The sequence below is a fragment of the Heteronotia binoei genome, chromosome 8, assembly GCF_032191835.1.
Source record: "Heteronotia binoei isolate CCM8104 ecotype False Entrance Well chromosome 8, APGP_CSIRO_Hbin_v1, whole genome shotgun sequence".
Taxonomy (NCBI): Eukaryota; Metazoa; Chordata; class Lepidosauria; order Squamata; family Gekkonidae; genus Heteronotia; species Heteronotia binoei.
In genome coordinates this window covers 86053105-86121497 of record NC_083230.1, presented here as the reverse complement: position 1 = coordinate 86121497, position 68393 = coordinate 86053105, and the positions used below count along the sequence as shown (strand labels likewise).

General features: G+C 44.3%; 1 protein-coding gene across 3 annotated transcripts; it reads right to left on the bottom strand.

Moving 5' to 3' along the window:
• Positions 1-30011: 30011 nt before the first annotated feature.
• Positions 30012-51156, bottom strand: IFT27 (intraflagellar transport 27). 3 transcript variants are annotated; one of them, XR_009555752.1, is made up of 10 exons: positions 50739-51109; positions 46804-46883; positions 44306-44365; positions 43108-43167; positions 41180-41297; positions 40791-40900; positions 40532-40626; positions 33505-33534; positions 31424-31486; positions 30371-30565 (listed from the first exon to the last, which is right to left on the bottom strand). XR_009555752.1 is itself a non-coding variant. In XM_060245517.1 (9 exons), exons 1-8 carry the CDS (start codon positions 50770-50772, stop codon positions 33516-33518), a joined length of 576 nt encoding a protein of 191 aa, XP_060101500.1. In that variant the 5' UTR covers positions 50773-51109; the 3' UTR covers positions 30012-30029; positions 33505-33515. The 3 variants fall into 3 exon arrangements, 2 of the variants coding, with proteins under 2 accessions (XP_060101500.1, XP_060101499.1); XM_060245517.1 differs by lacking the exons at positions 30371-30565; positions 31424-31486 and adding an exon at positions 30012-30029; XM_060245516.1 differs by lacking the exon at positions 31424-31486 and having other exon boundaries at positions 50739-51156.
• Between the last annotated feature and the right edge of the window lie 17237 nt (positions 51157-68393).

Sequence of the window (68393 nt, the reverse complement as noted above, 5' to 3'; positions counted from 1 at the left end):
GAACAAAATGTATCTATAGGCCGCCGGTTTTATTCTATCTTGTTTTTTTACTAATTTATGGTTTAATTGTATTTTAAATGTTTTAAACTGAAGTTGTTTTAATTATTATGTTGTAAGCCGCCCTGAGACACTTAGGTGAGAAGGGCGGGGTATAAATCTTAATATAAATAAAAATAAATAAATAAATACTGCGGCAAATACTGCTCAGTGTTCTTGGTCTTTCTGTTCTGGAATAGGGCCTGGGAGACCCTGGTTCAGTTCCTCCCTCTGCCATGTTAGCTTGCTGGATGACCTTGGTCCAGTCACTCTCAGCTTAATCTAACTCACAGGGCTGGTGTTGTGAGGATAAAATGTAAGCTGATGCAAGTCACTGGTTTGAAAAGTGGGACACAAAGATCTAAAGGAAATAGTAAATGTAATATAGTGTGAGGCAACTGTAAATTGGTAATTAACCTAAAAAAACTTTCCCTGGAACTCTATGTTTTTGCTCACTTATTTCTGTCTCTTTTTTACCAATACTTGAAGCACTGTAACATCAATACAAATTAGTAGCATGCCTGTGCAAGAAAGATTTGAGGCAAGCGCTGAAAGCACTTCAAGGTTAGCAGCTTCCTTCTCAGCCCTCGTGGGTTCAAACAACTGAACTGACATTCAGTTGCAACAAGAATCGTTAACAAGGTAAGTAAATATGAAAGCTTCACCTAAAAGGAATAACTGAGTTCCAAGGGTGAGTCTAACTAAGCTTTATGGTGCCTGCCAGAAAAGTAATGAGCTCACTGGTTCCAGGCCCTTCTTCTCAGGGTTCTCCTGAGATAATCAATATTAAACACAGTCTCTACATTCAGCTTAAATCTTACAGCACAACTCCAAAACGTTTTCTACTCCAGCTTTTGCAATCCTCACAAGTATCTTTTTGACTCTCACATGCCTTTTTCTGGCAGTAGTTTTGTCTCAGACCTTTTAGTTTGTCTCAGACCATAGGGAACACTTTCCCTATGAAGAAAGGTTAAAATGCTTGGGGCTCTTTAGCTTGGAGAAATGTTGACTGCGGGGTGACATGATAGAGGTTTACAAGATTATGCATGGGATGGAGAAAGTAGAGAAAGAAGTACTTTTCTCCATTTCTCATAATACAAGAACTCATGGGCATTCGATGAAATTGCTGAGCAGTCAGGTTAAAATGGATAAAAGGAAGTACTTCTTCACCCAAAGGGTGATTAACATGTGGAATTCACTGCCACAGGAGGCGGTGGTGGCTAGAAGCATAGCCAGTTTTAAGAGGGGATTGGATAAATATATGGAGCAGAGGTCCATCAGTGGCTATTAGAATATAATAATAATAATAATAATAATAATAATAATAATAATAATAATAATAATAAAATTTTATTTATATCCTGCCCTCCCCGCCGAAGCGGGCTCAGGGCAGCTAACAACATTTTCATATAGTTATACAAAGTTTAAAATCACATTAGCTTTAAAACATTCCAATTACAGAAACAATACAATACAGATTTCCAGGTGCTAATTCCATTTATAAAATAATAGTAGCAAAAGTCGCCCAACAACAATCTCTCAGCCAGCAAAGGCCATCCTGAAAAGGGTGGTCTTGCAGGCCCTGCGGAACTGGTCAAGGCACCGCAGGGCTTGTATATATATTGGCCACTGTGTGACACAGTGTTGGACTGGATGGGCCATTGGCCTGATGCAACATGGCTTCTCTTATGTTCTTACCCTCCCCATCACTCTGCTCCTCAGGAAAAAGGTAAGTGTATCTTAGGTGAGAGTCGGTGGCTGTTGGGAGATGTAGTTCCTCAGAAATTCCATTACAATATATGACAGGACCTACATAGGCATGAATAGAAGAGCTAGACTTTAACCACATAAGGAGAGGGCTAGAGGCTGCAAGGAGTGAGGAGAAATGATCAAGCAGCTGTTAAGCTTTATTTGAACATGTCTCAGGCAGTGGTGGACTGGGTCTAAAAATATTGGTTGCCAGGAGACAAAGGGGGCCCACCCACAACTATAAGGCTATCATTTAATTTTTATAATAAATATATAAATACAATTTTCAAAAAATACATAAGTGGAAAAAAGGTACAATTAAAACTTTTACCAAAAAAATGTGTGTGTGTGTGTGTGTATGCAGTAGATATTAAATATAAATACAAATTGCATTTTCTCCAGGGGAGATGATCTCTGCCAGCTGGAGGTCAGCTGCAAAAGCGGAAGATCCCCAGGTTCCACCTGGAGCCTGGCAACCCTAAATACAATGTAAATTTTAGTTGCATTACAGTAATAATATTGGAACTTCAAATAATTTTTCAAGCTACTAAAAGGACATTGACATTTTTAACATATTGTCTAATGTTTAAGAGAGCCCATTTTATCAGGGGCCCACTTGCCATTGGGCAAGCTGACACCCTGGCCAGTCCACTACTGGTCTCAGGTGTAGGGTTGCCAGGTTCTGCCTGGCAACTGGTGAGGGGATTTATCCAGGAGGGGGGAAGGCCCATGCCAGCGATGCAGCAACATTGCTGGCAACACAGTAGCAACACTTCTGGTGTGCGTTGGAAGTGATGTCAGCACATCACCAGCAACATCACCACATAGCTTTGGTCAAATACCAGAGCATCCCCAGTCATGCTGACATCACTTTCAGAAGCACAGAAGTGATGTCAGCACATCAGGACATTTTTCCTGCCATTCCCCACCCCTGACCATCTAATTTATGGCAGGGGGAGGTGCATAGGGGCTTTGGTGAGGAACTGGCAGTCCTATCCAGATGACCTTCATCATTGTTCTCTGATTTTTGCTCCCTTGTCTTTACACACATTGAAGCTATTTCTTCTGACTCAGTTCATTCCAGCAGCACTCCAAATCTATTATACAGATCCCTTTTTCAGTAGCCCTCACATTACTATAACTTTTCATGTATAGATCCCAGTAGGCAGCCGTGTTGGTGCACTTGTCTACTGCTTTGTTCTCATGAATAAGGTTGCTAACTCTTGCTTGAGAAATCTGAGGAGAATTAGGGAGGACAGAGTTTGGAGAAGAGGAGTTCAGTAGGGTTGCCCACCCTTCAGCAAGAGGATGAGGGTGGATGGAACATGAAGAACAGTGTCACATGATGCTGTAACATCGCTCCTGGCTGAAAAACCAAAGTGATGTGTAACATGGGGTACTCTAGGATCTCCCTGAAACACTATGGGAGGGGTCTCTGACTTTAGTAGACACCATTAGTGATGGGTATGAACTGAACTATGAAGCTTGTTTGTAGTTCATGAAGTCAAGTTCATGGCAGGGTGTTGGGCATGAACTTTCCATGAACTTTGTTGTTGTTCATGTAGGTTTGTGCCAATTTGTAAGCAGATACATTCCCAGACAGTCTCCGCTCAATCAATTTTTTTTTACAAAACTTCAAAGGAACAACTTGGAGGACATTTTTACAAGTACAGGTGCAGGAATATACAGAACAGATCCTGTGCAAGCTAGAGACACCAAACTTCGAAGTCAGGTAGAGGAGAATCAGATGGAGATCCCTGTGAGTTTGGTCTCCCTAGTTTGCACAGGATGCATTCTAGTCATTCCTGAATCCCCTGCACCTGCACCTGTCAAAATGACTGCCTGCCAGGTTCAGGGAAGTATAGAACAGATATGTGCAAGTTAGACACCAAACTTGCTGGGAATCTCCAAGTGACTCTCCTCTACCTGTTATCCAAGTTTGGTGAGGATTGGATTAGCAGGGTCCAAATTATGCCACCCCCCCAAGAAGATGCCTCCAGGAAAGTCTTTCTGGGGAACTGACAGTCATTTTCTCAGAAAGCACTTTACTAGGGGCATTTTATTTGGGGGGGGGGGGTTAAGTTTGGCCCTGTAAACGCAATCCTCACCTAACTTGGAGGGCAGGTAGAGGAGAGCCAGACAAAGATCCCCTGTAAATTTGGTGTCTCTATCATGCCAGGGGGCCATTCTACCAGGCCACTGGTTCATAAGGCAGCTAAAAAAATTGTGATGGTCCATGGTTCATGAACAGGACATGTCATGAACCATGAACTGAACTCATCTTCCTGGTTTGTGCCCATCCCTAGATATCATGGGAATTCTCACACAGACTGGTGGACACAACCACAAAAATGGCTGCCACAGAAGGCAGCACCAGCCACAAAGTGTCAGGGAGTGATGTGTTAACTCTTACAGGAAGACTTCAACATTTCAGGCAGAAGCTCTGTTTAACAGAATGCCTTTCAAAAGAAATATGTTGTCTTAAAATATTTTCTTGCATAGCCACAGCTTATCATCAGTCATGCTTGTGGTGTGGTGGCAGCTGCTGTAAAAGCAATGCTTTAAAAAAAAACTACACAGCCAAGCCAATCACCCAATGGCCAATCAGAAACCCTACTGGGCAAAGGCCCCACGGGGCCCCATCAGCCTTCTAAATATACTTTCTAAACACACACATGATTTTGATATATTCTGTGAAACATATACATTGAAAGTAATTTCATAGTGAATGTACTGAGATCATAATTGGAAGTATTTTCACAGTAAATGGACTGAGATTATAAACTATAACAGTTTTTGTAACTTTTAATATTATTGTATTTGTTATCTGGGGTTATGATACTGTCAGTATAGTTCCAGTGTAAGACTTGGTAAAAGACAGCATCTTGTGGTCATAGGTGAAGAACAAACATGTTAATTTTGTTGTCTGCACTTGTTTGATATGCCAAAAAAGTCTGCTGTCTGTACCTGTGTTTCCTTATATGGATGCAATATCTCTAGAGAAGAAAAAAAACTGATTGACTAGTTTTCTGGAACTTCTAATGAAGCAAGAGAGCTCAAGCCACAAGTAAATTTTGTTAGTCATCAGACTACTCTAAGGCTCTTGCCATTTCTGCTACAACAGGCCATTTTTCTAGACTTCATGGGTGAAATGGCCCATAGCACTCACCAACAGTACCAATTGCACTTCTACGAGGGCTACAAGAGTTCTTGTGAAAAGCAATGGCTATGAAACAGGATGTTTAAAAGTAGTGTTTAGGAGAAACATGCTTCCAGATGGCTGGCTCCCTCCAATAGCTATCCCACAAGTTTCTACCAGCTCTGGACTAGGGCTGGCCATCTGTGGCACTCAAACAAGAACGCTTGCTTTGTTGACAATGACAATCTTGTTGTACAGAAGCAGCCACCTAAAGGCATTTTCTGCTATTGTGTGCTGAAAGTGAAAGGACAGGGAGAGAATTTTAACATGCTAAAGTTTGAAAATGGCTCGGGCACATTCAATTGGGTTCCTGTGCAGCCACTTCCCCCACACCATAGGATATGCATCAGCTGAGCTGATGAGTCAGGAACTGTTATTTATTTGTAACCTTGACTAGAGGGATGAAGCCTAGTAAAGAGCAATCCCCCCCCCCCACACACACACACATACAATGGGGTGCTGGCTGGTGCAAAGTTCATTCAGCTGTGGGATATTTTTTAGATGATGATGATGATGATATTGGATTTATATCCCGCCCTCCACTCTGAATCTCAGAGTGGCTCACAATCTCCTTTATCTCCCCCCCACACACAAAGGACACCATGTGAGGTGGGGGGGGGGGGGCTGAGAGGATTTTCACAGCAGCTGGCCTTTCAAGGACAACTCCTATGAAAGCTATGGCTGACCCAAGGCCATTCCAGCAGGAGCAAGTGGAGGAGTGGGGAATCAAACCCAATTCTTCCAGATAAGAGTCAGCACACTTAACTACACCAAACTGGGTGGGTGGAAAGGTCCTTAAACAACTGGGAAATGGGAACCATTCAATGGATTATGGAGTGCTACATTAATATAATATTCTGTGCTGTTTAATACCTTCTGAAGCATTTGGAACTGGCTAATGCCACTCACAGCTAGTACACAGGGCCATCGACCTCTCTACTTCACATCCATCTAGGATGAATTCTTGATTCTGAAACCCTAAAATTTATCTGGAAATATACCTACACCCTGATGGAGATCACTGTCCAATGCAGCAGAGGTTATCCCCTTTAAAAGTCACAGATTGATTTTAACTGCTGTCTGGTAAACTTTGAGTACTGATTTGTCCCATGAGGGAAGTGCTGTTGGTCTTTCGGGAGATACAGACCGTGCAGTTTGGCCAGACTTCCCCAGGCACAGCCTTTCCACATTGCAGTGTTTCTGAGATTTGAACTGATTCACCTCACTTCTCTTTGCATGTTGTGGTGGAGTTTGTATGTTCAGCAGCTGCCTAATCAATAGGAATGGCAAAGAAATCAATGCATGTAAGCCATTAGCTCCAAACAGAGGGCAAGCTGTTAACAAGGTATGCCAGCTAGAATCATATTTTGGGTAAAAGTCTGGGGAGTTGAGCAGACTTTGTAGGCAGAGTCTCGATTAGAGGGTGAGAACTATCTATGAGCCATATTTGTGTGTTTGTGTGTGTGGGTGCTAAGCAGTTATACAAGGCCATGTGTTTTCTCCCAAAACCCATGTACACTCCAAAGTAAGAAACAAAGAGTAATAGTGGATATTCACTCATTCACTAATGCTTATGTTACAGTGAGTGAGCGTACAAGCTGCCTGTTTGGCCATATACCTGTTTGTAAGAAACAACCAGTATGTGTTTACTTTACAAATGAAATCAGGGACTGGTACCTGGTTAAATGTGTGGTCTCAGTCACATGCTGAACTGCACATTAATTGAACATAACACCGGGATTACTCAATACATATATAAACTAAAATCAAGCATAGATTGTACACAGATTGTTCAGTGGGGCAAAGTCATCCAAGCTGGTTACATTACACCTCCTCTCACTCCAATCAGGCCTATGTAAATTTTTGCAACTCTACTGGATCAGAACACGGCTGGCCCTCCAATCATAATACAGCCCAACTCTACACCACTGCTTTGCCCATACAGTTTGTCTGTATTTTCCCTTTTTTTGAGGTGGGAAGTGGATCACCCCAATGAAGAGAAGAAATTCAGGTGGGTTCCAATGTTTTGTTCTCCTTCAGTGGGGGAAGTCTCTGTACCCAAGTTGACTTCATGGGTGGGACGACTTCTAAAAAACCCCAAACACCTGTTACAGCAACTTTCAACCAAAGGCTTCCTCAGCAGAATCCAGCTGAGCTATCCTATAGTCTTACAATCACTTTGGGGGCAGGCAGCAATTTTTCTCCAGACCGGTTTTGCCAGGGATCCTGGGGAAGTTTTTTTTTTTTTTTGGCCATCTTCTAGGCTTGGAGCAAGTGGCATTGATGTGTGTGTGGGGAGGTATTTCCGAGTTTCCTGCATTGTGCAGAGGGTTGGATTAGATTACCCTAGAGGTCCCTTACAACTCTATGATTCTATGAAGGTGGAGAAAGAGGACCAGGTGGCTGTTCTGCAAATTTCTTGAACCAGTGCCCTGGTAGAGAAGGCTGCCAATGCTACTGCTGCTGTAGTTGAATGTACTGTGATATCTTTAGGAGGCTTTAAACTTTGTACTTCATATGTTTTATGAATATACAGCTTAATCTAATGTGTGATGGTTGCTTTCAAGACCTTCCTACCTAGAGTAGAAGAGTTGTGAGACACAAATAAAGAATTTGTGAGACACAAAGTCTAAGCTGTTCTGTTCTATCCAGATAGGGATGCAAGGCCCTGTGAACATCTAACTTGTGCCAGGTCTTCTTTCTAGGATGAGATGGATTATGGCAGAAGGATGACAGGATCAATTATCGATTAATGTGATAAGAGGAATATACTTTTGGCACAAAGGAAAGCCCCATCTTCTGGCTGAGGTGATTGCCACTAAAAATACTACCTTCCAAGACAGGAACTTTAGTTCTGTAGATTTTAGTGGGTCCAAATGGAGCTTTTGTCAAGGCCTGTAACACTTTGGAGCAGGGGTGTCAAATTTTATTGGTAACATATGGTAACAAAATTATTTCTTAAATCTTAATAACTTCTTTTATCTACCCCATATATTACTTTTTACCCACCCCTCCCCCCATCACTTGACCTCCGCCGGTGTTATTTACTTATAATGCTAATATTTAAAGGTACCCTTAACTATTAAAACAAAAACTTATATTTTTCTTCTAAAACTTAATCATTATCAAAAATTGTCCAATGTCCTTTTACCTTCCACTCTTTTTCTACATATCTTCTAAACTTTTTCCATTCAGTCTTAAAAACTTCTAAATCATAGTCAATGTTCTTGTTAATTTGTCCATTTCACTCCATGTCATAACTTTTATAATCCAATCCCATTTCTCTGGTATTCTTTCTTGCTTCCACAACTGCGCATATAGTGTCCTAGCTGCTGAAAGCAAGTACCAAATTACAGTTCTATTTTCTTTTGGAATTTTTTCCATTTGTAATCCCAACAGAGAAATCTCTACACTTTTCTTAAATTCATATTCCAAGATCTTAGTAATTTCTTGCTGAATCATCTGCCAATACTTTTTTGCCCTTTCACAAGTCCACCACATATGGTAGAAAGAACCTTCATGTTTTTTACATTTCCAACATCTATCTGGCATCTTGTTATTCATCTTTGCCAATTTTTTAGGAGTCATGTACCATCTGTACATCATTTTAAAACAGTTCTCTTTAATACTATGACACGTCGAAAGCTTCATAGAATTTTTCCACAAGTGTTCCCAAGTTTCCATCTGTATTTCTTTATTTACATTAATTGCCCACTTAATCATTTGAGATTAACCCTTTATGGGCAGCGAGCCTATTTTGGCTCTCCCGCGGAGTCTGATGGACCCGGAACGGTTCCAAATGGCTCTGCAGGATCCCTGGCTCTCCAACGATTCCCTTGATGACCTGGTAGAGGCCTGGCATGACAGGCTATCCAGGGCCATCAACGAGATCGCTCCCCGGCGTCCTCTGCACCCCCGTAGTACACCTTGGAGCTACGGCAGCTGAAATAGGGACTCAGACGACTGGAGAGGCGGTGGTGGCATACTCGTGACGAAGCAACGAGAACATCCTACAGAACGTTTATGAAGTCTTATGAGATGGCAGTCAAGGCCGCAAAGAAGGAATACTTTGCGACCAGGATTGCGTCTGCAAATTTGCGCCCGGCACAATTATTTAAGATAATTGAGAATCTGACTGCTCTGCCTCAGGGCAGACCAAATGTAAAAGAATTGGAAATAGGCTGTGGGGCTTTTGCAAAATTTTTTGCAGACAAAATCTCGTCGCTCCGCCAAAACTTTCCCACCACGTTGGATACAGTATTGGAACCCAAGGCTCCGTGCCTGTCTTCTGATTTTAGTTTGGATCACTTCGACGCACTTAGCTTAGGGGAAGTCGACGGAATTCTCTCTACTGTGCGCCCTACAACTTGTGACCTTGACCCATGCCCCTCCTGGCTGATTAAATCTTGTCAGAGGGAGCTAAGATATCCTATACGGGATATCATAAATAGATCCCTCTTGGAAGGGCAATTTCTGTCATGGGTGCTGGGGACCCTGCAGAGGAAGTTGAGCCTGCAGAAGAAACTGTGCCCCTGCCACCTGCTCCAGTGCCCCTGTCTCCTGCTGGAGAAGATCCCAGCCCCCCTGCCTCACCCTCTCGGGTGGCGCGTGTGCGTGACCGCCTCCGTCAGGACCTCAGGGATCGGAGGAGGGCGGCACGCTCACAAGCAAGACGCTCCCTGAGCCCTGAGTTTTGAGAGGATTCTAAGAGCAAGGATGCTTGAGTTGCAACAGGATCCTGGCTGCCTCTCTGAGCCAGCAATTAGCCCAAATGGGCAACAGCCAGCAGAGGGCTATATAGCTGTAGGCTTTGGGAGGAGGCTTTGTGGAAGCAACTAGTCATCTCCCTGACGTTCTAGCATCCACTCCGGCTTGACTTTGGTTTCTGGACTCCCTGACTTTGGCTTGTGACTTCTGGACTCCCTGACCTCGGCTTCTGGACCTCGGACCTGCGATACTTGTACAGTGATTCGGATTTGGCACCTCGGACCCTCCTGCTTACTGGCTACAGACCTCGGACTGCCCCTGGACTTTGCCTGACCCGGCCCCAGCCGTGACAGATTGCTTCCACATGACAAACACCCACTCCACAGGATGGATGCTGAAGCAAGTGAAACCACAGGACTACTGGCTGCGCTCCAAGCCCAGGTACAGCAGCTAACACAGGCAATGGTGCACTTGCAGCAACAACCTGCGGCCAGTGCCCCAGCCAAGTGCCCAGTTCCCCCACCTGACAGATTTGGGGGTGCCGTGGAAGAATTTCCTGCTTTCCTAGCACAGTGTCGGCTGTACTTCGAACTGAGAGCACAGGACTTCCTCAACGACAAAATGAAGGTGTGTTTCATCATCAGTCTGTTAAAGGGGCAGGCGGCCAAGTGGGCCACACCCTTGCTGGTTGCGTCTTCTCCCCTATTGACTGATTACCAGGGGTTTGAGGCCCACCTGTCTGCTGCCTTCTCAAACCCAGTCCAAGCAGCCACAGCCAACCGGAAGATCAGGGCGCTGAAACAAGGCAACTCCTCGGTGGCTCAATATGCCACCGAATTCAAGCTCCTGGCCCAAGACTTGGCGTGGAATGAGGCTGCCCAGATGGACGAGTTTACCGAGGGGTTGGCAGAGGAAGTCCTGGATGAACTGGCCAGGGTAGAGCAACCACCCACGCTCCAACAACTTATCACCCTCTGCCTCCGCATCGATGGCTGCCTGAAAAGTTGCCGCCAAGCCAAGACCAGAGGGCGCCAGCTCTCTGCGCCGTGCCACTTGGCTCCTCGCCCATCCCCAGCTAGTACCAGCACCGAGGATGAGCCTATGCGGCTTGGAGCTGCTCGATCCCGCCTGACCCCAGAGGAAAAGACCAGATGCCGCACGCAGAATCTGTGCCTCTACTGCGGCATGGCAGGCCACTATGCCTCTGGCTGCCCCGCTAAGCATCGGATACCCAGACCTTCACTGCCACCGCCGCCAAAAGGGCAGCCCCAGGCATAAGTGGACCCCCCAGCCTGGGGCGACTAGCTGGGTCCTCCGAACAGCGGGCTGATACCCCGGGGCCGTTCCTGCTACCAGTCAAACTCCGTCTGCCAGACGAATGCTGGCTGTTCGTGTATGCCATGCTGGACTCGGGAGCAGCCCACTGTTTCATAGATGCCGCCTTCGTAAAGCAGCACCAGATCCCGGTGCAGACAAAAGAGATTCCGACGCTGGTGGAGGCTATCGACGGGCGCCTCCTCCGTTCTGGGCCCGTCACCCAGGAGACCTGTCCCATCACCTTCCACGTCCAGCAGCACCAAGAACAGCTGCAGTTTAATGTCGCCCGCATGCCTCGCTTCCCGCTGATTCTGGGCGTTTCCTGGCTGCAGCTGCACAACCCCATCGTGGACTGGGCCCAGCAGGAATTATGTTTCCGAGACCCATGTCCTCATCTGACTCCTCCCACCACTCTAGCAGCCAGCATCCCGAGTGGTGGTCCTCAGCTCCCTCAGAAGTATGCGGATTTCGCCGATGTCTTCGAAGAGACAGGAGCGGATCAGCTTCCCCCTCACCGGCCCTATGACTGTGCCATTGACTTGGTACCTGGGGCACCACTCCTGGTGGGGCGTCTGTACCCTATGTCAGAGCCTGAGTTGGCAGCTCTGCGAGACTTCCTGGACAAGAACCTGAAACGCGGATTCATCCGACCCTTGACCTCTCCCCTGTCTGCTCCAGTCCTCTTCGTGAAGAAGAAAAGTGGGGAGCTCCGGCTGTGCAATGATTACCGGGCCCTGAACAAGATCACCATCCGCGACCGGTACCCTCTACCACTGATCCCTAAACTCTTGGATCGCTTAAAGGGGGCCCAAATCTACACCAAGCTGGACCTCCGTGGAGCGTACAATTTGGTGCGCATACGGCCCGGAGACGAGTGGAAGACCGCATTTGGGACCCGATACGGGCAGTACAAGCACCTGGTGATGCCCTTCGGATTGACCAACGCCCCCGCTGTCTTCCAGAGGTTCATGAATGACATCTTCCGGGACCTGCTCGACCGCTTCGCGATCATATACCTAGATGACAACCTAATTTACTCCAGCAATCCTGCCCAGCACGCTGAGCACGTCCGCCAGGTCCTGCAGCGCCTATGAACCCATGGCCTCTACGCCAAGCTGGAGAAGTGGGACTTCGACCTGCGCTCTGTCGAGTTCCTTGTTCACATTGTGTCACCGCAGGGGATCCTCATGGACCCGAAAAAAGTGGAAGCGGTCCTGACCTGGCAGGCTCCTCAGAATCGCAAAGACCTGCAGCGATTCCTTGGTTTTGCCAACTATTATCAGCAATTCATCCCGGACTATGCATCCCTGACAACACCCCTGACTCAACTACTCCACCCCAAAGAACCCTTCCGCTGGTCCCCAGAGGCCGATAACGCCTTCTCCACCCTGAAGACCCACTTTGCTACCGGGCCACTCCTGAGATACCCTGACCCCCAGCTTCCCTTTACGGTGGAAGCTGATGCCTACAACATGGCCCTGGGAGCAGTGCTGTCCCAGCGTGAGGAGCCGTCTCAGCCACTCCAGCCCTGCGCCTGTTACTCGCGCCAGCTTACTGCTACGGAGAGGAACTATACCATCTGGGAGAGGGAGTTGCTCGTGATCAAGGCGGCTTTTGAGGTTTGGAGGCATTACCTCGAAGGGGCTCGCCACCCTGTTCAAGTGCTCACTGACCACCGGAACTTAGAGCACCTCCAGACCACCCGCCGTCTCAACCAGCGCCAGATCCGGTGGTCCCTCTTCTTCTCCCGCTTTGACTTCCGGATCTCCTACATCCCCCATACCCAGAACCGGAAAGCAGACGCGCTCTCCCGGAAACCGGAATACGCCCCTGCTTCAACTGAGACCGCGCCCGCTGCTCCCATCCTGCCGCCCTCAGTGTTTGCAGCCACCTCCACTTCACCCACACTCGTGGAGGACATTCGTGCTAGCCAGGCCAACGATCCCTGGGTCCAGCAACACCTCCAGGCACTCCAAGATGATTTGGCAGGTGAGTTCACGACTCGAGGCGGCCTCTTGCTACACCGCGAACGCCTCTATGTGCCGCCCGGGCCCTTGCGGGCAGAAGTGCTACGCCTGACCCACGACTCGTTACCCGCCGGGCACTTTGGACAGCATAAGACCACCCACTTGCTGACGCAAGAATTCTGGTGGCCACGAGTTCGCTCCGATGTTGCCCGTTATGTCAGCTCCTGTGACGTCTGCCGAAGGGCCAAAGACGTCCTGGCCAAACCCTCGGGGTTGTTACAGCCCTTGCCCACACCCTCAGGACCCTGGGATACCATCTCGATGAACTTCCACGATCCAAGGGTCAGACTTGCATCTTGGTGGTCGTTGACCTATTTACCAGATGGCCCACTTCATTCCGTGCCCGAAACTTCCCACAGCTCAGGAGACAGCCCAGCTCTACCTGCAACACATCTTTCGTCTGCACGGACTCCCAGCCCACCTGATCTCAGACTGGGGCCCCCAGTTCTCCTCTCGGTTCTGGCAAGCCCTCCATTCCAGCCTGGGGACTCGAGTGCACCTGTCCTCAGCCTACCACCCACAGACAGATGGTCAGACAGAGCGCACCAATGCCACGCTAGAGCAATATCTCCACTGTTACACCTGCTACCAGCAGGACGACTGGACCACTCTGTTGCCGCTAGCGGAACTTGCATACAACAATGCGGTCCATTCCTCCACCCAGATGACCCCGTTTGCTGCAACCTACGGGTACCACCCTCGGTTCTTCCCAGCGATCCTGCCACCCATGAATGTCCCCGCCGTCGAGGCCTACCTGCAAGAACTCCGCGCCAACCAAGACTTGCTCTGAGAGCAGCTACAGCGGGCCAAGGAAGCCTATAAACTGGCTGCGGACCGGAAGAGGCAGGAAGGCCTTCCAATCCAGTCGGGGGATCAGGTGTGGCTCTCAACTCGCTACCTGCGCCGGCCTGGTCGGTCTCACAAGCTGGATGCACGGTTCATTGGACCCTACCCCGTCATAGAACAAATAAACCCCGTCGCCTTCAGGCTCCAGTTGCCACCCCACCTCCGCATTCACCCCGTGTTCCATCGCTCCCTCCTTGTTCCAGCTGCACCCCCTGACCCAGCTCGGCCTCCTTGCCCACCGCCGCCACCACCGGTGTTTGTGGATGATGAAGAAGAATACGAGGTGCGCCAGGTCCTGGACTCCTGGTACCATCGTGGAGGCCTCCAGTACCTTGTGGACTGGGAGGGATACAGCCCAGAAGACCGGTCTTGGGAGCCCATGGACAATCTTCATGCCCTGGACTTGGTGCAACGGTTCCACAACGACCACCCCGACCTCCCAGGCCCCTTGACGGAGGGGGGCCCTGGGAGGGGGATAGTGTCATGGGTGCTGGGGACCCTGCAGAGGAAGTTGAGCCTGCAGAAGAAATTGTGCCCCTGCCACCTGCACCAGTGCCCCTGCTTCCTGCTGGAGAAGATCCCAGCCCCCCTGCCTCGCCCTCTCGGGTGGCGCGTGTGCTTGACCGCCTCCGTCAGGACCTCAGGGATCGGAGGAGGGCGGCACGCTCACAAGCAAGACGCTCCCTGAGCCCTGAGTTTTGAGAGGATTCTGGCCCTTCTAAGAGCAAGGATGCTTGAGTTGCAACAGGATCCTGGCTGCCTCTCTGAGCCAGCAATTAGCCCAAATGGGCAACAGCCAGCAGAGGGCTATATAGCTGTAGGCTTTGGGAGGAGGCTTTGTGGAAGCAACTAGTCATCTCCCTGACGTTCTAGCATCCACTCCGGCTTGACTTTGGTTTCTGGACTCCCTGACTTTGGCTTGTGACTTCTGGACTCCCTGACCTCGGCTTCTGGACCTCGGACCTGCGATACTTGTACAGTGATTCGGATTTGGCGCCTCGGACCCTCCTGCTTACTGGCTACAGACCTCGGACTGCCCCTGGACTTGGCCTGACCCGGCCCCAGCCGTGACAATTTCCAACATCTTTGAAAGAGGCCATGGTCTGCCCTCTCTTGAAAAAAAGTACAGCAGACCCGGCCGAATTGGCGAATTACCGACCGGTCTCGAATCTACCATTTTTAGGTAAAGTTATTGAGAGGGCAGTGGCGGCACAGTTACAGAGATTTCTGGATGACACTTCCGCCTTAGACTCCCACCAGTCCGGCTTCCGTCCAGGCCATGGGACGGAGACAGTGCTGGTCGCCTTGGTGGATGACCTCCAGCGGCATCTGGATCGAGGCGGCATGGCGGTGCTGATGTTGTTAGATCTGTCGGCCGCGTTCGACATGGTCGACCATCGGCTACTGGCCCGCCGGTTTGCCGACACAGGGATTAGTGGGTCAGCCTTACAGTGGCTTTCCTCCTTCCTTGATGGGCGGGGACAAAGGGTGGCAATTGGGGGAGAGCTGTCCCAGAGGCACCCACTAGTGTGTGGGGTGCCACAGGGTGCAGTTCTCTCCCCGATGTTATTTAACATCTACATGTGCCCCCTTGCCCAGATAGCCTGGAGGTTTGGGCTCAGGTGTCACAAATATGCAGACGATACCCAGCTCTATCTGCTAATGGGCGGCCGGCCTGGCTGCGTCCCGGAGAACCTGGACTTAGCATTGCAGGCCGTGGCAGGTTGGCCCAGGCTGAGTGGGTTGAAGTTGAATCCAACGAAGACTGAGGTCCTTTGCTTGGGCCGTGGTGCCCTGGGGGGGGGAATCCCCCTTCCGGCTTTTGACGGTGTACCGCTGAAAGCGGCCCATAGAGTCAGGAGCTTGGGGGTTCTTCTGGAGCCTTTATTATCAATGGAGGCACAGATAGCGGCCACTGCCAAGTCCGCGTTTTTTCATCTTCGACGGGCGAAGCAGCTGGCCCCCTTCCTTGGGCACCAGGACCTAGCAACGGTGATCCATGCCACGGTCACCTCGAGACTGGACTACTGTAACGCCCTCTACATGGGGCTGCCCCTGTGCTGAACTCGGCAGCTGCAGCTGGTGCAGAACGCAGCGGCTAGGCTGCTGTTGGGGCTCCCAAGATGGGAGCACATACAGCCGGGGCTACGTGGACTGCACTGGCTGCCGGTGGCATACCAAGTTCGTTACAAGGTGCTGGTTATTACCTTTAAAGCCCTATATGGCCGAGGACCTGTCTACTTGAGGGACCATTGTGAGGAAAAGCCCCCTACTTTTCATACATATGGACATCGTGATCACCAGTATGGCTGCCAGGGTGCCTGGAGATTTGACTCTCACACATCTGCTCTAAGAAGTGGACTTTGCTTACAGTTTCTAAGGCTTATGTGGCAGCTTTGCATTCTACATCTCTGAAGGGTGTTAGCCAGAACTACAGACATGCTCCAGCTGCTCCCTGTGTGCCCAGTCTTGGCCGCTGCAGTGGAAGAAGCCAGGCCACCATGTTTCCAGCCTGTCTCCATGAATCAAAGGCTAACACCAGAATCCATCTTGCTTTCCTGATCTAAGCATACCCTGCCAGGCTGGACTCCATTCCTTCTTAGTGGGAAAGTCACACGTACACACCCTGAGCCTGCAAGCAACCCATTTGCCCCATGAATGGATTAATAGCTCAACTGTTAGTCCTGATTGTCTGGAAATACCCTAGACAATGGATCCTGCCAGGAAGAAGATAAGGAAGAGGAAAACCATCTCCTGTCTCAACCAAGTGTTTTGTCTAACCCGGGTGATACCTAGGCCAGTATTTGATTCCCTATTGTCACCTCCCCAGATAATCCCATTTAACCTTAAGTATCCAGCCATTCCCATTTCTCACCCCAGTCTAATACCTTGGAGCCGCCCCAGGCAGCATTGCAGCTTGGAAATTTCCAGGTTCACCGGACTAAGGTGAAGTTCATTGGCTCAAACTGGCATCCAATTAGGTGTCAGCAAGGGACTCACCATTGGCTCTGCGAATGTCCAGCCCTCATGGTCACCACAGAGCCTCCCCCTGCTCCTCCCCAAGACCTCCCAGCCCCTGAGGGTCTAAGGGAGTCTATTTAACCTCTGACCCAACTCCACTCGTGTGTGCATCTAACAGTATCCCAGGTCCGCTGTCTAGATCCATCCCCAATTCTGGCCACAGTTTTGGGTCCATTTCCCCTGTCCTCTTATGTCGCCATTGGAAACCTTCCTGGAAGACTACGATGGTAATTATTGCCCTGTCTGTTTATCCATATATGTTCCCCTATCAATCTATCTGTGTTTCCTAGACCTGTGTGAATGTGTGAGTGTTTTGTATTTTTATCTTGTGTGAAAGAACTATTATTCTAAATAAATTACAATTGGTTTTTATTAAATTAGAGTCCTTTTATTGAGCATTTACTATCTGGATGGTTGAGCCTGGTATACATTTGGTAAAAAGATTCCTATTAAGCCGGGTGTCCACCTAACTAATTCCCCAACCTCGTTTTGAGGGCATTTGGCTTAACACCATCTCTCCCCGCATGAGCCCCAGAGAGCGCTGAGGTCAGCTGGAAAGAACCAGCTGAATATCCCTGGGCCAAAGGAGGCCAGATTGAAGTCCACCTGGGATCGGGCCTTCTCTGTAGCGGCCCCCCTACTGTGGAACCAACTCCCAGAGGAGGTACGGGCCCTGCGATGCTTAGATCAATTCCGCAGGGCCTGTAAGACCCACCTCTTTAAAATAGCCTTCACATAAACCGAGCCAAGAAAGCCCTGTTTATGTTCTATGTTTTATGTTTTAATCAATGGATTTTATGAAAGATCTTAATTATAGCACCATAATCTTAAGTTTAATGTAATTTTAATGATTTTAAGGATGATTTTATATTGAAATTGTATATGAATTTATAATTGATTGCACATGGTTTTATTGTATACTGTATTCACATGTTGTGAGCCGCCCTGAGCCTGCTTGTGGGGAGGGCGGGATACAAATAAAAAGTTATTATTATTATTATTTCACTACTTCATGTCTGTGGACCATTTTAACAATAATTTATATATTTTTGAAATTAATTTTTCATTATCTCCAAGCAGAACTATTTCCATTTCCATTTGTTCTTTTCTTATCCCTTCAGTTATAATATCATTATCCACCAAGCTCTTAATTTATTGCATTTGGAACCAATCATATTTATTATTCAACTCTTCAGCAGTTTTCAATTCTACTTTGCCACTTTGTATTTTTAATAATTGATTATATGACAACCACTTTTCTTCACCTATTTCAGCCGTTATTTTAATTACTTCCGCTGGCACTATCCATAACGGTTTCCTCTCATCCCCATATTTCTTGTACTTCATCCATGTATTTAACAAATTATTTCTTATATAATGGTGAGAGAAGAAACCATCCATCTTCTTTTTTCCATAATACAAATACACGTGCCAGCCAAATTTGTTTCCGTGACCTTCCAACACTAAGAGTTTTTTGTTTAACAGTGTTATCCATTCTTTTTTCCACACAAAACAAACTGCTTCTTGATATAATTTTAAATTCGGTAGTTGAAATCCACCTCTCTCTTTTGCATCTGTCAAAACTTTCATTTTAATTCTTGGTTTCTTCCCAGCCCACACAAATTCTGAAATTTTCCTTCGCCATTTATCGAATTGTTTACTTTCTTTCACAATGGGAATAGTTTGAAACAAATACATTATTCTTGGTAGAATATTCATTTTAATTGCAGCAATTCTACCCTGCAATGACAAATTAAGATTGTTCCATTTTAACATATCTTCATCTATTTTACGCCATAGCTTCTCATAATTGTTTTTAAATAAATCAATATTCTTCATTGTTATCTCCACACCCAATATTTTACTTTGGAGGTAACTTCACAACCCATTAGTCTCTGTAATTCTTGTTGCTTATTTAACTGCATATTTTTGCATAGGAATTTTGATTTTTCTTTATTAATACAAAGTCCCGCCAGCTCTCCATATTCTTGTATTTTAGCTAACAACAAAGGTGTAACTTATATGGGGTTTTCATTTATAAACATTATGTCATCTGCAAATGCTCTATATTTGTAAGTAAATCCTTTTATTTTTAATCCTTCTATATCTTTGTCTTCTTGAATCTGCATCAGTAATATTTCAAGAGTCATTATAAACAACAATGGGGAAAGCGAACAACCTTGTTTTGTGCCTTTGCTAATTATCATATCTTCTGTAAGATCTGCATTTATACATAGCCTTGAACGTTGTTCAGTATATATCGCTTTTATCATTCTAATAAAGCTTTCTCCCAATTCCATCTTCTCCATTACTGCAAACATAAAGTCCAGTTTAAATTGTCAAATGCTTTCTCTGCATCCGCAAAGAATAATGCTACTTCCTTTTCTGGATGTCTTTCGTAATATTCTACAATATTTACAACAATTCTGATATTGTCTCTTATTTGCCTTTTGGGAAGAAACCCTGCTTGATCCTCCTTTATAAAATTTATCAAATGTTGCTTAAGCCGTTCTGCCAAGATTCTTGTATATATTTTATAGTCATTATTTAATAACGAAATTGGTCTATAATTTTTAACATTCATGACATCTCTATCTTCCTTTGGTATCAATGAAATAACAGCTTCCTTTCATGTGTTTGGAATTTTCCCTTTTATTCTTACCATGTTCATCAACTTCTGCAATTTTGGTGTTAACTCATCTTTAAAAGTTTTAAAATATTTAGCTGTATATCCATCTGGCGCAGGTGCCTTTCCAATTTTCATTGCATTAATTGCAGCCTCAATTTCAATTTTTTCAATTGGATCATTCAAAACTTTTCACATATTTTCTGTTAAGGGTTCTATTTTTATCTTTTGTAAATACTCATCTATCTTTTCTTTCTTTATTTTAACACCTTTAAACAACTTGGCATAATACTTAAAAAATTCTCTTTTTATTCCCTCTTGGTTAACCAAGAGGATCAATTAGAACCAATGGAGGCCAGAATGATGAGAGGTATGAGAGAGATGATAAATGAATCTAAAAAAGAAATTATTGAAGAGATTAAAAAAGATATGGAATTTCTCAGAAAAGAAACAGAGGAAGCATCTAAGAAAGTGCAGGAGGTAAAAGGTAGAATGAAATTATATGATTCCACCTTGTTGAAAATGCAAGAAAAAGTGACAATTCATGACTGCAAATTGATGGAGACTCAGATATGTCTGAGAGGAGTACCTGAAAAGGAAGATGGTGACCTAAAAGAATATATAATAAAAATAATTGCAGAATTTTTAGAGGAAGATCCTGAAGGGACTAAAAATATGTATGACTATGTATAGAGTGAACTCACTTTATGCCAAGAAAAATAATCTACCAAGAGATGTTGCTATAAGATACATGACAAAAGAAATGGTGGGAAAGATCATGAGTAAAAACTTTGAAAAGACATTGATAGTGGGAGGTAGTAGAGTAAGAATTATGAAGGAGTTGCCAAGGCAAGTGATAAATGATAGAACATGTAAAAAACTGACAGAAAAATTACGGGACAATGAAATGGGCTGGATAATACCTGAAGGTTTGAGTTTTGAACTTCAGGGGAAAAGAATCACAATCACAAATGCACAGGAACTGCGTAGTTTTTATGAAGAACATAAAGAATTTGCAGCATGATGGATTACAAATTATTGTCTTGGAATGTAAATGGACTAAATTCACCACAAAAAAGAAGGGCAACGTTTCATTGGATTAAAAAACAATATTGTAATATAGTTTGTTTACAAGAAGTGCATATTAAACAAAAGGATTACAAATTTTTATGGAATAAACAATTGGGGTTAGAATTTTTTCATTGGCTGAACAGAAGAAAAGGGGAGTGATTTTTTATATTAAACAAGAATTGGAGCCAAAATTAGTGTTTAAAGACAAAGATGGAAGATTTGTAGCAGTAGAAATAATATTAAATGCAAAGAAAACGTTGTTATTGGGATTGTATGTGCCTAATGGTGCAAAGGATGCTTTTTAAAAAGACATTACACAACAATTTGATGAACTGACGTATGACCAAGTTTTGATAATGGGAGATTTTAATGGAACAAGTAAGAACTCCCTGGATAGATCGGGGGTGGGGTGGGGGGATAATAACAAAGAAGAAAAATTGCCAAAGTCTTTTTTTGAACTGGTTAAACAAGAAAATTTGGAGGATATATGGAGGAAATTTAACCCTGAGGTGGGGGATTATACCTTTTTCTCAGCAAGACATAAAACTTTTTCCAGAATTGACATGTTGTGGGGCACTAAAGATTTAGGTCTTATAACAAGGAAAATAGAGATTTTACCCAAAATTGGGGCTGATCATAACCCAATAATGTGGATTATAAAATTGTCCAAGAAGTTGAGAAGATGGAGATTGAATGAGGATTTACTACAGAATAAAGAAATAGTGACATTTTTAGAAAATGAAACTAAAGCTTTCTTTCAAATGAATGATAGAGGATATGGATTTTCAGATGGTCTGGGATGCCTATAAAGCAGTAATGAGAGGACTATTGATTACTTTGAATAATAAAGATAAAAGAGCAAAAGAAAAACAGTTGTTGGACATTCAGAATGAAATAAAGAAAAAAGAAGGGGAGTTGAGAAAAAGGCCAGGGGAAAAAAAATTATAAGAGAAATTACAATATTACAAACACAAATGAGACATTTGTTAAATAAAGAATTGGAATGGAATTTGAAAAGGTTACAGCAGAAATCCTTTGAGGGTGCAAACAAACCTGGAAAATATTTGGCTTGGCAATTGAAGAAGAAGAGAGAAAATAAAATTATTAATAAAATTGTGGTAGATTAAATGTTTGACCCATGGGATGGATCAGGCCCCCAGAGGGCTCCTATCAGGCCTGCAAGCAACTCACTATGTTGTCTGCTTCCTTCTCCCTCTCTTGCTTCCTTCTTGCTTTGCCAGGCTTGCTCAGTTGCACAGAACCTACAGAGCAAAGTCTCTATTTTCTCCATTGACTGAGCAGCACATGAAGCAACTTATGTAGAAAAGCTCACAAGGCACAACCATTCCATGTTTTCCTTTGGGTCTTAGGTTCAAAGCATTGACCATGAGATTTCCGTAATGGATGTCAATAAATCAAAAGTAGCTTTGAAACTTACAGATACACACCTGAACAGCATACTCAAATTTGCAACAGCACAGACATTGTCTCCAGATTTTGAAGCAATAATTCTGAGCAAGAGCTGTTAGTTATCAGAGACTGTTAAACAAACAAAATATTGCAAGAGTGCTAATTTTTAAGCATGTTTTAAGTTTTTTAAAACTTTTGAATTGTGTCTGTGTACTTTATAAAGTTTATATCTCCACTACCTGGCATTACATTTTATGACACACATGGCCTGGCCTGGCCTGACACAGTCTCATTTATATCAGATCCAGCCCTCATAACAAATTAGTTAGACGCCCCTGCTTTAGAGAGATTCCACAAAGGAAACCTGCACCTAACAGGACAAATTAATTGCATTGTTCCTTTCAGGAAATGCCTTATGTGCTTATTAGCAGATAAACTCTGTAATCTCTTTGGTCTCAAGACTGCTGTAAATGCTGCCATCTGACTTTTTAGGGGGTTCGGAAGAAAGGCACACAGCAGGCCCCTTGGGTGAAGGACATTCTCTCCTTCTGCCCTGGGAAGAAGAATATTGATAGAAACCTAGGCACTTGATTGTCAGTGGATGCCGCTAGTAGGTCCATTACTGAGGTCCTGAACCAACTCATGATTTGTTGGACGATATCATGGTTCAGACTCCATTCCCCCAGATCTAAATCCCTCCTGCTTGGTGGCTTGATGATTTGCAAAACCTTTCAAATGTTCTGTTCTCAGGTCAACTAGATGCCTTTCCATCCACCTGAATAGGAGCTTGGACTCCGTGAAGAGCAGTACTGACTTGGTGCCTCTCTGATGATTGATGTGAGTTTCAGCTGTTGAGTGCACTAACACCAACTTGCCCCTGAGGATGTCACAGAAAGCCTCAGTGCCAGGCTGACTGACTGAAATTCCAACCAGTTTATGCTGCTCAACTGTTCTGAAGGATTCCACTTGCCTGGACAACTTGTCCTAGGGAGTGTGCACCCCAGTCCCTCCTGCTGGTGTCTGGGGTCATGACCCCAGAAGCCAACTGCAGATAACTCACTCCTTTGGTCAGGTTATCTGGAGAAGTCCACCACCTCAAGGACTTCTTTAGAGAGGGAATTACCTTGATTAGTTTGTGTTTATTTTCTCCTTATATCCTTGTGATAAGGTAGGAGTGTCCATTGTAATGGTATAATGTGGAAATGGGCCCAATGGATCAGAACTATGGTCAAAACCATGAGGCCCAGGACTGCAGCGAGGAGCATTAGGTCCACAAAATGTCTTTGCTGAATTCCTTTTATGGCCTCCAATACAGTTTTCTGGGTTTCCACAGGAAGAACGATTGTGGCCAGCCTTGTTTGGATTCTGGCCCCCAAATGGTTCAGATTTCTGATAGGTGTGCTGTGACTTTTCTTCAAATTGAAGCCCTGTTTCTAAAGGAACTAGATTGTGAAGCTGGTGTCTCTGATCACTGTCTCTGTCCTCTTGGCCCTGATGAGAATGTTCTCTAAGCATGGGTAAACACAAATTCCCTGTTGTCAGACAGGCTATGAGTGCAACTAGCACTTTGGTGAACATTCTGTTGGATGATGACATGCCAAAGGGTAAAGCCTTGTATTGGAAATGCTGATTTTGAAAAGCAAACTGGACATTTTGCCTGGAAAAAGAAGACAAAGAAAAAGACAACAAAGATGAAGACGACAATGATGAAGAGGAGGAGGAAGAGGAGATTGTATTTTTAACCTGCCCTTCACTCAGAGTGGCTTACAATCTCCTTTCCCTTCCCCTTCCCCTCCCCACAACAGACACCCTGTGAGATAGGTAGGGCTGAGAGAGCTCTTTCAAGAACTGCTCTTGAGAGAACTGTTCTTCTAAGAATTATTTGTGACTGACCCAAAGTCACTCAGCAGGTGCATGTAGAGGAGTGGGGAATCAAACCCAGTTCTCCCAGATTAGAATCCTGTGCACTTATACACCAAACTGGTGAATGGGTAAGTGTAGATAAGCTTTGCAGAAGTTCAAAGATACCAGGAGGTCATCCAGTCATCCTGTTGCCATATCTGTAGAATAAAATGGAGCAACTCCATCCTGAACGTGTACAGTTTTACCAATAGGTTCAGATCTCTCAGGTTTAGAATTGTTCTCCAGTCTCGAGATCTCTTCGGAACCATGGACAAGACTGAGTACACCCCTTGGAATCACTGGTTCAAAGGGACCTGTTCTACTGCCCCAATCTGTAAGAGATGCTATATTACTTCCGACACAAGTTGACACTTTTGTTTCATCTTGGGAATCAGAGATGGGAGAAACTGATGCAGAGGAGGATAGCAGAATTCTATTTTGTAGCCATGTTTGATGATAGAGAGTATCCACTGATTAGTCATCAAGCTTTCCCAGTCATGGGCAAGTTTCTGCAGCCAACTCCCTATCAAATAATCAGGCAAATTTCTTTTTTTATCAGGGAGTTTCCTGTCCTTTCTGTTCAGAGGGAACTGTCTTTGTTGTGTCAGGGGTGGAAACCAAATATATGTAAGCTCCTGAAGACCTTTTATTCTTGACTTCATATGGGAAATCTGTTACTATGAAAGGAGTGAAGGGGTTTTCCTCTAGATTCTTTATCCTTTGAGGTTAATGTGGAGGTATGGCTTTTTTTGGTTTCTATCAGTACGTTGTCCAGAGCTCCTTCTCAAAATAAAAGTCTGCCTGAAAACTTTTCTGTTGACAATGGATCAAGTTTCCAGTGCTGTAACCATAGGTTTCTTAGATCTTCTGACCACAACATTGGTTGCTTGCGCTCTAGCACAGAACTGCATTGTGTCTTGAGATGTATCTAATGAGAACTCAGCTGCTTTCTTAATCATTGGTAAAGATTTCATAAAAGTCAACGAATCTATGTCCAAATCTTATAAAAGGTTGGCAGCCTAGACCATGATGGCCCTGGTTAAGTTGGAGAGTACTGTGGAAGCCCTTATAGTGAGAGAAGACACTTCATGAGACTTCTTAAGAGCAGCTTCATTCTTCCAGTCCACAGTGTCCTTTAATGCATTGTCTCCACCTTTGGACAAAAAGTCCCATGTGGAGTGCTACCATGGGTGCATCAACCAACGGAACCTTGAGATCTTCCATGGTGTTCTCTGGAAGGGCACAGAACTTCTTAGCTATGCCTGTGAGTTATGCACCATTTCCTGGAACCGCCCATTCGGCCCTGATGACATCACCAAAAATCTGCAAATGGACAGACTGAAGATGCCTTTTGAAGAATCTCCCATCCAAATTAGCAGAAGCCAAAGATCTGTTTTTCTGGTGTCAATTTTCTAGTCAATTTGGTAGTTTAAAGTAGAAATGACCTTATTTGCAAAAGTCTAGCTGAATTTTCCTGTAGCTGTGCCCTCTTTCCTGACCATTTCCCCTCCTCTTTGTCAGGGTTTGCTATGATAGACTCTCTAGTTGGCAATAGCTCCTCCACTTCCAATCCTGAGTCTGCAATTACTGAGCACAGAGACCTTGTTTGCAACTACTCACGTAGTTGCAAAGTACTCTACGCGCCCCATCTCTGAGGCCTTTGAAAGGTGAGCATTAATGTGCCTTGATCTCAATGTCACCTTGGGGTGCTTTTTTGTAGGTGGGGAGGAACGCTCTCCAGATGAGGAAGATCTGGGTGGTGATGGGGAAGAAGCTTGCCTCTTGCAGTTAACTCGACATTCCCAAAGATCTCAGTTCCTACTGGCTCCCTGGGTGCTCTCTGCCACTATTCCAACAGAGCCACAAAACTCTGGCATTTGAAGTCCCATGAAACTTCATGGCTGAAGTAACATTGGGTTTGGGGAGGGCCAGGCAGATCTAAGGAGCCTGCATCACCCAATCTGACGAAGAGGGGTTGTAAAACATGGAGAAATTGGTGTGGGCACTATGTTGGATCCTGCAATATTCTCAAACATCAAACAGAGAATGGCTGCTGGAGTGGGTTGGGGGGGGGGGAGGATCCACCCCACTGCCTCCTGACCTTACGCCCCATCCTTGCTTTGAACCCATAGTTTTTCTTGTTTGGAAAGGAGGGGTTTTCTCATCCACAGGTGCATGCTGCATGCTCCTTGCCAACTAGGAAGCTTGACTCTTGGCATGGAGAACAGCCCATCCAAGCCTCCGATGTGCTGATCACAGCCTGAAGTCTTTTTGAGAGGCTCAAAATGCTGGTAAAGAAAGGGCTGTTGAGAGACCTGAAGCTCTGAGTCTATCAGCCTTCACCACTGCCCTCGTTGTGCTTTCAACACTTCCCATTGGCCAGTCTCTGGTGCCCAAAACTTTGGGCAGAAGAGGCTTTTCTTTCAAAGGCTGCTTTCTCTTCTTCAATCCAGCACTGGGGATATTTTTAATTTTCTCCTCTTCCATCTTTATTAGAGATCAATATCAGCAGAGATAGGCTCAAATGACCTGCTTGAGGCTGCAGGGGTATCCAAGCTGGAGGGTCAGCCTCATTCTCATCCAGAAGAGTCATAAAAATTTGCATAGCCCTGCCTGGAGCAAGAGGACATGTGACCTAACCATCTTGGATGACTTCCCACACTGAAGGAGAAAGGCAGGGTACAAACAGTTGAGAGGGTATTTGAATTTATGGGTCTCTAGCTGACACCTTAGCTGCTATATCAATCAGGGCTTCATAATAAAGGACATCATGGTGGTTATAATGGAGACTATAAAGGCTCTGTAATGGAGACTTTTGGAAGTCACCGCCTCAAAACTGAGGACGAGAAATATACCCCCAAATACTTAAGATACATTCAGACCACTCCGAAAACTCACATTTGATACAAGGCAAACTGAATCATCTGTAAATGGGACCTTTTAAAAATTATACCTAACAACCACAGCTGCATATAGATATTATCTTCTGGCAAAGGAGAGCACAGAGCAGAGCACATCTTGCATGGGAAAGAATGTGAGGCTGATGGGCTTCCGCTGAGCTGAGGAAGGGAGGCATCTCCAATGCACCTGCGCTTGCACAATGCAAGCATGAAGGACCATCGCTCAGATGTCAAGCACATGCTTGGTATGCAGGAGAGACAGATGAATTAAAGGTTATCAGAATTGTATAGACAGAAGATTGTATCACTAGTGCTTATAAAGTGAGACATGAATACTCAACAAACACAATGCAAGGATGGATCTAAGCTGGCAGTGCTTGTGTTTCACATAAAAGCAGCAATGAGAGTTAAAAACGTTAGGTTGTTTTATTCCAAGTTCATTCATCAGGAAATGCTACACACACATACCCCTAAGGTCTACTTCAGAAGAAAGTCCCATTTTATTCAATGGGACTTATTCTCAGGAAGAATCCTTGACTGTAACCATAACTACTACTCTCCTATAGATATAGGCATGCAGCGCCTAGTGTGGCAGGCACAGGTGGCAGAAAGGTAGCCCCTTTGCAGCTTCATGCTTCTCGCTTCCATCTGTTAAACACACTTCACAGTTCACTCAGGTTGTCCATCTGGGACTCTGAAAGACTCAAGGCCACAGCCACAGCCCTTTCCAGGGACTGTCATCACTTGAATTCTGCAAGGAATAGTCATGCTTGCCTAGGGAGCCATCATGAAAATAAGAAAAGAAAAATTAAGGACTGCTATAGGGGATCAACTCATTGATCAATGGAGCTCAATATCCTAACTCAGAGCAGATGTTGAAGGTGGCACAAGCCAAACTGAGAAGTGAGCTATAGTGGATCAACTCATTGATCAATGGAGCTCAATATCCTGACTCAGACCAGATGTTGAAGGTGGCACAAGCCAAACTGAGAAGTGAGCTGTCTCTGTTCACTCCCAACTTCTGGGGTTCACAATTTTTCAGGCATGCAAAAATTAAAAGCCTGCACCTCAGTTATTTTGGCAGTCACCAGTGACTCTGTCCTCTCTAAAATTAAAAACAGGTAGAACTGGTTGACTGCTGTGTGAAAAGGGATGCTGGATTAGAATACTATACTGGTCTGATTAAGCAAAGCACTACTTTAGTGTAAAATTTTCACTAATTCTATAGGGATCTATTAACTGACTTAATGTGTGTATGATGTAGATTCAAGTAAACAGGTGTGGACTTCAGGAAGCCAGTGTGCTGCAGCAGTTAAAACGTTGGACAGATATTGGAGGGACCATTGATTTTGGATTTACGGAAGATGGGATCTCTGATTCAGATAGCCAGTTACCTGTTCGTAGAACTGAAGACCCTTTTCTGACAAATGCAAGCAAGACAGCTTGAAACAAAGCAGCAGTTCTCACAGTTAGGCCTCTCCCAGGAAAGTGCAGGCAGTTGTTAGGCAAGCTGTTCCTTGACCATTGTCAGTGTTCTGACTGGTCAAGATGTAAACCATCTGTTCATGGTCAATGGAAAAACAAGAGGCTGCATATCTCTTACTGTGTGTCAGTGCTGGAAAAAAGTGGGATGATTCTCAGCTGCTCCAAAGGTTATGAAAAGGCCTATCCCTGGAGCACTCTGTGAGCCTCTAAGGACCCTATTCCCCACCCCCAGCCTTTTAAAAAGGAGTTTGCGCCTATCTGACATGTGCCTCAAGGGGTACTGTGGATTACAGTCAATGTTTTTAGACACAGCAGTCTCTTGCAAAGACTGCAGAGCTGCTTTTAGGAGACGTAGAAACCATAACAAAGCTCTGTTAGTGCTTTAACAGTCTGTTCTGCAGTTCCCTGTACTTTTAAAGGACTGTTAACTTTGGGGTTTTTTTTCCTAAATGGGTTCTTGTGCCTTTGGGTACAGCCTGACAGACTGAAATTCAGTAGGTGCAGCCTTTACTAGCCTGTAGAGTAAGTTATGAGAAAACTTTTGCCACTTCTCCATCTGTTGAGATGGAGGACTGTGCCTTCTCCCCCACCTAAGGACAAACGTTAGCGATGCTAGATTAATTATGCTGGCTTGCTTCACTTCAACTCAGGCAGATTTGGTTGGCTTTTTTGAATTAAGGAGCTTGCTCTGGAAGTTTAAAAAGTGGAAAGTTCTCAGCACAGTTTTACAGTGCCAATTCCATTGAACATGAGACACATCTATATCAATATATGTAATTATCAACCTGGCCCCATTGGGGGATATTTAAATCCGCAGATCAGGGCCACACTGACAGGAGGGAATTGCTCTCCAAACTTAGCTGATGTCCCCAGGCTTGCAGAAAAACCTGAAACCTTAAAAAAGGGGATCCAAGTCTTCAAACACAGAGCAGATAACTACTATCTCTAGAGAGCCTCGTTCTCTTCCATCTGTTGCTGAGATAGCCTAGCTAGAGACATGTGGATAGCTATGCAAAGAGAAGCCTCTGACATCTCCACCTACACTAAAGCTATCACTAACATGGCAGTGCTGAAGGCAGGCAAGTGGGAAAGGAGGAAAAGGCCCTATGCCACCTCCCCAGTCACCCAAACCACAGCTGAGGTGGAAGTGCTGGAGACTGGTGGGTGGGGAAAGAGGAGTGGGAGCCTCCACTGTCCTCCATCCATGCCCAAATGCAGAGAAGGGGATGGGCAGGCAGGCCTGCAGGGAAAGAGACAGCTGAGAGGAATTCCCCACTGCATATCTCTTGGTGGGAAGTTGCTGCCTCAGTGGTCCTCCCTCCCACTAGGTCCCCATGTATAAAGTGCTTAAGTGTTCAAGTTCACTGAAGATACTGTGATTTCAACCTGTTGTCCTGGGAACGAGGCTGAATCTAAGGGCCAACGCTTGAGATCTGGCAACCCTACTTACAATCACAGCTTTATGTTCACTGTAAGTATATGGGAGTACAGAAAATATGCAGAATGATGTTCTGGGCACAGCATTCAATTTCGCAAAAAAATCTCAAAGTTACTTTTTTTTGTTTTTTAAAAAAGAAAACTAGTTCTGACACTTATGGCTGCAAAAATATGCTTCCAGGTGTGTGAACAATGTTTGCTGAACTCTGAGACGTTTACTGGCTAGAATAAGATTTCCAGGGTTCAGAGTTCCTTGCCATCAGTGGCCTGGTTAGCTCCTGTCTGCCAAATACTATCTGCCAAAACAGTAAATGTAGCAGATTTTTTTTTTGCAAAATAAGTGAAATTATTCAAATCTGCTCAGTTTGAGCTACTTAAACTCTCTAAATCATTCCAATTTTTCCCACAGAAATTGGATTTTCCAATTTTTTCTTTTTACAAAGCACAAATTGCCCTGGTTTTAGTTATTGGTAATTCAACTATAATCTTGGGAGATGGTTAATTTCTAAGAAACCTTAGCGACAAGTATCTGGAGGCAATTCATCTAATTTGATCCACTGTGGGGGCTGGGATAGCACATGCCTGTTGAGTGCCTTAGGCTGTTGGCTGTTTGCATTCATCTCTGGCTCAGTGCATGTTTTCTGACCACAAAGAAAGCACATATTTTTATTTATATAGGCAAAGTGACACACGCATATATAAACATCCACGTGCTGTACTCAAATCCCAGTGCTATAGCTTTTACAATCTCAAGTGTCATTAACCACTCAAAAGGATGTAGATGGAGGACATGCTCTATAGCAGGCATGAATTCTGTTCCCACTGGCAATTGCTAGAGTAAAAAAAAAAAGAAGCTACAATTAGAAAAGGTGTCATTATGAACAGCCACCTGCTTAAAGTCCCTTGAAAACATTGTGGAACAAGGGAGACATCTGCAAGATGGCCAGGCTGGCTTCTGAGATGACACAGTCTCACCAGAAATGAATTGGTATTGGCTCCAGTCACAGTCGGTTAGTGGCCTAGTGCACTGAAAGATCCAGGGACTCAGACAAATATCACAGATACTCACCTGAGCTGAAACTGGAGTCCAACAACTGCTTTGATTTCTCTTGTTGGTTTAGGGTGATTGTCTTTTGATAGATGAGCATGTATCCTAGTAACATGGCTTCATGTGATGGAAGAAGAAGACCGCAGATTTATAGCCCATCCTTCTCTCTGAATCAGAATCTCAGAGTGGCTTACAAACTCCTTTATCTTCTTCCCCCACAACAGAAACCCTGTGAGGTGAGTGGGGCTGAGAGAGCTCTCACCACTGCCCTTTCAAGGACAACTCTTGCAAGAGCTATGGCTGACCCAAGACTATTCCAGCAGCTGCAAACTTAGGAATTAAATCTGGTTCTCCCAGACAAGAGTCCTTATACTTAACCACTACACCAAACTGGAGAATGCATCCAATATATTTGTGTAGCTTTAGTGCTCAGCTGTCATGCTTCTGGCATCTTGCCAGAAACAAGATGCTTCTGTGTTACACATACACTGCTTAAGGGGGTCTCCCCTGTAACTGACCTATATTCATCTTAAACTCTGTTTGTTCTGGCCTGTACTCTCCCTTGGCACACCCCCTGCCCCTCCCCCCTGAAAAAAACACCTTTCAGATCCAAGGGCAATGTAAAAATAAAATGATCACAACCTGTCCCCCTGAGAATTTCAGTTTTGCAGCTTGTCCTGCTATGATGCTGACAGAATTCACAGTCTAGTTCAAAGGGAGAGAGAAAGAATGAGGAGAAGGAGACAGACAAGAGGAGAGGGAGGTTGGCTAAAGCTATGCCTAAGGCAAAAAAACAACAACACTCAGGTAACGGGAAGGTGCACCCTGACTGAAAAGAAATAGTGAGCAAATAGGAAGGAATGTAGAGCAATGCAAAAATGAAGACAGAGAAAAGAGACTCAGACTGCAGAGAACAGAATGATAAGGAAGCAGGGATATGTGAGGTAATCAGCAAGAAGAGGAAGAGGGATCAAGTCTCCCACAAATGTTTCTTTGAACGAGGCATCAAATGTACAACCTCTTTCTGACAGTAACTGTAAAGCAGTGGTGTTGTTAATGCCAGTGAGGAGAATGCAACACAGCTTGTCCAAGCACACTGATCAGAAAGCATAACCATGAACAAAGATGTTCAACATAATGGAGTAGCTCTATACAATCCACCCATTTCCAGTTGTGTGCCTAATCTGAGCAGACTGCTTTTACCACCAAGGCTCAGGCAATTGTCTATACTCAGAGGACCGCATAATCTGCATTTGTGGGAGCGATTAATCCTTGACACTGTCACCACTATTAATCAATTATTGGTATACATGGGCTGACAACAGACCCATAAAATCAGCATGGATATGCTAGGATGTCTCCATGTGGATCTTAACTAGAATGGGATCCACATTTTCCTGCAATAGTGGGATCCACTAGCTGTAAAAGCAAACCTTCAGCAAACAAAGCCTGAATATTTGGATTTCTTCAGAGAAACAGAATTGCTCTGTCAAAAGATATTTAATAGTTCACTACACACATATACTATACTTGTGGGGGAAAGCTATATGTGCTTACAAAACATAACCTTAGCTGAATGTTAGTAAAACAGGCAGGCAGAGGAGGCATGATTAGGAGCCTTACTAACAGCATCAGCTAAGACATTTTCACCCAGTCAGAAGTCAAATGCCTCTACAGAAAATCAAGATGAGAATAGAATGTTGCATTAGACAGGCAACATATGCTTATCTTAGGTAGTTCATGCAAGCAGGTGCATATTAAAACTAATTGTCTTGAGGACTAAACTTAACTATTAAGAACATCTTAAAACTTATTATTTTTCAGGTACAATATTAGGCAGGGGGAAGAAGTGCCAGCATGGTGTAGTGGGTGGAGTGTTGGACTAGGACCTGGAAAACCCAGGTCCAAATTCCTGCTCTGCCATGGAAGGTTGATGGGTGGACCTCGGGTTAATCACTCTCTCTCAATGGTCTTAACCTATCTCAAGGAATTGTTGCAGGGATAAAGTGGGGACAGGGAGAATGATGTTGTAAGGTGATTTAGGTCCACAATGGGAAGAATAGTGAGATATAAATACATAAAATGGACAGAGACAAGAGAACTGTGATGGACCATCTTATACACAGGTCCTATATAGGACTGCCATACACCAACCCAGAGAAGTTCTCCATACCTTTAATGTTCTGAAAGTTCTCCATACCTTTAATGTTCTCCATAGAGACACAAGCTGCATCTTCCTCCCCCTCTCCAGATATATTGGCACAAATCTCTTATGCTTGCAGCTTTCCAGGTCACTGGATTTATTTGTTTAGGTAGAAGGTTCCAGAGAATGAAAATCAGCTGTACAGAATTCTTGCTCCCCCCACCCCTCCTTGTTCCTTTGTGGATGCAGGAGGAGATGCAGGAAGTGCCTCCCTGGTATTAAGGGACTAGATGAGGCTGAAGTTGGTTCTTAGTTCCCTATGTGGAGTTCCTGATTCCTTGTTATTCAATGTAACCTTCAAAGTAGTCATGTAAACAAAATAAGGAACCAGGAACCGCAGATCTGGAACAGGGAACCTACTTCAGTCTCATAGGCACTATGGTTTTTGAATGTTCAGAGATCTTCTGTGGATTTTTGGAACTAATTTTCATACCGAATTCCTCTTTCCTCCCTATCCAACTGCACAAGATCTTACAAATTGTTTTGAAGTGAGGATCTTTGAAATTCCTGTTCTTCTTACCTTGGCTCTGGTTAACAAACAATACGAGGTCTAAAAAAGAGAAGAAAGGAACAAGGATAAAATATAGAAACTTTATACTGTCAGAACATAACATTATCCTAACCTTTTGCATGTAAGAAACAAAGAACATCTAGAATCCATGACCTGCATTAATCTATTGTTTGTCAATTGAGTTACAACTCTCATTTGTTTCACTGGAAGCAAATATAAAACTAGTAAAGATACAATATCATTGTTTCCAGATTGCATTAATTGCATTTGGCCATGTATATAAGACCTGAGGGGACCGACCTAGCATAACCTTTTAAGTTTAATTGTATTAAAATATGGGCAAAACTACAAGTCTAAAGGGAGGTTTTCAATGTGCTATGAATTCTAGTAACAAGAAATGATTTGGTACACGTGTTGATGAGAAACATAGATCTTCTCATTCTAAACACTAGATCTCCATTTTACCACCTCATTTTTCCCTGACTACTTATATTGTCAATACATCCTCCAAACTCAGCAAAAGAGCTGTTTACTTACTCCACAATGATAGTTACCACTAGTTATACTATGGCCACCTATCCTTCTGTACTGTTAGGGAATCACAGTATGCCAACATTTGTGGCAACGAGCACACAATCTCCTTCTCCTTCATGCATTTCAGGAACCAAACTCCTGCATCCCCTGTAACCTGTCAAAGATGGCATGGTGTCCCCCTGATGACCTGAGGAATCCTTTTACCTACACACCGTAGTGTCTTCTTGCTGCTCACCTCCCTTCACCTTTTCCACAGTTTCTCTTTCCTTCTGACTATACAGTCATTTTCCTCACACATTCACACAATCCTTTTCTCACTCTACTTTCTTCCATCATTCAGTCTAGCCCATTAGCATTAATTTGTGCTTTCCCCATGGCCTTTTTCATCGGCTAGTTTCCTAAATGCAGGACTTTTTCTGAGCAGGAATGCAATTCCAGCTGGCTTGGTGTTAGGGGTGTGGCCTAATATGCAAATGAGTTCCTGCTCCACATCTACAAAAAAGTCTGGTGCAAAACAATGATGGCATCAGGGGTGTGGATTAATATGCAAATGAGTTCCTGCTGAGCTTTTTCTACAAAAAAGCCCTGCCTAAATGTACCCAGGGACACTGTTCAGTCACTCCCTCTCTTCATTCAGATCTTCTAACTCTGCCCAACCTCCTTTAGATGATCTTTGTTTTTTCCCCTTCAACTGTTCTGCCCTTTTACCTCATCCATCTGTGGTCTCTTAAACCACAGCTCTTTCCCTTCTCCCCACACTCTGCTGATTTTGTCTTCTTCACACAGTCCATGTTTCTGCATCTCAAACACTTCCAGGCCCTCACTCACTCTCTCCCATACTGAGAGGAGGCGGCGGCTGTAAAGAATTTGCTGCTGACCGCTGCATTGCTAGGAGGCAAACACATGCCTGGCCTTGTGCAGGCCAGTTTCCGCCTGAGTGCCCCAAGTCACATATCCCCAGCATCATCTCCAGCACTGAGAAAACAGATGGTATAATAAATGAGTGCAGTCTGATAGGGGGATGAAGGGGGTGCCTGCCTAGGAGAACCCCCCACACAAACATGGGAATACTTGAGCTTGCAATACCTGTTATCTGCTCAGCATCCTTCCTAGCACTGGAGAGTAAAAGAACAGCTAAACTCTAAGCCAAGGGTTAAATGGAAGACACAGAAGTGGGAGACAGGGTGAAGAAACTTTCAGGATCGAGCTTAGGATTCAGAAGAATGTGCACAATAGGTGAGAACCACATAGAGGCAGAGTGGAGATTATGTGGTCGGCTTAATAAATGGTCATGGGAACATACACAGTGGCTTGAATTCTTTGCCTTTCCCAGGTCTTGGCTAATGAACCTCACAGCTACAGGCACTTACAAGAAGTGTCACGACGATATACCCCCTTTTGAACTTGGTAGAAGAAGAGAGGTGTGTATAGCTGCCTGCTGCCCAGAAGCCTCTGTTCTGGCTATGTGTTCCACCCAATCTCTTCTGTAAGCCTCTGTCACTTCTGTTTAGACATGTCTCCTATCTGTGAGAACAAGTGAAAGCCACACCACTAGACGGACTTCAGTGACAGAGCTATCGGCAGCAGAAGTAGCAGCAGCTGTGACTCAATCCTTGCCCAAGAGAAACATCCTCAGGCTTTCAAGGAGGAGGAGACCCATGTAGAATGGAAAGAGCTTTGTTTTGAGGCTCGGCTTTTGACACAGACGTGTAATGCTCTCCTACTAAGACCAAGATTAATCTACTACATGGACTGTAAGCACAAGCTTGGCCCTAAATGTTTGCTAAACAGCTTCCTGCTGAGCTTCAGCCACTCTCTGCATCCTCAGCCTTTTAAGTTGTATCTGTGGAGTGAGAAGTGCAAATAATAGTGTCAAGGATAACTCAGTGATGCAATTACCCCACCCCACCTCTGTGTTAGCGTTCCTTCCTTTGCATCCCAACTGGAACTGTCTTCTCTTCCTTCACCTAAGACATTACTGAGCTATGCTGCACATGGATCCAAGGGCCAGACTGCTTCTTGAGAAGGGTGGAAAAGAACTGCAAGAACCATTCACACTGGAATACAGATGCACATGGCGTTTTTTTGGGGGGGGGGGGGGGCGAAAGGCATCAAGTCAGCTGACATGGCAATCCTGTAGGGTTTTCAAGTTAAGAGACAATCAGAGGCAGTTTGCCATTGCCTACCTCTGCATCATGGCCCTGGTACTCTGTGGAGGTCTTCCACCTAAATACTACCCAGGGCCAACCCTATTTAGCTTCCGAGATCTGACAAGATTGGGCTAGTCTGGCCTATCCAGGTCAGGTGCACGTGGCATAACACAGCAGAAACTTGGTATGATTAAGAGTAGTTCACAGAATTGGGATTTCTATATATGATCTTTCTCTGGCTTCATTTGTCCATTACGACTATATACCTGGTGCTCTGCATGTACATATAAGAAGCCATGAAGCCTAAAATAATAAGCAGTCATACACCAAAGCCATCTTCTCAGAATGCTTTATTGCTCTACATTCCTGTTTCACAGCATGGCTTCTAGCTTTGTTCTTTTGTCAGCTGTGTTATTTTATGTCTCTGCCAAATATTATACTGATGGGAATTAATTAGATGGATGATACAGATGTTGTGAGGGTTCAGGATTGTTCTCCTAACGGAACAGTTTACCTTGCTTGAGCCTACAGTTTTCCTTATCACTTGTGAAATTAACCACAGATTTTTTTTTTAAAAAAAGACCACTAAAATACTGTAGAACCCTTACTACTTATGGAATTTTTGTTCCAAAAGCGGCAAATACATGGGGACATCCAGAGTTGTCAGTGGCTCCTGATACTACTGCTTAGCCCAAACATAGTGTGGTCTCTGATACTCCAGTTTTTGCTGATTGGATGAGTTTGATGACCTATTGCCAAAAGCAACTTCCACAGGGAGAAACCTAAAAGCAGACTCTAGAAGGATATTCATTTTGAAAGCCCGTTTTTAGGCTTGGTTCACATCGGCAAGAGGAGGTGGTACTGACTACTGAGGTGGCAGAAAGGATTGCACAATTTCAGATTGCAGATGATGGACTACAGGCTGTTTCGAATGTTTCTTTTTCATCAACCCCCCCCCCCCATAGAAAACTAGCACAGTAGGTTAGAAGGTACTACCATTACCCCCTTTTTCTTTGCTAAGTTGGTTTTCTATTTGCAGGATTTTTTTTTAACACAGGGAAGCATTCCAAAATATGATCTTCCATCAGCAAGCTGAAGTGGTATGGTCCACCGTCTGGTCTCAGCTACTTCATGCCCTGCATGGGTGAACTGGCCACTCTTTCCTAAATATTATCTTTTCATTTATACTTCCTTCAGTTACTTCAGGACTGTTGCAAATGCTACATTTTGCTGATTCAAAAGGCAACTGTAGTGTAGGCTATTAGGAATCTATTTACCTGCAGCAGCCAGCACAAACTAACTAGCAGTAACGTAAAGATGTAGCAACAATCCAGGTATAAATGCCATATATGTGCAGTGGTCTGTGACATGAAAGTCATCCTTGTCTTCCCTGTTGGCCATTTTTTTGGTTAGTAATCACTTGTCACCGTTCCTATTACTAACTCCATGTTGCTCCAGTTCCCACTTATGTGGCTTGAAAGAATCTGATTGAATTGGCCATTTTCTCAACTCTTGCGGCGTACAGTCTATCACATTGCCCCTGTAAATATTGCCAGAGTTTTTTTCAGATAGCAAAAAAAAAGAGACGTTTCAGGCTTCTCTTTGATGAATGGAAAGAAAAAAGACACTGATGCTAGGGAGGAGATATGTAAGGCTATAACAAGAAAAGGACAGCAACTTTTTCCCTTGGGAGGACAGGAGCCTCCCAAGAAGAAGATATTGGATTTATATCGTGCCCTTCACTCCAAAGAGTCTCAGAGCGGCTCACAATCTCCTTTACCTTCCTCCCCCACAACAGACACCCTGTGAGGTGGGTGGGGCTGTGAGGGCTCTCACAAGCAGCTGCCCTTTCAAGGACAACCTCTGCCAGAGCTATGGCTGACCCAAGGCCATGCTAGCAGGTGCAAGTGGAGGAGTGGGGAATCAAACCCCATTCTCCCAGATAAGAGTCTGCACACTTAACCACTACACCAAACTGGCTCTCAACGGCACTGTAGCTGCTACCACTCAACGAGAGTCCAGTGTGGAAGGAAGATGCCTTCACCTCACCAATGTCTGCAACTCTTTGAGAAAAAGATAAGCCTGCGGAAGATCTAATTTAATTTTTAGATTTATATCCCACCCTTTCCCGCAAGTGAGCTCAGGGCGGCTTACAACAAAAGATGTTCGGACTCCTGTGGTGGTGGGGGGAACAACTGCTGTAAGAACATATGACTCAACAGTTCTCCACCCACCTACATGTTGGTGTTTTGGATCACATGAATTACAAGAAAGAATAACACAAGATACCACCTCTACTGAATGAAGAACTGATTCCCATAGATAATAAGATCTCTATAGTGATATCCATGCACTATTTTCACTATCAATATATGGAAGCATTACCTCACTCCGCCTAAGTATACAATGATGAAGAAAAAATAACAAGGGAATTCACAAGGAAAGGTTAGAGTAAGTTGAGATACACTAAGAATGCATATAGAAGAGTCCACCACCAGCAATGGACAGATACAATGTAGAGGGGTTTTATTATTATTATCAGCAGGCTATACTAATGATTCCAAGAGAATTTCAAATGCAGAGGGAAGCAGTGACTCCTTCAGTTGTAAGCAGATTTGTATTTGGGACCAAAGCAAAGTTTTAGTCTGCTAATGTATGTGCAAACATCCAAAGTAAACACGAGCAGCATAAAGAATGGGAATGTAGCTTTTTCCCCCTGCTGTCAGCACCTGTGTCACAATCCTGTTTAATCTCAAGAGACAACTCCTGATTGAGATTTATTAGATGATTCCAACAGCAGCCTTACTAATTCTGCCTTTAATTACATCCTTTTTGGCATTACCCAGATCTGCCCAGCCACAATCCCTCCTTCACTTCTTACCCATTCATTTATAGAAAATGAGTTCATTCATCTCTTTTCAAGTTAAAGGACAGGTACTACTCTAATCGTTTATTCTGTAAAAGGCCCGTTTGAAACAACTGCATGCCAAATCCTTACAAAAAGTTTACTCATAGAAAATTCTTTTATGCAAATCTTGCTAAAATAAATAGGCCTTTGCATGGACATCATCATGCAACTCCAATTTGTTTCAATGGGCAATATACAGAAGTTCTCAGTTACTTGCACTACATACTGCTAGTCAAAGCTATATGGATTTATTAAGATGGTCTGGGTATTGCTTTTATTAGATTTGCTCAATTTCTGCCTTGCTGCCATTTTTTGATGGACTTATTGAAAGTCATAAGCCTTTCCTATTTGGAATGGCATTTTATAAATGGTGTCAAGCTCCATATGTATGTGTGCATTTATCTGAGATTGTATTAATATTGCTGGAGTTGTGTGAATTTTACAATGTTATATTTTTAGACTTACACACAGCATGTTACAACCTGCCCTGAGCCCTTGGATAAGGAAGAATAAAATATCAGAATAAATATGTTATGACAAGTCTTTCCAGTATAATCCCTCAATTTAAAAATAGTGGTGCATTTCGTATCATTCCCCTAAAATAAATTCTTTATATATCACAGCATAATTTCAGAAACCCCATTAATAACCACTGCATAATTAATTACTAAAAAAAAAAAGGAAAAGACTATTTAGCAAAAACAGTTTTTTAGCCGGGAAGTTCTTTAACCAAATATGGGGCCCTAAACACCATGTTATGCAAAGCCACAAAAGGTGGCTGTTTCTTGACCCCACATCCCCAACTTAAATGATTTGGGCACCAGTAGAGGGCAGTGCATTCTCAAATTAGATCAGTATAGAGGAGAAAAAGGCCCTTGGCAGCCAGATAGCTTCCAATGGCCAAAAGAAAAAAGAGCCAAAACAAAATAAGCACTACATTTGGAGGAGTCCATGTTAGTAGTAATGCTGCAGAGCTCCAAGATATGAAACCTCACCCACTGGCTTCTGCCTTAAGAGGAAAAAAACACTCATAGCTGCATTTTACAGTGCCGTGGTTCTTTTGCACATCTTTGGTATTAGACACAGTATTTACACCCAATGGTTAAATTCTACCAGCTGTACACAGACAGTGGTATGCCGTCTGTCACCTCTTTTGATTTGTTCTGGGAAATTCCTCTCAAGAGTTGACAAAGACACACTTTCACAATATCTGAGCAGTGCAATTATGGGAAAAAATCCTACCGAACTACCAAATCACACAAAAAAAACCCAGACCAGAAATAATAAGCACAAATAATCATCAGATAAAATGTCTTTCTGTGGTTTATTTTTGGCTTTGTCAGAATTACTGAAATGAGATGAGTCGTTTGATAGTTAAACATTTGATTATTTCTAGACTCAAAGAAAGGAAGTAATTTGAGCAGGCTATACTCAGTAGACTCACACAAGCGAGTGAAAGATTTCCACCTTCTCTTTGTATAATTGGTGGAAGGAATTTGCCACAATGTGAAAGGGTGCTTCATAATTTTCCATCTCTTTCTGTAAAGAAAGCAAAGAAATTAAAAAATGATGGGGAATGGGGCTGCTACTTGATCACACATCTGCTACTGGTAATGAGCTAAATAGTACAAGACAATACTCCAGGACCTCTTTATCCTGAAAGTGAAGAGAATTCATCACCCACATCCAATTATGTAACTCACAACTGATATCTCGCAGTAGTCTAGGCCATTGGTCTCTGCCCACTCTTGCGCCTGTTTGTGCTCCACAACTCGCCTATCAATCAAATCCGTCTTATTGCCCACTAACACACCTAAGAGAGAAAAGAAACTGAATTATTAATAACCCCCACTACAAAACCTAAAGAATGAACAGGTAGAGACTGGAAAGTGGATTGTTTGACAAGGTAGTGGAGAAAAAGATCATAACTGGATTGCTTAGTATATGCACTTCCCATTTTTTCAGATACTGATAGAATGAACTAAGGAAAGCTACTGCACTGCCTGGAATTAAGATGTGGCTGCCAGCCATAACTCATCAGAAAGAGATCTAGGCATAAAATAGACAAGTTTAGAATGATACATCCTCCTACCTGGGATTTGTATTCCAGAAGTCTGGGCTCTCAGCTTCTCTAGCCACTTGGCACAGTTATTAAAAGACTGCTCATTGGTGACATCATATACAATGCACATAGTATTGGGCTGTTCCCACTGAACAAAAGAAAAAAAATGTCAGTCCTAATGAAACTGACAGACCCAACAGTCACTATTTATTTACTTCATTTATAACCTGGCCTTTCTTTCTAATGACGAACCAAAGCAGCCACTTTGGTGTAGTGGTTAAGTGTGATTCCCCACTCCTTTACATGCACCTGCTGGGTGTTCTTGGGTCAGTCAACAAGTTCCCTCAGAGCTGTTCTCTCAAGAGCAGTTCTCTGAGAACTCTCTCAGGCCCACCTACCTCACAGGGTGTCTGTTGTGAGGAGAGAAAAGGAAGGAGATTGTAAGCCACTCTGGGACTCCAAGTGAAGGGCGGGGTATAAATCCAATCTCCTCCTCTTCTTCTCCCATCTTTCTCCCCTTCTCCATTTTATCCTCACCACAATCCTGTGAGATAGGTTAGGCTGAGTGCATGCCTGGCCCAAGATCACCCAGGAGGTTCCATGGCAGAATGGGGATTCAAACCTAGCTCTCTCAGACCTTGGTCCGACTCTCTAGCCACTACACCAAACCAGCTCAAGACCCATGATGGAGAGGGGAACCCTCATTTAGATGTACACAAAGCATTACAACACTCTCCCACAACCCATCCCCTATGTCCCTGATACTCAAAAGGAATTATGAATTTCTCAGTCCCAGCTACCCTCTGACCCTCCAAATCACCCAAGAATAAAAGGATGATAGAGAACGTATTGCATAGCAGTACTATGACATACTATAAAAACTGCAGTATAAATTGAGACTGTAAAAAAAACACAGCAGATGGCTAAAAATACTCAACAGGAAGGCAGAGAAAAAGAACACCTTACTTTCTTTTTGGTACAGCCAACACTGAGGTTCTCATAACCCACACTCAAGAAATAGCAGAGAAATTACCTCAGAGTTTTACAATGAGATTAACTAGCCAACCATATAAGATTCATAGCAATTTTGCAGAAGCCAAGGATATATTAGGGTAATAGGGGAGTCTCTTTAAGGCCTCTGCACTCTTTATGGCCTCTGTACATTTTCATTTGTTTTGCAAAGAAATAGTGGAATGTTCAGGGCCAAGGTCGACTGACTTCAATTTTGCAGTCTACATGCTAAAAAATCCCAAGTTAAAAAAAAGCAAAACCCTTGAAATCCACCAGCGTGTTTGAAATTTGAAGGACCGGAATAAATAAGAGTCTCTACAGTTAAGACATAAGTAATCTGTGTTGTTATACAGAATACACACTCTTGCTTAAGAATGTAAAAATTGCCTGCAGCAGCAGACTTAGGTCTATCTAGTCCAACTCTCTCTCTCTCGGCTTGGCTTCGCGAACGAAGATTTAAGAAGGGTGCAATAGTCCACGTCTGCTGCAGGCTCGCTGGTGGCTGACAAGACCAATGCGGGACAGGCAGGTCCGGCCACAGTGGCTGCAGGGAAAAGTCTGATTTAGGGTTGGTGCTGTAGCAGTAATTCCCAGCAACCAACAAGCCCCAGGTTTTCTGCTGGTCTGTGACCCCATTTTGCCCACTCTTATTTTAGGGGACTGGCTCCCACCCCCATACATCCTTTCTCAGCTTTTCCAATGCTGCTCCAGGTGCTGGGCAGAAATGCTAGCCTTTCCCCATGAAAATACTTAATGGTAACATCAGTTTAAGTGAATACATTTTTCTTTTGCTTTGATTTGAGCTCTAAAGTTAAAAAAGTAGCAGTAGTGAAAAAGGCAGTCAAAAACTGTTATTCTGTGTTCTTGCCCAAGCTTTAATCAGGATGCAGGGGTTAGGTTTGCTTCACAGCTTCTCTGCTGAATGATGGCTTTTATGTTGTACTTGCCAATTTATCTAGCATCTCAGAAAACAGTTCCTTGCCTGCTGAGTCAAAGATGAAAAGTTCCTGAAAGCAGAAGGAAAAGTAATATAAAGCTACAGAATCTTCTACACTGAAGTAAAGTAGTAAATTTCTCCAGCCAATGCAGAGGTGGCAGAAAAAGCCTCCCTCCCCCAAAAGCTACTAAAGTAGTGGCCTGTAAGACACATACCAAGCTGCCTCTAAGTCACAACTCCAGCCTGTCTAGCTCAGTATTATCTACTCTAAACTGGCAGTGGTTCCCCAGGGTTTCAGGCAGAGAAAAATATTTTCAGACTCTTGCTACCTGAAATCCTTTAACTGAAGTTGCTGGGGATTGAACCAGAGACCTTCTGCATGTAACCTATATGCACTACTCTAAACCATGATTCTTCAAAGGCACAGTGATTGTCGGATATGAACCCATGTGTTCAGAACGGATTCTGAACAATGACTTAGCAGTGTATGTGATCTAGAGAGCAATTGCAGGCATAAAATTTACTACTTTGTAAACATTGAAGGCACACCCCATGATCTGAGGTAGACCTATGCGCCATTCTCTCCCTATCTCTCATCTCCTCCACGGCAATAACCAACTCATTAGTGACTAGCCACAGGGTAACAGCACCAATGATCTGCACAGGGGCAAAGTCTTCCTAGGTTGGCTATGCAGCCCATAGGCTTTGATGCGTATACCATTAGATACAGTTTCTGCTCCCACAATCATCAGCTCCTTCCATATGAAAACTAGCCATTGGAATGCCAACGGGTAATACTTATACTTTCCATATGTTTGCTTTACAGGAAAAAATCAGCTCCATGATAGAGAGGAAGAGACTGGCAATTAAGATTGCAAAAATGGCAAGCGGTGAGTGTGGGGGGGGGGAGTTAAACCTCTTCCCTTCATGTGCTGGATCAGATCTAGGGCTTCCACAGCTGCTATTTAGTTTTAAAAAAACACAGTAAGATTAGTTGTACATCCTTCTTTGTCCCTAAATGAGCATAAAGCTTTTGGGAATGCATCAGATGTTTCATTTTCCCACATTGTCAACACCAAGGTTTCACATATAATTTAATGCACCCTCATCTAACTGAATGAGGTCTACTCCCGCAAAGTCAATGGGAAAAAAATCTCTTCAAGATTGTTTGTTTTAAAACCCTCTGTTTAAATCACAGCTGAGCTTACCACACTATCACTGGTTTCTGGGACAGGTACTGTCTTCACCAGCAGTTCCACTCCTGTTGTCTGTCAGCCCAAATAGGGAAAACATGTCAGCAAGATTCAGAGAAAGTCACTTTATTTTCATACTATGCTAGCCTGAGGCCAACAGAGCCCTTTCAGGTCTTTTAAATCACCCTTATAACACCTCCAAATGACAAATTTTCTTCTGTCATAAAAACTCTCAAAATCTGAAAACTGGATGTCAGGGACTAGCCCTGGAAAAAAAAAACCTTGGCTGGGAAATAAAAAAAAGACTTGGTTCACAGAAAGTGTGATCTATTCATTAGAGTAGGCTCAAGATATTTTAGGCTCTGGCTGACATGCTTATTTGGCTGACAATCCTCTTCAATAAGCACCTTTCCTCTATTAGAAGAACTGCAGATTTATACCCCACCCTTCTCTCTGAATCAGAGACTCAGAGCGGCTTATAATCTCCCATATCTTCTCCCCTGACAACAGACACCCTGTGAGGTGGGTGGGGCTGAGAGGACTCTCACAGCAGCTGCCCTTTCAAGGACAACCTCTGCCAGAGCTATGGCTAACCCAAGTCCATTCCAGCAGGTGCGAGTGGAGGAGAGGGAATCAAACCCGGTTCTCCCAGATAAGAGTCCACACACTTAACCACTACACCAAACATGCCTCTTTCTCCTAACCCCCCCCCCCAAAAAAAAAAAATATTACCAATCAGGCTTTTGCATATGTTGCCTTACATCAGCAATTGAAGTGGGGGGGAGACAATTCTGGTCTTCCTGAACACACACATAAATCATTGTCCAGGTAGGTGTGCAAACTGGCCTAGCTAAAGATACATTCAGGTGGATAACCATGTTGGTCTGAAGTAGCAGAACAAAGTTTGAGTCCAGTGCCACTTTTAAGACCAACAAAGCTTTATTTAAGGACGGTCGGGGACAAAGGGTGGCGATTGGGGGAAAACTGTCCCAGAGGCATCCACTTAATTGTGGGGTGCCACAGGGGGCAGTCCTCTCCCCAATGTTGTTTAACATCTACATGTGTCCCCTTGCCCAGATTGCCCGGAGGTATGGGCTGGGTTGTCATCAATATGCTGATGACACCAGCTCTATCTACTGATGGATGGCCGGCCTGGCTGTGTCCCAGAAAATTTGGACCTGGTGTTACAGGCTGCGGCAGGATGGCTCAGGCTGAGCAGGCTGAAGTTGAATCCAGCGAAGACAGAGGACCTTTGCTTGAGTTGTGGCAGTCTGGGAGGAGAAATCCCCCTACCAATTTTTGACAGGGCACCATTGGTAATGGCGCACAAGGTCAAGAGCTTGGGGGAGCTACTGGAACCTTCTCTGTCAATGGAGGCCCAGAGAGCAGCCACTGCCAAATCCGCTTTTTTTATCTTAGGCGGGCGAGGCAGTTGGCTCCCTTTCTGGAGTATGACGATCTGGCAACAGTGATCCATGCAACGGTCACCTCAAGGTTGGACTACTGTAATGCCCTCTACATGGGGCTGCCCTTGTGCCGAACCCGGAAACTACAGCTGGTGCAGAACGCGGCAGCCAGGCTGTTATTAGGGCTCCCTAAGCGGGAGCACATACAGCCGAAGCTGCGGGAGCTGCACTGGCTGCCAATTGTGTACCGAATCCATTACAAGGTGCTGGTCATTACCTTTAAAGCCCTATATGACCGAGGACCTGTCTAACTGAGGGACCATCTCGCCCCATATGTACCCTAGAGGGTGCTGAGATCAGGTTCACAAAATCTACTGATAATCCCCAGGCTGAAGGAGGCCAAACTGAAAACCACAAGGGAAAGGGCCTTCTCAATCATGGCTCCCCACTGGTGGAATCAATTACCAGAGGAGGTGCAGGCCTTGCGGAGTCTTGCCCAGTTCCGCAGGGCCTGCAAGACTACCCTCTTTCAGCTGGCTTTTTCTTAATGCAGATTCAGCTGTACCGTTATTATGATAAAATCTGTATATGAGTAAGATCGGAAATTTTGAAAATGTAGCACCGAGTATGATCATATGAAATTGTTGGTTTTAATTAGATAGTTTTAAGAGAATTTTAAGGAAATTGTATAATGTTGTAGATTATTGTTTTATTATGTAATCTTTGTATTTTATATTATGTTGTGAGCCGCCCTGAGCCTGCTTCGGCAGGGAGGGCGGGGTATAAATTAAATGTTATTATTATTATTAAGGAATAAGTTTCCATGTGCAAGCATACTTCCTGAAGAAGTGTGCTTGTACACAAAAGCTTATACCTTGAATACAAATTTGTTGGTCTTAAAAGTACCACTGGACTCAAACTTTGTTCTGGCCTAGATGAAGACAACTGCTTGTAACCATTCAGATTAGTTTCTCTGAAATAACTCCAAGATACCTGGCACTGCTTATCCAGTCCCATGGGAAGAATGTTATACATACTTTTGTATTGATAAAGTTCCCTCTGGTCAATTCCCTGGTTACTGAAGGCTCACCAATGCTCAAAGCTCACCAATGTGTAGTTTTTCTGGAAATGAGCCCCATCATTGCAGAACATCTGGACCAAGGCACTCTTTCCCACTGCTGGATCACCTGTATTACAACAGAAAAAAAAACCTTTGCTATAATTTGACTATACTACTTTTGCCTTCCATTACAATAACAAAGACCTCCAATATCAAACTAGCAACCTCACTCTCCACAACTAACACCGGCCTCATTAAAACCTACCTAACCACCCCCATACTACTTTTAATCACCTGCCTAATTACACCCTTCCTAGTTGCTATATCTAATAATAAACTTAGGGTTGCCAGGTCCAACTCAGGAAATATCTGGGGACTTTGGGTGTGGAGCTGGAGGTCTTTCCCATTCCTAAAAATAAACAAATAAAAATACAGCAGTACAGTTCCCCTGAATACAGTCCTCATTTCCTCCTCTTTTTTGCATTCAAATGGTTCCGCAGCAACTGCACTTCCATTAAAATGAAAGTGACCACACACACTCACAAAGCACCCAAAATAAACAGTTTGCATACCCACATTTTTGTGATTTCTCTGTGGCAATGGTATAGATAGGTTTACTCACCGGAGTTGCTGAATGTAACAATCTGCTGTATTTCAACCAACTTACAGAGAGGGAAAGAGTCTAGGGGGTGAAGTTTTCCTCTATCTCATGCTCAGGTTCTGGTTAACTCTTTACTATTCCTTTTATTACAGCTTCTAAAAGGAATGCAAAACAAACAGAGAGACTGGGCTCTCTGGCTTCCTCTTTCTCTCACACACACATATGGTTCTTCCTGCTCACCCCCCCCCTGCAGCTTCAGTCTCACTGAGATTTAAAGGCACATACACACCTTCCAAAACAGAAGCAGCTGCAAGCTTCTGAACCTGCCTGAGATCTAAAGTCACATTGTGGCTGTTAGGGCAGAGCTTCCTGCAGGGTTGGCAGTGGGGAGAAGCCTGCAAAACCAGGGGATCCCCCACCCAGACTTGGGGAATAGCAAGCCTAAGTAAACTAGCTAGCCCCTGAACAGAGAATGAAAGCCACACAGCGGCCCATCTACAGACAAGGTAAGTGCCTACTTAGGGAACATTCCAGATATGCAGAAAAAACATAATTTTATAAACTAACATGATTCCTCATGGATCCACAGCCTCTTTCTATATCCAGTATAGAAAGAGGAGCTGCCTCCACTTATGATGACAAAAGCATTAAACTGGGCCACCCACAGACAAGATAGTGTCTCCCTTAGCATGGGGGATTCCCTAGGCATACAGGAAAACAAGACTATAAAAATTCAACAAAGGGGAGATGTTGGAATAAAAACCTTAAAACTGGCATGATAAGGATTAAACAGGCTCCAGGGACAAGATTGCTGAGAACAGCTGTATGTCAGTTAAAGGGAAAAGGAGTGAGGCAGAACAAATCAGTCTGTTCAAACCCTTAAAGAAATGGAAACTTTCAATGACATCCACATGGTTTTCCCCTTCCATGATTCTTTACAGGCCCCCAACTGCTTTCTTCCAATTAATTCACTGGTTTTCATATAGTTTAAAACAGACTGAAAGACTCCCTCAATAAAATGTACAGTCCACTTCATGCAGGTTTAGGAACACTTAACTGTACTGACAGAACATACAACATAGAAACATGTTCTTATATTTAATAGTGTTAGGAACTGGTAGTTTGAGGACTTGCCCTATGATTACACGAACTTAGATAGTTTGAGAACAAGACTTAGAGACTGGTGTACAAGTTATTTAACCTGTTCTTTATATTGAAACAAGCCATTCTTCATTCTTTCTCTGTGATCTCAGAAAAATTACAATTACCCAAGTTCTGCATGAGACCAGGATGCATGCAGTCCTCAAATTTTTGCAGTGCTGGTTCCTACTGACAGGTCTAACTCATATTGGTCAAAACTTTGTTTTGATAGAAGATACAAACCAAGATTTGGGCACCCCACAAAACCGACTTGAGTGCTTCTAATACTCAGTGTTTAAATAGCTGCAAACAATTCTGTAGGTCTTTAACGTCTTTAACTATTTTATATCCTACTATTTATCCATTCTTTTGCTTCTTCCAATTTGCCCAATGTTTTATTTTTTCCAGGCAACATTTAGTATAGCTTTGGAGATGTGATCTGCTGTTCATAATTGAAAAAAAGATTTAAGACAACAGATCCAGGGTGCTAAAACAAAAACAGTTCAGTGGCAATTAAACAATCACATCATCTTTCTGAACCTAACACTTCATGGTCTGGAAAAATATTTCAAACATCTAGGCATCATAAGCAATGCTCCCTCTAAGACCGTGGAGTCTTGTGGACTGTGAAGTCTTGTGAGCAAAAATTCTACTTTGTGAGCTGCTCACATTAAAGTTGTGAACTACTGCATCAATTCGTTTGCTCTGGGGCCATTTTTCCTGAGCTAAGACAAAAATGTATGAGCTGGAAGCTAAAAAACTGTGAGCTAGCTCACACTAACTCACACTGATCGTAAGAATCATTTTAAGGAACTAACAAGATTTTAGGCATCAACATTTTCCAAGCTGGGTGAAGGGAATTCTGTATCAGCACCAAAGGCCCAAATTAGACAATTACATCTTCCCATTTTGTCCAGTGAGGATTCCTGCTATTCATCCATGCAAACAGGGAAAAATATGAGAAAAATCTTCCACGTGCAATTTCAAAATATGGAATGGATATGAGAACTCTACCCTCATCAGGACTGGTGTACCTTGAGAAGATGAGCTCATACTCTCTCACTAGGAAGAAAATAACCTGAACATTTTTTACTACCCCTGCATTTCAGAAGCAAAATCATTAATTGTGTATATTTTCAATAACCATGAAAATCAAATGGATTGGTTTAATATTGATTATTCTTATGCTGTTCTTTTGGTTTTTACTTTATGAGCTGTCCTACCTGTAGAAATAAAGTTTTTCCCTCTTTTTAAAAATGTTCCGATGTGGAATAGATTCTAGAGAAACATTCTATACTTTTGTCATGTGTTAAAACCACAACACTGGTCTTCCCTTGGAGCTTTCTGTTCTGTTCTATTATATTTCTATTCTGTTCTATTCTTTCTCATATCTAAAAAATAATCTACCAAACTTCACTTATAGACAAATAGCTAGCAATAACTTTGAATCTGTTGACTTATTAAATACAGCAGTTCAAATCCTTAGCAGTATTCTGGCATCTGGCCCACCTAACCCAAAACAAGAATCTCGGCCCTTAAATTCCTGTAAGTATCCCCAACCAATGCCTACTTTTCCTCTCATTTTCATTTATTTTAAAATAATTAAATGCCTGACTTTCTCCTGACCAACTCAGACCCATGATTTTACCAAAGATCTTTGCCTTTAAACATAGGGGTCAATCTGATAAGGAAACCCCTAGATAAGGTAATAATTTTTTACCCCTAGAGTTAACTTATTTTTTTTTAAAAACACATGCCATCTTCCCATCCAAAGGACCTCAAGGCTACTGAAAATGACAACAGCACTGAAACAAAACTAAAAATTAGAATGGCAAAAGCAGCATCTGGGATGAGAAGTTTAAATCTGGAAATGGAAGGTCAAATCTGACTCAGGACATCAGAATAACTGGAATGCAGACCGATAGAATTTTCTTGCTTCTTGCGTGGGTGCTTGAAAGACTGCCGCTATCTGATGCATACATATTCTCACTTTCACAGATCATAAAATTAACTGGTGGAGTATGCTTATACAACCCAATTCTAATCATGTTCTTTTAGAAGTAATTCTCACCACATGCAACAGGAATGACCAACCGACAAGTATGCTTGCAGACTGAATCCTTACGACTACCAGCTATTTATGAGGAACGCAGGTTCTCTTACCCCAGTTCAACTCCCTGACATGTCTTGGCCCTAAACTGATACAATCTAAGGATGCTGCCAAGGCGGCCAGGAACTCACCTGCCACGATGCACTTGGCAGCCAGCTTCACCATGGTCTGCACTGACCTTCAGGATAAATGAGGACTGGGATGGGGGAAGCTGACGGGAGGGAAAACAGCAACTGGTCTGTGTATTAAATTGAAACCTTAGCTAAAGGAGAAGGACGTTATACAGAGATTTGAGAATGGTCCCAAACAAGGGAGGACGAAGAGGGGGTGCAGTTGGACAGGAGTTCCTAATGGGAGAAAAGTATGTATGTCTCCGGAGGGACTACAAGGTACTTTTAGGAAAGAAAGGCACACAGACCTGGGCTATCGTAGTGACAAGGCCCACAAAAGTAGCCCCCAAGCCCGCTCGCTCTCACATAAGGCTGCCCTAGCAACAGGACTCTAAGCATCTTTCTCTTCCCCCTCCCCCGTTGACACCCATTCTTGGGGGGGGTGGAGTCCAAATCTTAAGAAGCGATTGGTGAAAATGGACACCTACCTCGGTTCCCATTGGTTCCTGCTTCCCTTTTTTCGAGGCCGTAATTATTTGGCCACAGTTCATTGGTTGCAGCATATGCCTATCGCGGGATCGCTTGCCAGCGATTGACCGGATTTGCTACAAATCTAATCCGATTTGTTCGCGACCTCCGTCGAAATAGCGTCTCTATGATGTCATTGAAAGCTACCATTTTGCATGGGTGAAAATCATCTTCTTTTACCTGGTTACTGATGATGACTAGAGATCCTATTTTATGATTGGTGAAACTTAAGTGGGCTGTACCACGTAGACTGAATTATCTTTGTGTATATGTATATATTCGAAAAGAATAATCTAGGAAGAGTTTGCCTAACGTATAATAATCTACAACAGCCCGCGATGTTTTTTGTAGGCGGCTCTGTGAGGGGCAAAAAAGGTGGAAGTTAATTTTTGCGGGAAATTGTTCCCCTCCCAGAGTAGTGCACTTTCTCACGCCGTTATGTAGCTTCCATGTACCTTCTTACGTCTGTGGTGGATGCCCGCGAGGTTGAGTTTTTGCGCTTGCGCAAAGTAGGGCGCAACTCTTTCTCCGGCTGCTGCTCTCTCCCGGTAGCGGCAAAGGGCCACACATACTCAGTGGCTTGCGTGGTTCGAGGTTTCCTAACCAGGCACTTGTCCTGCTATTTGTCCTTCCTTTCTTTGTAAAAAACATGACCCAGATACTTTGGAGCAGAGGAAAGGGAATGGTAGAGTCCTTTGACTGATCCGTTTGTCTGTCTATCTTGGATTTACATGTCACTGGCTCAACCATCAGGTTCATGGGACAATGAACATAAATGTAATAAAATACAGTCAAACCTCAAATATAGAAACGCAAAAAAAAAAGCCTAAAAAAATAGTTTTTTAAAATGCAGTATCATGACGCGGGGTGGGGGTGGGGGGATACCACAAGAAAAAGGGCTGGTTTCCCTGTGCAAAATTCCTACCCTGAGGAGTGCAAGAGGATGAAAAATTGGAAAGTAGTTAAAAAGTAGTCTTGGGGTCCAGAGATAGATTAAGACATGATGAGGGTCAGACCCTAAACTAAAATGGTAATTTTCTAAATTTTTTAGTATTTACAGGCCCCTCAGAGAGCCCTGTGGCGCAGTGTTAAAGCTGCAGTACTGCAGTCTTAAGCTCTGCTCATGACCTGACTTCGATCCCTGGCGGAAGCTGGGTTTTCAGGTACCCGGCTCGAGGTTGACTCAGCCTTCCATCCTTGTGAGGTCAGCAAAATGAGTACCCAGCTTGCTGGGGGGGGGGGGGAAGTGTAGATGACTGGGGAAGGCAAACCACCCCGTAAAAAGTCTGCTGTGAAAATGTGAAAGCAACGTTACCCCAGAGTCGGAAACGACTAGTGCTTGCACAGCGTCGTGTCGTGTTTGGTGTAGAGCTAGTTTGGTGTGCAGAGTCTTATCTGGGAGAACTGGGTTTGATTCCCAATCCCCACTCCTCTCCACTTGCAGCTGTAGGAATGGCCTTGGGTCAGCCACAGCCCCATAGCAAGGGGGACATGGGGGAGGGGGCCCTTTAAATCGTGCAGGAGGCTGGTCCATTACAAACAATATGTCCAATAGTATTTATCCTCTTATAATCTCAATCAATTCCAACAATTTTTAATGTCCTGAATACTTTAAAAACATTATTTTAATTCTGACCTCCAAGCAATGGCTGCCGATGTTTCTCAATGGTGTTATAATCCTAGAGTAGGCTTTTCTTCCTCTGCTTCCTGCTTTACTTGCCACCAAATCCCATTTCCACTGGTAAGGAGATCTCATGATGCTTGACGTACTTCCTGTGTTGATTGCATATGCTGCAGGTCTGTGACGATGGTGCTCTTTTTTCAAAACCGCAAGTAGACCAAACAATAAATTCCTTTCCACTTTTTAGCACTGTCCTTTAAATTTACAAAGTCCAAATTTCACCTCTTCCTCCCTTCTTCTTCCAAGCTTACTAGATTTCCATTTCCCACCTTCTGAGTTTATTCTGTTTAACTGCAAATAGTCCCGGAATGAAAGATAATAATCTGTACCTTCTTACCGGTTATCCAGATTCACATCGTTCTTGCGTAGCTTTAGATGTTTAACAAAGTCCAAGAAGATTAGGATTCTGACGAGTTTATGTCGAACTTCTGCAGATGATGAAAATGCAACTCTTCTCAGAAGACCCCTCAAAGGAGCACCCCCCCCCCCGGACTCCCTTTTAGCCAAGGTAAATCTCCTCTAAGTTTCTTGTGCATATCTTGGACTAATCTCTAACTGAGAAAAAGTAGGCAGTAGGCATTAATTTGCCTTCCACTACCCCGAACAGAAGTTCCAGCCTGCTCCCATTGTGGGAAGCAGCTCAGCTCGACATTTTCCTCCTCCGGAAGTCTTTAGAAACCTTTAAAAGAAAAAGGGGAAAAAAGTTGCAGAGAGCAGTAAAAAGTTGCAATCACCATTTTGAAGGATTTAAAAACTTTAAAAATTAATATTTTGGTCTGGGAAGCTCTGAGGACGGCGAGATTAGGCTTGTTGTAAAAAGCAAGCTCTAATCTTTAGAACTGGATAGTTAAAGTTCAAGTTGGTGAGATATTCGGTGTTTTTAAATGTCAGAACACAAGCAAGGCCATACAAGAGCCTCTTCATTGGAGAAAATGCAGACCCAATTAGAGGCAATAGAGGCTAGAATGATGAAAGGTATGAAAGAGATGATAACTGCATCAAAAAAAGAAATTATAGAAGAAATTAAAAAAGATATGGAAGATCTCAGGAAGGAGACAGAGGAAACATCTAAAAAAGTGCAGGAGGTAGAAGGGAGAATAAAAATACATGACTCCACCTTGTTGAAAATACAAGAAAAAGTGACACTCCATGACTGCAAATGGATGGAGACTCAGATACGTCTGAGAGGAATACCTGAAAAGGAAGATGGTGACTTGAAAGAGTATATAATAAAAATAATTGCAGAATTTTTAGAGGAAGATCCTGAAGAGACTAAAAATATGTATGACTATATGTATAGAGTGAACTCACTCTATGCCAAGAAAAATAATCTACCAATAGATGTTTGGAGGATATATGGAGGAAATTTAACTCTGAGATGCGGGATTATACCTTTTTTTCAGCAAGACATAAAACTTTTTCCAGAATTGACATGTTGTGGGGCACTAAAGATTTAGGTCTTATAACAAGGAAAATAGAGATTTTACCCAAAATTGGGGCTGATCACAACCCAATAATGTGGATTACAAAATTGTCTAAGAAATTGAGAAGATGGAGATTGAATGAAGATTTACTACAGAATAAAGAAATAGTGACACACCTAGAAAATGAAACTAAAGCTTTCTTTCAAGTGAATGATAAAGAGGATATGGAATTTTAGACGGTTTGGGATGCCTATAAAGCAGTAATGAGAGGATTATTGATTACCTTGAATAATAAAGATAAGAGAACAAAAGAAAAACAGCTGTTGGTATTCAGAGTGAAATAAAGAAAAAAGAAGGGGAGTTGAGTAAAAGGCCAGGGAAAAAGAAAATTATAAGGAAAATTACAATATTACAAACGCAAATGAGACATTTGTTAAATAAAGAATTGGAATGGAATTTGAAAAGACTGTAGCAGAAATCTTTTGAGGGAACAAATAAATTTGGAAAGTATTTGGCTTGGCAACTGAAGAAAAAAAGAGAAAATAAAATTATTAATAAAATTGTGGTAGATGGAAGAAAGGTGGTTAATCAGGAGGGAATAAAAAGAATTTTTAAGTATTACGCCAAGTTGTTTAAAGGTGTTAAAATACAGAAAGAAAAGATGGATGAGGCTGCAATTAATGCAATGAAAAATGGAAAGACACCTGGGCTGGATGGATATACAGTTAAATATTTTAAAACCTTTAAAGATGAGTTAACATTGAAATTGCAGAAGTTGATGAACATGGTAAGAATAAAAGGGAAAATATCAAACACATAGAAGGAAGCTGTTATTTCGTTGATACCAAAGGAAGATAAGAGATGTCACGAATGTAAAAAATTATAGACTAATTTTGTTATTAAATAATGACTATAAAATATATACAAGAATCTTGGCAGAACGGCTTAAACAACATTTGATAAATTTTATAAAGGAAGATCAAGCAGGGTTTCTTTCCAAGAGGCAAATAAGAGACAATATCAGAACTGTTGTAAATATTGTAGAATACTATGAAAGACATCCAGAAAATGAAGTAGTATTATTCTTTGCAGATGCAGAGAAATCATTTGATAATTTAAACTGGGACTTTATGGATGGAATTGGGAGAAAGCTTTATTAGAATGTTAAAAGCAATATACACTGAACAATGTGCAAGGCTATGTATAAACGCAGATCTTACAGAAGAAGTGATAGGCACAGGGCACAAGACAAGGTTGTCCGCTTTTCCCATTGTTGTTTATAATGACTCTTGAAATATTACAATTATTACAAATATTGTGACTCTTGAAACAATTATGAGAAGCTATGGAATAAAATGGATGAAGATATGTTAAAATGGAACAAACTTAATTTGTCATTGCTGGGTAGAATTGCTGCAATTAAAATTAATATCCTACCAAGAATAATGTATTTGTTTCAAACTATTCCCATTGTGAAAGAAGTAAACAATTTGATAAATGGCAAAGGAAAATTTCAGAATTTGTGTGGGATGGGAAGAAACCAAGGATTAAAATGAAAGTTCTTACAGATGCAAGAGAGAGAGGTGGATTTCAACTACCGAATTTAAAATTATATCAGGAAGCAGTTTGTTTGGTGTGGATAAAAGAATGGATAACGTTGTTAAACAAAAAGATTTTAGTGTTGGAAGGTCACGGAAATAAATTTGGCTGGCACGCGTATTTGTATTATGGAAAAAAGAAGATGGACTTTTTTTCTCTCACCGTTATATAAGAAATAATTTGTTAAATACATGGACGAAGTACAAGAAATATGGGGATGAGAGAAAACCGTTATGGATAGTGCCGGCTGAAGTAATAAAAATAACAGCTGAAATAGGTGAAGAAAAGTGGTTGTCATATAATCAATTATTAAAAATACAAAGTGGCAAAGTAGAATTGAAAACTGCTGAAGAGTTGAACAATAAATATGATTGGTTCCAAATGCAACAAATAAAGACAGCCAATGCGCTGTCAAACTTCTCGCATCAGTAGAACACACACACATAACTCCATGCCCATGATTCTGGCCAGTTATTTCGTCATGCTTCCTTAATTTTACTTCCTTTGAAAATTATCCAATATTTTCCTGAAATAAAGTAATTTTTTTTAAACAAATCACGTTTCGCGTTACAACACGAAAAATATATAACGATGTAACGCGATTTTCTTTTACTGAATACATCCCTTCCTTCCACTTGCCCCCATTCTTTATGGTATTCCACTTGATTTTGATAATGTGTCATTGCATTGTGATTACTTCCCCCCTCTGATTAAATCACTCCTGACTATTATAATTTTTTTTTCAAATAAGATCGTTACAACGCAACTAAATAAATAGCAATGTTACACAAACTACTTTAAAGATGCGCAATTGCCACCTTTATCGGAACCCCCCCCCCCCATATGGCCTCAAACGGGAACGGGAATTTGATTATGTTTATAGGTTTATATTTTTGATAGGTTGGGGAAACTTTCTCCCTTAACCCCCTCGGCATAAATCTCCCCCCCCCACCTTCATGCATCTATTTGTAATTTGTTATAGCTTTTAATGGAAAACTGTGCTTAACATTCAGCATGTGTGATAAAAATGGTGGATTGCTGACTCAGATTGCCCGGGGCTTAGATAACCTGCCAATGGCAGGGCAAAAGGAAAACACGTGACTTTGCCAGTATTATGCCTCTGGCATTACGTTGTAACACAAACAAAGACGATCGCATTGTAACGCAAACACGCATGCGTGTTTAAAAAAAAGGGAAATGTATGAGGGAGGGGAAAATTGCTTCGATTGTGGGGGAAACTCTGGGAGCAGCAGTAATGCGGAATCAGAACGCATGGAACAGATCGGGAATTGAATCCGGGAGAAATCCTCTAGTGCGAAATCGGGAAATCATGCCCCCGTGGAACAACCACGGAGCAAAAGGGAGGCAAATGCCAAATGCGGAATCAACCCTTGAGTCAGCCACAAGTTCTCAGCTTTTCTCTCAAGAGCAGTTCTTGAAGAGCTCTCTCAGCCCCATCTATCTCACAGGGTGTCTGTTGTGGGGAGGAAAAGAGATTGTAAGCCACCCAGAGATGCCAAAGGAAGGTCCAGGTATAAACCCAATCTCATTTTCTTCTTCCTTGGCTTTCTCAAGCTGTTTAAAAGTCAAATCTGGGCTACACCCAGTGGCCTCCCTCTGCTCAGAAACCCTAGGGGAGTTTGGCCAAGCCCATTAGGGACCACAGCAGTCTTGGAACAATATCTCCTGTAGCTCTTCTTTCTCAACTCCATAAGCAGCTGATTGCCAGGGTAGAAGGCTGTGAAAAGGCATCAGGCATTGATCAGCTGACTGGAGTGTAGATCTTTACAGAGGTGTCCACAGAGCCATTGGGCCTGGTGGATGCCAGGTTTGACACCATGGGATGTTGAGAAGGGGTTTGTATGGTTGCCAACCTCCAGGTGGTGGCTAAAGATCTGTTAATGACTGATCTCCAGGCAACAGATCAGTTCACCTGAAGAAAATGGATGGTTGGAAGATGGATTCTATGGCACTATATCCCATTGAAGTTCCTTTCCTCCTTAAACCTCACCCTCCTGAGACTCCACCCATAAAGTCTCTAAGTATTTCCTATCCTGGAGCTGGAAACTGTAAGGATGGATTTGGTGTTGTCCCCATCACCCACTTCAAGAAAATGGATGGAAAACCCTTCCTTCTCCTCCCTCATACTACAGTGCTTCTCAGGGCCATAACCAAGATTTCAAATTTGGTGGGGCTACTGGCAGGATTTTTTGTTTAGGGGGGTCAAGGTTGTCAGCACTGGAAGGCTTAATTTAATTAGTGACCCAGAGCACAGATTTAATGTTTTTGCATCCCTACCACCTCAAATCCTGGCCTCTCCAGGCTCCATGCCCCAAATCCTCAGGAATTTCCAAACGTGTAGTTGGCAAACCTCAACCACAGCTGCAGATCCAAGGAGAAGTTGGCCTCTGACTCAGCTATGAGTGCATCAGCCCCAGTCAATCAAAAAGACAAAATATGAGGATTGGGGTAAAGGAAGGGAGAGGGAATCCTGAACAGGAGCAGCAAAACTGCTGCCGCCTTTGGGGAGATCATAAAGCCTTGCAAGTCCTCCCTCCTCTGCCCACCTTCCCTTCTGCTGCCCAGGACAGAGACAATGGCCAGCAGCATTGTTCAGAGCAATGGTGGTGAGCAACAGGGACTGATTGGAGTGGCCAGAAAGGTGGAACAGGGGGTTGGTTGGTGGAGCCTGGACCCCCCCTGCCTCTGGTAACTACTGGCCTGATCCTTCCCACCTCTCCTGATGCAGCAAAGAAACCCCTCTGGGCCTTTCCTGAACACTTGATAATGCTCCCAGGATGGAAACTGTAATCCCATTTTTCAGTCTCAGTCCTCGGACTTTTTATTTGGGGCTGGCACATAGAAGATGATACCCCAGTCTCTTAATCAGGAGAGCCAGTTTGGTGTAGTGGTTAAGTGTGCGGACTCTTATCTGGGAGAACCGGGTTTGATTCCCCACTCTTCCACTTGCACCTGCTGGCATGGCCTTGGGTCAGCCATAGCTCTGGCAGAGGTTGTCCTTGAAAGGGCAGCTGCTGTGAGAGCCCTCTCCAGCCCCACCCACCTCACAGGGTGTCTGTTGTGGGGGAGGAAGATAAAGGAGATTGAGAGCCGCTCTGAGACTCTTCGGAGTGGAGGGCGGGATATAAATCCAATATCTTCTACCAATATCTTCTTAATCATCTGTGCTTTAGTTGATTTGGTCAGTTGATTAAATCTACATTGATTTGCATGTGAGTAAAATAATATGAAAGAGAAAGCACACCTTCTTTCAGTCAAATGATTTGCATGCGTCACAGTAAGCACCATTTTTAAAAGAAGCAAACCCTCCTATGAGGAATACATCCTCGAAGCTGGCATCTGCCATGTACAGATTTTGTGTAGCATTTCCAATTGTCTAATTTCCTAGTTGAGGAATCGAGACTTTTAAATGATTGATCAATACATTGACTAAAGTTTGCAGTTCCAATTTTATTTCATTTATAATCCACTCTATCTTAAAGGCTTCGGTCAAATAACAACATACTGATCAGGGAATCCCTATTATTTGTTATTTATTCCCTACGTGTCATCTAAAAATTGATTCCAGAGGCAATTTAGGGCAATGTGAAAAATATAATGCAATAGAGCAAGATTTGGGGGAAGCAATGCTTTATCAGATCTAGATCAAGGTATGATGAAAACATGTTTGACTACTTCTTATCCTCCTCTGGTGGTGGGGTTGCTAACTTCCAGATGGTAGCTGGAGATCTCCCACTATTACAACTGATCTCCAGATTCAGTTTGGTGAGAGTCAGTTTGGTGTAGTGGTTAAGAGTGCCAGACTTAATCTGGAGAACTAGGTTTGATTCCCCACTCCTCCTCATGAAGCCAGCTGGGTGATCTTGGGCCAGCCACAGTTCTCTCAAAGCAGTTCTCTCAAGATCTCTCTCAGCTCCACATACTTCACAGGGTGCCTGTTGTGGGAAGAGGAAGGGAAGGAGATTGTATGTAAACAATTCTTGTGTCTTGCATTTCAGTCCCAAAAGTACAACACAGCAGACACTACGGAAGTGACCAGTGGAAGTCCACTGGTCCCCGGATGTAGCTCCGCAAATACGCTCCGCCAATCAAGATCTGTGGTGGGAAGTTTAACTGGCCAGGATTGGACCTGGCCAGACTGAGGGTTGTTCCGGGGTATTATATAAACGGTACCCGGCCCGTGTTGCCTTGCCTTGTGATGTACTTGCTAATAAAGCATGTTGCCTTCAACACGTCTCGTCACTCAGTACATTACAGTGGCAACGAAGGTGGGATTCTAGCCAGGTAACTTCCCAAGCGGGACTTCGCTGACCTGGCCGGAGACGAAGAAGGTATGCATTCGAGAGAGACGGAAGCGCCCACCGCCGCCATGGCTAACCCAAGCATGACGACCGGCCACCTTGCAGAGTTCGACCCTGCCAACCCCGATAGGTGGGAGACCTACACGGAGCAGGTCAACTGCTACCTACGAGCGAACATGATTACAGATGACAGCCGTAAGAGAGACGTGCTCCTGAGTGTCTGCAGGGAGGCCACATTCGAGATCACAAAGGGTCTCTCGGACCCCGCGAAGATCACGGAGAAAACGTACGAGGAGATAGTCAGATTCCTGACTGGGCACTTCTTGCCTCAGCCTTCCATCATCAGCTGCCGATTCCTCTTCCACAAGAGGGATCAAGGGGCGGGAGAGACAGCCGCCGTCTACCTGGCTGCGCTCCGCCAAATCGTGGGGAACTGCAGCTTCAACAAGCTGGATGAAGCCCTGAGGCATCACTTCGTCTGGGGCCTCCGAGATGAAAGACTGCAGCAAAAGCTCTTCACAAAGGAAGAGCTCACCCTCCAACTCACCTTCAACGAAGCCACCGTGTTTGAGAGAGCAACCAAAGCTTACAACAACCCGCGAGCGGAAGCTGTCCACCAGGAGGAGATGGCACCGGGCAACCCAGAGGAGGAGGAGGCAAACCAGCTATGTTGCCAACCAGGGATGGGGCCGAGAGTGCCCACTCAGCCACGAGCAACAGAGCAACCAGCCAACACCAAGTGCGCCAGCTGTGGGGATCCACACGAGCGCCGGGACTGCCCCTATCGCAACGTGGACCACAGGAACTGTGGAAGAGTGGGCCACATAGCGCGGGCTTGCCAGGCCAAGGCCACCCGCAGATGCCAGTCCACCAAACACGACTCGACCGATGCCTACTCGACTGCATTGACTAGCCTTCAGGTAATGAACTTGCCCCTCACCACCCCAGATAAGGTCAGGTCTTAATCGAGGGTGCTCCATGCCTAATGGAGCTGGACTTGGGCTCCTCCATCTCCATAATTTTGGAGGAGTCTCTAAGAAAAATTTGTCCCCGTGGCTGGCCCCGGCTGCGACCGGCGGACTTCATACTGCGGGACTTCCAAAAAAACCCTGTACAGATTTTGGGTTGGGCCACTGTAAGGGTAGAATTTAAGAACTTTAAGGGCAAGCTGGACATTCTTGTGGTCAAACGCCAGCTCACCACATTACTGGGGCTGGCCTGGTTTCGACCGCTGGGTATTCAAATAGTGGGGTGCAGCAGATGCGAATGCAAAATTTCGAGCACGTGTGCCGGGAATTCCCAGAAGTGTTTGATGGGTCCCTGGGGTGCTACAAGGGGCCTCCCATCACCTTATCCCTCGATCCCCATGTGAGACCGATAAGGCTGAAGGCCAGACGAGTTCCGTTCGCTTTTAAACCAAAAATAGAAGCGGAGCTGGACCGCCTCACGGCCCAGGGAGTGCTAGAACTGGTATCCTATGCTGCATGGGAAACACCCATAGTCACTCCAGTGAAGCTGAATGGAGATGTGTGCATATGCGCTGATTACAAGTGCACAATAAATAAGGCACTTAAGGACAACCAATACCCCGTTCCGGTGGTCAGCCACGTACTGGCAGCATTAGCGGGCTCTAAGGTTTTTGGGAAACTGGACTTGGCCCAGGCGTACCAGCAACTCCCGGTGGACGCCAAGACAGCAGAAGCCCATACCATTGTGACTCACAGGGGAGCTTTTCAGATGCGGCGGTTGCAATTTGGGGTTAGTGTGGCTCTGGGGATTTTTCAGAGCATAATGGATTCTCTTCTCAAAGGGATCCTTGGAGTGCAACCATTATTTGATGACGTTTTGATCGCCGCCTCAGACGCTGAGGAGTTCAGCAGCCATCTGTGTGAGGTACTCCGCCGTTTCCAGGCGGTGGGACTTAAAGTAAAGCGGGAGAAGTGTTCCCTCGGGGTGTCGGGGGTAGAGTTCTTGGGGTTTGCAGTAGATGCTGCTGGAATCCACCCGATGACTGACAAGACCAGGGCTATTGTCCACGCCCTGGCCCCCATGTGCAAGATGGAGTTACAAAGTTTCTTGGGATTATTACATTTTTATCATTCATTTTTGCCCCACAAAGCGGCCATCGCAGAACCGCTTTATAGGCTCCTTGATAAAAATGCCCCATGGGTCTGGGAAAAGAAACAGGCCGCCGCTTTTCAGGCAGTCAGGGACCTCCTAGTTTCTAATGATGTGCTCCACCATTTTGACGAATCCTTACCAGTGATTCTGGCTTGCGATGCTTCCCCGTACGGGGTGGGCGCCGTTCTGGGGCACCAACTCCCGGACGGGAGGGAGGTTCCCGTGGCCTATTATTCGAGGACCCTGACCCTCGTGGAGCGCAACTATGCCCAGATAGACAAGGAGGCCTTGGCAATAGTAGCAGGTGTGCATAAATTCTCAACCTGGAGGAAGTTGACAGGATCCTCCTATCTGCACGCCCTATAACTTGTAATCTGGACCCGTGCCCCTCCTGGCTTGTTAAAACCTGCCAGAGGGAGCTTAGATATCCTGTACGGGATATCATAAATAGATCCCTGATGGAAGGGCATTTTCCAGCACCCCTCAAAGAGGCAGTGGTCCACCCTCTCTTAAAAAAATCAACATTAGATCCGGCCGAATTGGCACACTACCGGCCGGTCTCGAATTTGCCCTTTTTGGGTAAACTCATTGAGAGGGCAGTGGCATTGCAGCTACAGAGTTTCCTGGAGGATGCTTCCATTCTTGACCCCCATCAGTCCGGCTTTCACCCGGGTCATGGGACGGAGACAGTGCTGGTTGCCCTGGTGGATGGTCTTCAGCGGCATCTGGATCGAGGCGGCTCGGCGGTACTGATGTTGTTAGACCTATAAGCAGCGTTTGATACGGTCGACCATCGGTTGCTGACTTGCCATCTCACCGACGCGGGGATTCAGGGGCTGGCCTTACAATGGCTTTTCTCTTTCCTTGAAGGTCGGGGACAAAGGGTGGCGATTGGGGGTGAACTGTCCCAGAGACACACGCTTGATTGCGGGGTGCCTCAGGGGGCGGTGCTCTCCCCGATGTTGTTCAACATCTATATGTGCCCCCTTGCCCAGATTGCCCAAGGGTATGGGTTGGGTTGCCATCAGTATTCTAATGACACCCAGCTCTATCTACTTATGGATGGCCAGCCTGCCTGTGTCCCAGAAAACTTGGACCTGGCGTTGCAAGCCGTGGCTAAATGGCTCAGACTGAGTGGATTGAAGCTAAACCCAGCCAAGACAGAGGTCCTTTGCCTGGGTCATCGTGGCCCGAGAAGGGAAATCCCCTTACCAGCCTTTGACGGTGTGTCACTGACAACGGTGCACAAGGTCAGGAGCTTGGGGGTACTATTGGAGCCTTCCTTGACAATGGAGGCTCAAATAGCAGCCACTGCCAAGTCCGCATTCTTTCATCTTAGGCGGGTGAGGCAGTTGGCCCCTTTCCTGGAGCATGATGATCTGGCAACAGTGATCCACGCAACAGTCACCTTAAGATTGGACTACTGTAATGCCCTCTACATGGGGCTGCCCCTATGCCGAACCCGGAAGTTGCAGCTAGTGCAGAATGCCGCTGCCTGGCTGCTATTAGGGCTTCCTAGATGATAGCACATCCAGCCGGGGCTCCGGGGACTGCGCTGGCTGCCAATAATATACCGAGTTCAGTACAAGGTGCTGGTTATTACCTTTAAGGCCCTATATGGCCTAGGACCTGTCTACCTTAGGGACCGTCTCTCCCCACATGTTCCCCAGAGAGTGCTGAGATCGAGTTCTCAAAACCTGCTTGCAATCCCTGGGCCAAAGGAGGCCCGACTTAAGTCGACTAGAGACAGGGCCTGTTCACTCACAGCCCCTTGCTGGTGGAACCAGCTACTGGAAGAGATGAGGACCCTGCGGGACCTTGGGCAGTTTCACAGGGCCTGTAAGACAGTCCTCTTCCGGTTGGCATACAACTGATCGGTACTTGAAAATTTTGAATAGAAGGCTGTAGTATGATACCTTGGTAAATGGCTTTGTTTTACTGTTTTACTGTTTTTACTGGTTTATTGTTTAAATGTTGTAAATGGATGTATTTTAAAACTTAATCCTATGTTAGAACTTTTGTGTTGTGAGCCGCCCTGAGCTGCTTTGGTGGGAAGGGCGGGATATAAACTAAATAAAATGAAATGAAATAAATTCAATGACTACTTGTATGGTAGGCGTTTCACAATTGCCACGGACCATAAGCCGCTACTGGGCCTCCTCGCTCCAGACCGCCAGACAAAGCGAATTCTGTCACAGCGCATCCTGTGGTGGAACCAGTTCCTCAACTCATACACATATGCCCTGGTCCACCACCCCGGCAAAACTATGGGACACACGGACACCCTCAGCCGCCTGCCACTGCCTGCTATGGACTCGGATCCCGCCCCCGCCCACCATGTGATGACTCTACCAGAGAGGCCCCTCCACACCACTGAGGTAGCTAGGGCCATGGGAAGAGACTGTATCCTCGCACGAGTTTTAGACTGAGTGGGAAGGGGGTGGCCCGCAGGCAAACTGGACACAGAATTCAGGGCATTCGCATCACGCAGAGAAGAACTGTCCATGCACAAGGGTTACCTTCTCTGGGGTAGCAGGGGGTGGTCCCCCCCATTGCGGAAGCAAGTGCTGGAAGCCCTACACGAAACACACCCGGGGATAGTACGCATGAAGGCCCTGGCACATAGCTATGTATGGTGGCCAGGGATGGATGAGGAGATAGAAGGGTGGGTTCGAAGGTGCCAACCCTGCCAAGAGTCCCGACCGGATCCGCCCAGTGCTCCTGTCCACCACTGGGAGTCCAACAGGAGGCCGTGGTCCCGGTTAAACCTAGACTTTGTGGGGCCATACCAGGGCCAAATATTCTTTATCTTAGTCGATGCATACACCAAGTGGTTGGAAGTGATTCCTGTAGCTTCAACCTCCACCGTGGCAGCGGTCAGAGCCTTGCAAAGGGTCTTTTGCACTCATGGGATTCCCGAGACCCTCATCATGGACAATGGGACCGCTTTCACCTCCGGGAATTCCAGGAGTTCTTGAATTGGTACCTCATCCAGCACATTCGGTCCACCCCTTTCCATCCAGCCACCAACGGCCAAGCAGAGCGCATGGTGCGCACCACTAAAGAGGCCCTGGGTCGCATTGTACAGGGAGATTGGGATCACCGCCTGGCAGCCTTCCTATTTGATAACAGAATCACCCCCAACCCTGTCACTGGGTTAAGCCCTGCCAAGTTACTAATGGGAAAGAAGTTGATCACGAGGCTAGACAGGTTGCATCCTGACCGGATGCAAGCGAGCCGGAGAACTTTGCAAGCGAGCCGGAGTGGTTAGTCACCCGGGTCCTGCGGGTCACCAGGTCCCGCTCCTACAAGGTCTCGTCAGAGGGGGGCCAGATCCTAAGGAGGCGTATTGACCAGATGCGCCGTCGCACATTGCCGGAAGAACCGACAGCGATTGGGGGGGCGGGAAGCAGGGGAGTACTAACAGCAACACCCCCGGAAGCTGCCTAGCCTATGCCAGCCGCACCGACTATGCGAGCGGAAGAGCACCACAGCGGAGGGAGCAACCCCCCAGAGAGGAGATTCAGCAACAGGCGATGGACAGCCCTTTTCCGGCGTCACCCCACCATGAGGAACCAGCCGCCTCGCCAGCCACAGCGGCCGCTCCAACTCCCCAAATAACCTCGAGGAGGTCGACCCGGGAACGCAGGGCGCCAGCCTACTTGAAAGACTTCGTGTCTTGAACTAGGGGGAGGAGGAGTGTTGTGTCTTGCATTTCAGTCCCGAAAGTACAACACATCGGATGCTACGGAGGTGACCAGTGGAAGTCCACTGGTCCCCGGATGTAGCTCCACAAATGCACTCCGCCGATCAAGATCTTTGGCGGGCAGTTTAACTGGCCAGGATTGGACCTGGCCAGACTGAGGGTTGTTTCGGGGTATGTATATAATTGGGACCCAGCCCGCGTTGCCTTGCCTTGTGATGTACTCGCTAATAAAGCATGTTGCCTTCAACACGTCTCGTCACTCAGTACATTACAGAGACTATGAGTGAAGGGTGGAGTATAAATCCAAACCGCCTCCTTCTTCTTATAGAAGACCCCACATTTCTGATGTGTTAGCTTGTTTTTACCTTCAGGCTGCTCAGCTGTAGTGCTGGCAGATATTTGAAGGATTTAGCCAAAGTTTTCAATGCATGCCAAGCCAATGCTACAGTTCTTTAGCCCCAGACTGTTCATGTTTACTCAACAGTAAATGCATGGGGCTTACTCCCAAGTAAGTGAGCATAGGACAGAAGTCTTAGTAGATTAGTTGATGAATCTACTTCCCCTATATAAAATTGGGAGAGCATGCAGTCTACTTGCTGCATTTCTTTTTCTGTTCCTTTATCCACTTTTCCTAGTACCTTGGGGTAAAACTTGAATCGTGCTTGTTGTAGTAGGATATGGTGCTGTATTCCATGACTGCTTCCCTCAGCACTTCTGAAGTTGAGTTTGTGGCCTCTCCTTGTTGTGACCTGGCAAGTCCACTAATGGGTGATCCCTAATTCCATCTGTGACAGATCTTGACAACCTCTGCTTTAGTAGATAGTTTGAAAACTGCTGTGCTAGAGGAAGAAAAAGTAGCTGTTGACTACCTGGGGGAGTTTGGGTAGTAGCCTTCAAATAAGGAAAGGGAAAGCTTTTGATGTAAGTGAGAGGAAAGTTGCTTATGACATTCACTTGGGACTTAGAAGGTGTGGGTTCAGTTCCCTTCTGTATTCATTTTCTCAAGATCCAATTCACACTATACTTTAGCTTTCTGTCTGCAGAGGTTAGCAGTTGTTGCTTTTTTTAACAGGGACAGTCAGACACTGTGAGAGACAAAGCTAGTAAGAGGCTGAAAATAAGAGCTACAGTGTCTGCCTGCATCCTAAACAAACAAGCTGTAAAATTGTAGTTCTAAGTTGACCCTCTCTATGGAAATGTGGGTCTTTGACAGAAACACAGTCACAGGAGGAAGAGCAAAGAAGTAACTAAAGTGTATTTGGGAAGAGAAAGAATAGCAAAGCAGAAGGGGACAAAACCATAGAAAACAAGATGGGAAAACATACAAGACACATTAGATTCTTTTGCGGGGGAGGTACTTTTTATGTTATATAAACAATACAAACATTGAGAAAGGTAAGATAAGACAGAAATACCACAGAGTTTCATTTATACATAAGCAGTCATATTTTGGTAGACAAAAGTATAAAAATAAGAGAAAAACCATCATTTATAATAATCAGTATTGTCTAATAAACTGTAATTAATAATATTTTCTATCTATAAAGTTGAAGCATAAAAATCAGGGGAAAACCATCATTTATAATTGTCAATATTGTCTAATAAATTGTAACTAATAATGTTTTTCTATCTATAAAGATCTTACTTTGTTATACAAAGTACTTATTAATTTTGTTTTGGTCTGGTCTACATCCAATTACATTTTCATTCCTAACAATTCTAACATTTCTGACTTTGGGTCATTGTAAGCATAAGCTTTTTAAAATTGTCACAGACCCTTGATATTAACAGTCTCATCCTATGTAGAGTTATATCCTCCTAAGATTTAAGTCCACTGATGTTTGTACAAGTGTTACCTTCAGTTCAATGCATTTTATGAAAAGCAGGCTTTTACTCACTGAGTTTGAAATACATGACAGCCAATAAAAGGATGAAAGTATTGGTACGTTTAGCTTAAAAAAATAATAAAGGCAGTTTTCTAATATCCTTGCCATGCAGGAGAAAGAGAACAACTGTTTATCACAGCTATTAAGGAAAAGACACAAAGCCAAGATGCCATGGAACAGACTAAATTTATATATTTTGGAAGCTTTTGGTGCAAATTCAGAGCTGTAGCCAGGGTGGAGGCAAGGGATACTGACCCCACCACAGCCACTGGTTTGTCCTACTTCTACATTTTTTAAAGGAAAGTCTTTTTGTTTCTGACATGAGAGCTTCCAGTAAGCAGTGATCACTTTTTGTAGGTTAAGGTTTGATAAAAGGAATCAGTGGCAGTTGATACCTTGCAAAATTGTG

Excerpts from the sequence above, each read along its gene's own strand:
- IFT27 (XM_060245516.1), bottom strand. The coding sequence starts at position 50,772 with ATGGTGAAGCTGGCTGCCAAGTGCATCGTGGCAG. Across the intron at positions 46,884-50,738 it reads TGCCAAGTGCATCGTGGCAG|GTGATCCAGCAGTGGGAAAG; the intron begins GTGAGTTCCTGG and ends GTTGTAATACAG. Across the intron at positions 43,168-44,305 it reads CAGAAACCAGTGATAGTGTG|GAACTTTTCATCTTTGACTC; the intron begins GTAAGCTCAGCT and ends TTCTGCTTTCAG.